The sequence below is a fragment of the Ranitomeya variabilis genome, chromosome 2 (genome assembly GCF_051348905.1).
Source record: "Ranitomeya variabilis isolate aRanVar5 chromosome 2, aRanVar5.hap1, whole genome shotgun sequence".
Lineage (NCBI taxonomy): Eukaryota > Metazoa > Chordata > Amphibia > Anura > Dendrobatidae > Ranitomeya > Ranitomeya variabilis.
This window is the reverse complement of record NC_135233.1, coordinates 463,726,472-463,791,520: the sequence shown is the minus strand read 5'-3', so window position 1 is coordinate 463,791,520 and position 65,049 is coordinate 463,726,472. Positions and strand designations below refer to the sequence as shown.

General features: G+C 49.3%; 1 long non-coding RNA gene across 1 annotated transcript; it reads right to left on the bottom strand.

Annotated features, from left to right (window-relative positions):
• Positions 1-11,432: 11,432 nt before the first annotated feature.
• Positions 11,433-62,096, bottom strand: LOC143806714 (uncharacterized). The gene is made up of 4 exons (XR_013221550.1): positions 61,717-62,096; positions 45,650-45,743; positions 44,441-44,792; positions 11,433-14,676 (listed from the first exon to the last, which is right to left on the bottom strand). It is a non-coding gene; the product is annotated as an uncharacterized LOC143806714 (long non-coding RNA).
• Positions 62,097-65,049: the final 2,953 nt, after the last annotated feature.

Below are 65,049 nucleotides of genomic sequence, written 5' to 3'. Positions count from 1 at the left end.
TTCCAAAGCTAAAGTGCAAATGCTAAGAAATCATGCAGACCAGACATTTGCTCCACTGACGGTACGGAAGCAAAACCGCACAAGAGAATTCTATGACATGCAGTTTAGAGAGTATAAACTCATGCGTAGCACATGTCCTACTTCTGGTGGCTTCTGTAAACAGCACGCTGCCTCTTCCTTCTCCGGCAAGCAGTCTGTAGTAAGTCAGGGTGGCACAACGGAGGGAACATGCACTTGGCCTTGGTGGATTAAAACCTCTGGGGCCCAAAAGAGGGTTCCCACACATTTCTCTCCCTTGTGCTCCATTATCCAGGGCCCACATTGTTATTAGGGCCCACCGCAACCAGCTTGCTATCATTCTTTAAAATGCCCCCCCAAGTGGGCCTTCACTCGGAGGCACCATATTAATAACCGTGGCACGGCGCCAAGTAAAACCTGGCAGGCGTTACACGGACTGTGCCAGAAGTCGTATTAACCCTTGCTGAAAAAAATGCATGTATAATTTAATGACCGTAGAAAGAGACGAAAATTCCGGATTGGGAATGACCTGCTTGATCTTCACTTGCAAGTACTGCTGGCCTGCACTAGATCGTGCCGGGCGTTATTCATTCTGTAAAATGCATTCATATAACTTTACGTTGTACTAGCTATTCTATGGGTAGCAAGCATTTTTATTGGTACATTTTAATTTTATGCCATTGTTTTGAGACACTGTGTCTGCGAATTCGCATATACAGTATCCTCAATAACATGGCACCCGAAATTGTGGTATGCGCACTTACGGACTTCGGCGCCAACAGTGAACAGTATCCTCAATAAAATGGCACCTGAAATTGTGGTATGCGCACTTACGGACTTCGGCGCCAACAGTGATGGCAAACCTTTTAGAGACCGAGTGCCCAAACTGCAACCCAAAATCCACTTAATAATTGCAAAGTGTCAACACAGCAATGTAACCTGAATACTTAGATTTTAGTTTACAAAAACAACTCATAATGAGAGCAGACGGGGGGCAACAGAGAGCAGGCAGGGGCAACAAAGAACAGCCACAGACAGGAGCAGAGGTACCAGACTGCAGATATAAAGGAATATGCTCCCTCCATCCTGGTATATATCCCTCCATCCTGGTATAAAAGTGCTTCTCACAAAATTAGAATATCATCAAAAAGGTTATTTATTTCAGTTCTTCAATACAAAAAGTGAAACTCATATAGAGTCATTACAAACAGAGTGATCTATTTCCAGCATTTATTTCTGTTAATGTTGATGATTATGGCTTACAGCCAATGAAAACCCAAAAGTCATTATCTCAGTAAATTATAATTATTAACAAAAACACCTGCAAAGGCTTCTTAAGTGTTTATAAAGGTCCCTTAGTCTGTTTCAGTAGCTCCACAATCATGGGGAAGACTGATGACTTGACAGATGTCCAGAAGGAAGTCATTGACACACTCCACAAGGAGGGTAATGTTAGAATCTGTTTAGTTTGTGACTATCTGCAAACAAGAAAGTCGATGTTACGGAACCCCTCAGCACCCAGAATATGTTGTGCAGTTATATGTATGTATAATAGGTTCCATGTGAGATGCATGTCCCTAATGCATCAGCCCACAGGCTGCGCCCCTGGGCAGAGGGGACAAGATATCCCCCTTCTGACCTCCCCCACCTTTGTAATTCCCATTGTAAATATCGGCAGGCTCCGGCCACCTGCAGCTATTGTAATGTATGTCTGGCCTGCCGCTTTTCAATGGGCCTGCCCTCTGTATCTGTGTGATATATATTCTGTGCCCTGTGAGTAAAGTGTTGTCACACTAGAAATATGTGGAGAAGCAGTGATCTTTTATATGCGCCCATGTAACCAAAGAATTCCAGCCAGCGTCCTTCATTCAGACTCCAGCCAAAGCAGAGTGGACCTCCTGAAACACGGGGTGGTACTGAAAGAGGTACTCCCGCACGGTAGATCCCGTTACACTGGTGGCAGACAGCGGGATGTGATACCCCATCTACAGGAGGAAAGGAATGAATGGAAAACAACTACCAGAAGTTAAAGAGGACTACATTAAAAGATCTGGTGGAAGCCCGAGGGTTAATCGCCAGCAACAAAACAAAAGCGGATTTGATAGCAGCCATCATGGAACACGACAGTGCAGCGCCCCCCAATGTGAACGTGGAGGAGACTGAATTCCAGAGGGAGGTAAAGAACAGACTGGCGTTCTATGGCCCAAACCCTGCAGTAGAGATCATACGAGAGGTGATGGCTTATGTGCGTACTGATCTGAAGGAAAAGATGGCCGAGCGGACCAGGATAGAGCTAGCCAAGATGGAGATGGCAGAGCAGACCAAAGTGGAGCTGGCCAAGATGGAGATGGCAGAGCGGAGAGAGGAGAGTCAGCGAGCAGGGGGAGCTCTGGCCTCTGACCAGGTACCTTCAACAGTAAGCCACAAAAAGATCCAGTATAATGCCTTCCGACAGTTGGGGGAGGCAGAGGAAGACATTGATGGCTTTCTGCAGGACTTTGAGCGGCAGTGTGCCCTTCATCAAGTGAAGCCGGAGGAACGGGTTCAGATTCTGGCCAGCAAGCTGACAGGCCGGGCAGCGGACGCCTATCGCACGGTACCTGATGAGGACTGTATGGACTATGAGTGGATCAAAGAAGTGTGTATGTGCTGACACCAGAGGCATACCACCAAAAGTTCCGCGGACTTATAAAACGCGTAACCGATACCTACGCTGAATGGGCCTGTAAATTACGGCGGTCACTGCTACAGTGGGTACAAGGGAGCCAAGCAACCACTAAGGAGGACGTCCTCCAGCTTTTCTTGTTAGAACGATTCTTTAATGGACTAATCCCCGAAACACAGGAATGGCTTCGGGACAGGCGGCCAACGAATCTTGAGGCCACTCGTCTGGCTGATGAACATCATGATGCCAGGAGGCCTCAGTTGTCCGGATCAAAGATGGTCACTAGGGGTCCGCCCATGGACCTGGAGGCCTCCAAACCACCTAAGATTGTAGGGGGACCAGCTAAAAACCCGGCCTACCACAGTCCACCTGGGACGCGATGCCACACCTGCCATCAGCTGGGCCACCTCCAAAGACAATGTTCCAACCGGACTCAGCATACCCAGTGGCCAAAGGCGGGAACAGCTACCTTCAGCCGGGCCGCTGTACACTGCTACCAAGGCGAAGCTGACCCGGCATTGGGGGCTACGACTAACCAGGGGGTGGAAGAGATGGAGGAAGTGCTGCATGAAGTAGACCCCGTGCAGGCAGCCCGGGCAGATAATCGACAACAGCATCGACAGGTCGTGTGGGTTAATGGGAAACGTATGCAGGGACTAAGAGATTCTGGGGCAACTTTGACCCTTGTGAAGCCTCATCTCGTCCGGGACTAAGAGAAGACGGACCGGACAGTGGCAGTCCGTGTAGCAGGGGGAGCCATACATCGACTGCCAGGATTCACCTGAACTGGGGAATCGGGGATGGCCTTCTTGAGGTCGGCTTGATGAAGGATTTGCCTGCAGATGTCTTGCTGGGAAATGACTTGGGGCCCATGTTGTCTGCCTTCTCGGTTACCCCTCTGGCTGAAACATATCCTGTGACCACCCGGAGACAAGCTCGAGCTGCGGAGGCGGAATCACACTCAGAGGAGGCCCAGGTAAGACATCCCAGCCCTACACGTATTCCCATAGCCAGACACATTTCTTGGGCCACCCCAGCTGAATTTAAGAGGTAGTTACTTGAGGATCCTTCATTGGAGGGATATTGTGGGAAGGCACAGGAGGGGAGAGGGGTACTGGAAGGGGAACAGTTTGTATGGAAGCAGGCACTCCTCTACCGGATCACAGAGCAGCACCACACAGGGACAAGCCCCACTATAAAACGACAGCTGGTAGTTCCCAAGAAGTATAGGCAGGAGTTACTGCGAATCTCTCATGACATACCCTTGGCCGGGCACTTCGGCGTCAGTCGCACCAGGCATCGTCTGACACAAAACTTCTTTTGGCCAGGGGTAACCTATGATGTTCGTCAGTACTGCCAGACCTGTGACAGTTGCCAGCGCATTGGCAAGAGGGGAGATCGATGCAAGGCCAAATTACGCCCCCTCCCCATTGAGGAGGAACCATTTAGCTGAGTAGCGGTCGATCTGATAGGGCCGTTAGCCAAACCCAGTCCATCAGGGAAAAGGTATATATTGACAGTGGTAGATTATGCCACACGGTATCTAGAGGCGGTTGCGTTACCTAACATACTGGCAGAATCGGTGGCGGCTGCCCTGCTCCAGGTTTTCTCACGGGTTGGATTTCCCCGGGAGATTATCTCGGACCAGGGTACCCAGTTTACAGCAGAAGTGACCAACCAACTGTGGAAGCTGTGCGGCGTAAAGTCCATTAGAAGCGCCCCGTACCACCCTCAAACCAATGGGTTGTGTGAACGCTTTAACAGGACGTTAAAACAACTCATTGGGACTTTTACCAGGACCTACAGGGACTGGGAGAAATTCTTGCCACACCTCCTGCTTGCCTATCGGTAGGTGCCCCAAGATTCCACGGGGTTCTCCCCGTTCGAACTGGTATACGGGAGGCGAGTAAGGGTACCCCTAGACTTAGTGCTAGAACACTGGGAAGGGGAGGGCATCATAGAAGGGGTACCTATTGTACCCTATGTGCTGGAATTCCGGGACCGCCTACAGGAGCTGACCCAGGCTGTACGTGTGAACATGCAGGTGGCCCAGCGGCGCCAGCGCGTATGGTACGATCGGAGGGCCAGAGAACGCACATTGGAAATAGGCAGAACAAGTTCCAAGCTGCATGGCAAGGGCCCTACCAGGTAGTGGGGAAAATAGCCAACACCACCTATACTGTCGCCGATTGTGACGACCCCAGGGTTATCCGCATGTTCCACGTGAATATGCTGAAGCCCTACTGGGAGCGCCCTAAAGAGGTAGTGGCCATCTGTTCACCTGAAGCAGAGGATTTAGCCGGACTTCCCTTGCCTGATGTCTTAGGGGAAAGGACTCAGTCTAAAACATGGGACCAGGTACACTTGGGTGAAGACCTAGGTCCCCGGGAGAGACAGCAGGCGGAGGCATTGTTGAGGCAGCGACAGAGGATGTTTTTAGGGAGACCAGGGTACACTCACCTGGCACAACGCAAGGTTGAGACCCAGGATCAGACCCCCCTGCGACAACCCCCCTTCCGCGTCCCTGAGTCTGTACGAGAAGGGATGCGACAAGAGATACAAGAGATGTTGCGTTTAGGGGTCATTGAAGAGTCAGATAGTCCCTGGGCATCCTCCGTAGTGTTAGTGCTCAAGAAGGATGGGACTACACGGTTTTGTGTAGACTATCGTAAGCTCAATGAGAAAACGGTGACGGATGCATATCGCATGCTGCGTGTGGATGAGTTGTTAGACCGGCTGGCGGGGGCAAAGTATTTGACCACCATCGATCTATGCAAAGGCTACTGGCAGATTCCCCTTAGTCCTGACGCTATTCCCAAGTCGGCATTTGTCACCCCGTTCGGCTTATTCCAGTTTCGAGTTATGCCATTCGGGATGAAGAATGCCCGGTGACCTTCCAGAGGCTGGCTGACCAGCTTCTGGATGGTCTCCAGGACTATGCTTGTGCCTACCTGGATGACATCGCCATCTACAGCGTGACATGGGAAGAGCATCTAAATCACCTAGAGACAGTATTGGACAGGATCCACAAGGCCGGAATCACCCTGAACCCAAACAAGTGTCACGTGGGCAAAGCAGAGGTTCAGTATTTAGGGCATTGGGTGGGAACCAGACCAGAACCAGCCAAGATTGAGGCCATAGCCAAATGGCCCACCCCACGCACTAAAACCCAGGTCATGGCGTTTCTAGGGACAGCGGGGTATTACAGGAAATTCGTTCCGAATTACAGCAGCGTAGCCAAGCCCCTCACTGATCTGACCCGTAAGAACCAACCCCGCCAGGTAACCTGGACCCCAGAGTGTGAGGAAGCCTTCCGCCAGCTAAAGGACGCCCTCACCAATACCCCTGCATTGGCTGCATCCGATCCAACTAAACGTTTCCTTGTTCACACAGTTGCTTTTATGTTTGGATTGGGGGCAGTACTGAGCCAAGTCGGGACGGATGGCCAAGAACACCCGGTAGCTTACCTGAGTCGGAAACTACTGCCCCATGAAGTAAGCTATGCGGCCATCGAGAAGGAGTGCCTGGCGGTAGTATGGGCACTCAAAAAGTTGCAACCATATTTGTATGGACGACAGTTTTCCCTCCTAACAGACCATAATCCCCTAGTCTGGCTTAATCGGGTCTCCGAAGACAACGCCAGATTACTGCGGTGGAGTTTAGCCCTACAACCTCTGGACTTCACCATCCACTACAGACCCGGCAAACAAAACGATAACGCCGATGGACTAAGTCGACAAACGGAACTTGTACCAACCCCATAAACTTCGGTCATCCCCAAACTGATCCGTTAAGGATCAGACTGTGTATGCCAATCGCATCGCTGAAAAGGGGAGCCGTGTTACGGAACCCCTCAGGACCCAGAATATGTTGTGCAGTTATATGTATGTATAATAGGTTTCATGTGAGATGCATTATCCTAATGCATCAGCCAACAGGCTGCGCCCCCGGGCAGAGGGGACAACATATCCCCCTTCTGACCTCCCCCACCTTTGTAATTCCCACAGTAAATATCGGCAGGCTCCGGCCACCTGCGGCTATTGTAATGAATGTCTGGCCTGCCGCTTTTCAATGGGCCTGCCCAGTGGCGTAACTACAAAGTTATGGGCCCCGGTGCAAACTTCCAAATGGGCCCCCCCCCCCCCTACCTCCGTGACGCCCCCCCACCCCCTTCCCCTAGATACGCCTCGGACTGTTGCAGGAATCTCCTGCACTGCAACATGGTGTTGGGTGCCAGCACAGCCCGCACAGTGGTATATCCAGCACAGCCCGCACAGTGGTATATCCAGCACAGCCCGCACAGTGGTATATCCAGCACAGCCCGCACAGTGGTATATACAGCACAGCCCGCACAGTGGTATATACAGCACAGCCCGCACAGTGGTATATACAGCACAGCCCGCACAGTGGTATATACAGCACAGCCCGCACAGTGGTATGTACAGCACAGCCCGCACAGTGGTATATACAGCACAGCCCGCACAGTGGTATATACAGCACAGCCCGCACAGGGGTAAATACAGCACAGCCCGCACAGGGGTATATACAGCACAGCCCGCACAGGGGTATATACAGCACAGCCCGCACAGGGGTATATACAGCACAGCCCGCACAGGGGTATATCCAGCACAGCCCGCACAGGGGTATATACAGCACAGCCCGCACAGGGGTATATACAGCACAGCCCGCACAGGGGTATATACAGCAGAGCCCGCACAGTGGTATATACAGCACAGCCCGCACAGTGGTATATCCAGCACAGCCCGCACAGGGGTATATACAGCAGAGCCCGCACAGGGGTATATACAGCACAGCCCGCACAGGGGTATATACAGCACAGCCCGCACAGGGGTATATACAGCACAGCCCGCACAGTGGTATATACAGCAGAGCCAGCACAGGGGTATATACAGCACAGCCCGCACAGGGGTATATACAGCACAGCCCGCACAGGGGTATATACAGCACAGCCCGCACAGTGGTATATACAGCACAGCCCGCACAGTGGTATATACAGCACAGCCCGCACAGGGGTATATACAGCACAGCCCGCACAGGGGTATATACAGCACAGCCCGCACAGGGGTATATACAGCAGAGCCCGCACAGGGGTATATACAGCACAGCCCGCACAGGGGTATATACAGCAGAGCCCGCACAGGGGTATATACAGCAGAGCCCGCACAGGGGTATATACAGCACAGCCCGCACAGGGGTATATACAGCACAGCCCGCACAGGGGTATATACAGCAGAGCCCGCACAGGGATATATACAGCACAGCCCGCACAGGGGTATATACAGCAGAGCCCGCACAGGGGTATATACAGCAGAGCCCGCACAGGGGTATATACAGCACAGCCCGCACAGGGGTATATGCAGCACAGCCAGCACAGGGGTATATAGAGCACAGCCAGCACAGGGGTATATAGAGCACAGCCAGCACAGGGGTATATAGAGCACAGCCCGCATCTCCCCCCCCCCCCCCCGATAATGGCCCCACAGTCCGGTGAAAAAGAAAAAAAAAAACTCTCCTCACCTTTCCTTTTGCCCGCGCTGCTCCTGGTGGCTGCAGTCTGCCCACTGCCCAGGACACTGCAGGTGCGCGATGATATGACATCATCGCGCACCCGCAGTGTACTGTCAGAGGCAGAGCGGGGAATGATGGGAGAGGGAGCGTCAGGTGACGCTCTCCTCCATCATTGCATTGAACTATACCGGTGTCATAGACGCCGGTATAGTTAAATGCGGCGGCGGCGGGGGGAGGAACAGTGCAGCGGCCCACTACTGGCATCGGCTCTTCTGGCATTTGCCAGAAGTGCCCGATGTCCAGCCCGGCCCTGCCCTGACCTACCGGCCCGGGGCCCCTGACCTGCGGGGCCCGGTCGCAATGGCGACCGCTGCGACCGCGGTCGTTACGCCCCTGGGCCTGCCCTCTGTATCTGTGTGATATACAGGTCCTTCTCAAAAAATTAGCATATAGTGTTAAATTTCATTATTTACCATAATGTAATGATTACAATTAAACTTTCATATATTATAGATTCATTATCCACCAACTGAAATTTGTCAGGTCTTTTATTGTTTTAATACTGATGATTTTGGCATACAACTCCTGATAACCCAAAAAACCTGTCTCAATAAATTAGCATATCAAGAAAAGGTTCTCTAAACGACCTATTACCCTAATCTTCTGAATCAACTAATTAACTCTAAACACATGCAAAAGATACCTGAGGCTTTTAAAAACTAAAAAAATAAAAAAGTTCGTCTGTTATTTTCCTGGAAAACCTGAGTGGCCTGCCTACTTACGAGACTCCTTTATCTGTTTCACGGATCAGATGAAGCATACAAGCTCTCCTTTTTTTCGTCCGCGTGAGTGATTGTCTCATACGGATTCCTAGATCTTTCCTTCATCTTCGCAGCTACATAATGGACATTTCCGGTCTACGAAGTACTTTTACGTTTGTGATGAATGCCAGAGTGGAAAAAAAGCACAAAGTGACAAGTGGATGATGAGATTGCAAGTCAAAGAAAACGCCACATTTCTCTCCAGTCCAGCAACCTCACTTTTGGTTAGATAAAACCTAAATGTAAACTGAAACATGCATTTTTTTTTACTGTATTATAAAAGGGGCCTTGCTATTAGTCATAACAGAACATTGGCATTATGATATATTCATAGTCCACTCTTGCTGATCTGTGATATGATATCAGTAGAGCTTTAATTAATGCCGATCGAAGAGGAAGCCTAAGTAGTATTAAACCTTGTGCTGGTGGTCAGGACATAATTGGCAAAACTAGTGCACAGGAAAAATGGAGCGGTGGCAGCACATCAGATTGCAGCTGACCCTTTGGAAGTTGCAGGCTGATCTCTGCGCAGATCTCGTTTTCTTTGCACCAGCTTTGACCACTTGTGATTTCCCTGCTGATTTAATGATCTTTTCTAACAGCAGAATGATCCAAGGTCGGGAAGACTTGAAATCTCCCCTGTGTATAGTAACACGACGAGCAGTGCTGTACAGCGTTCTGCAAACACAATTCCATAGAGATTTTAATTTAGGGTGATTGTTGTTTTTTTAGTTTTTTTTTTTTAATTACAATAAAACTGTTTATTTATGTTGAGAAAAGTATCTTAAAATGTATTTAATATCTGATTATTGAATTTAAGCCTTTACTAGTACCGACACGTCCGTAGACGTCATTGCAGTGATGTTCTGCCTCTAGCCTTGCTTTATAGTTTTGTTCTTTTCTTATCCCAGTACTTATGCGTTCCAGTTTTATTACATGTTAATTAGTTTTTTTTAGTGGCATGTTTTTTATTTTTATTTTATTGTCACAAGTAGCTTAGCGTAAGAATAGTAAAAGATGTTTCTCACTGTGTTATGATTCACCCAACGTTGTCTCTTGATGTGAAAATGGCAAGCCTAAGATTGAGGTGTGAGTGGGGGGTTTGTATCCTGTGTGGAGGGGTGAGGGGTGTGCGTGTGGGGGTGGTAACGCATGGGTGGGTTTGTGTGTGTATGTGCGTTCATTGAAGAGACTAAATCTCTTTTGGTTCGTGTGTGTGTGCGCATAAATCTGCATTTCTTATGTTTGGACACGTTCACACGATCAGTATTTGGTCAGTATTTTACATCCGTATTTATAAGGCAAAACCAGGAGTGGATCAATCATAGAAACACGTCACCACTTCTATATTTATCACCCACTCCTCGTTTTGGCTTTCAAATACTGATATAAATTACTGACCAAATACTGAACGTGTGAACGTGGCCTTAGAGTAAGGGCTCATCCAAATTTCATCAGTGATTTTTCATCACTGTCATCAATTTTTCTCAAAGGAGGAAAAAAAAAACGTTTCTTCACCTTCTCCTATCGATCAGTCCATTATGGCATCTGAGTTTTGTCAGATTTTCTCATGGAACTGTACATTGCTTACATTTCTGAGTTTGATCCGACACTCGGATCAACATCAGACACATTTCAGCAAATTTGCACTGATCAATCGGTGTGCAACAAATTAGACATGGGAATTACCCCATAGGCCATTATATATACTAGTGCTAAAACACAGAACTTATACGTGAAAAACTGAAGTGTGAATGAGCCCTAAAGATGTCTGTCTCTTCCTCTTTTTCAATTAATAGGGATAGGGAAGTATGAGACTGCGTTCACATGTATTTCTTATACCTATAATCTGTAAAAAAAAAAAAATTATCTAGCATTAAAAAAAAAAAATTGTAATTCTGTTAATTGATCACGGAAATAGTAATTTGTAGATCTACATAGTAAACAAGATCCCCATAGAATGGGAGCAAATGTAGATGATTTTGGCCAGGTCCCAGCACTTGTTGGGATAATCTTCTGACATGGACCATAATCTGATAATCTGTACGTGTAAGCCCAGTCTAAAGGCCCCCATGTACATTACACAGTGGTCAGCTGGACGATTGTACTGCCAACGGCTCTCTCTCGTACAAAGACATTACCGTTGTTCTCTAAGATACAGCCGATACCAGACTCTAGTAGAATCTGTTCTCCCAAAGAGCAAAAGGGTCTTTTGTTAGATATTCAACGTGTCAGGTCATTCTCTTCAACGTTATGTCAGGGGAGAGAATTCTGAGACCCCCCCCCCCATACACCGGTATCGGCGGGTTCAGCCCATTTTAGTGTAATGTATATAGGGGCCTTACGTGTGAATGCGGATGTACTATACAAGATCCTTGGATTATAGGGGAGTCGGGGTCAACAAAAGTCACTGCAAATGCATGCAATTTACCTGTTATTGCTAAAATCTCCTGTAAATTCTTTTTCAGAAGGGTAAAATTGGGATGTAATGATTGGATTTTGCAGATTTGGCATGGCTGGTGTGAGTGGGCAAGGCATAGTAGGGTTTGGGTGGGAATAGGGTGTGTTTGCATAAATGAGTGGTATGGGGGAGGTTGTATGGTAGCCGGGCGGGTACAGACATGACAATATATTTTGTAGGGTTGTATTTGTGTGACTGATGAAGGTATTGGTTTCATGCCTGTCATTCCAGGCCCTTTGTGTCACTAGAGAGATTATAGATCCACTATATTATATATTGGTTTACATAGGACTGAACATGACATTTTACTAAATGAAGGCTGTAAATAGGGTGTTTGGGCAATCATTCTAGTGACGAGCGACATCTTATTTGCTTAATTCGAAGCTCTGACTCCAAACTCAAACTTCAAAGTCAGGTCGGCCTATTCTGAGGATAATTCTGCTGTGCCGGTAGCACGGCCGACTCGCTACCGGTCACTGTGGCTTGTACCATTTTTACAGACTGTGTATTTGCATGCTATATATGGATGACAAAAAAAAAAAACTAGTATTGTTAACCATAGTAATGTTTTTATTTATTTTCAGTTTCAGTGTGTAATGATGAGTTTTACTTTGGGTAAATTTGGCAATATATATTAGATGAATGTCAGCCAAAGTCAACAATTTTATTTTATTTTTTGTCTGGACCATGACAAGCATCTAATGTGTAAGGCAGTATCCCAACTATTCTTCCGTTGAGTATTGTCATGGGGCGGATTGATCGGGCATGTTGGATTTCAACATGTCTGATCTTGGTTTTGATGGATATAAACATCTGCAAGATGTTAGGCCTCAACTTTGAGCACACAAGCATGTTGGGCCGAGCTTAACATACATGTGTATGATGGGGCAATCGGGATGAATATCTGCCGGCCAAATGAGGGTTCAGCCCTACTCTCTCTAAGATGGGGCTCAGCAACCCGTGGCACTCTATGGCCACCCGTGAGAGCGGCTGTCGGGCCACGCTTGGGTATTGTAGTTTCACAGCAGTTGGAGCACCACAGGTTGCTGATCCCCTGATCTAGAGTTTATCACTAGCTAAGGAATTGTATCCTTTTGTATAGCAAAACTTTTGTTGACTAGTTATCAGATTTTGTATTGATCTCACTAATGGAAATGTTCATTAATTTACTGCAAACGGTAGAATGGTTTACACCAGATCTGCAGTCTGTCAGTCCTCATCACATAGTAGCAATTCTCATTATTTGTATTTCTTTATTGACCTGTACAAAGTAACTCGCTCACTGTGAAAAAGTTCAATAAATATTTTTTCCTTTGATAAATCGTGTGTCTTTTTAAATACCAACTGAAACACAGCTAAAATTTGGAAAAGTTTTTTTTATTATCTTTGTATGAAATAAAGAAAATTAATCCTCTGGATAGGTCAAAATATTTATTACTGCACAGTAAAATAATTGGTCCAAAAATGTTCAAAAATAGCATTTTGATGACAAAAACATTCTTAAAGGTGAGTTTTTATGAAAAGTAGAGCTGTCCTCAATAATAGATTAATTCTGTTTCTCTGGGAGATGCACAGGGACAGTCATAACATTGGTGCAACCTGCGACCCAAGAGGTAAGGGGGCGACTGTCCCCTCCAAAGTAGGTGGAATTGTGCATTATCAGGAGCTATTTGACTGCAAAGGGCCCATATATTTTTCTTGTTAAGAGGCCTCTTCTGTCCATGTCCGCCAGTGGAGATGCATAAAATGGTCTACTTTTAAGGCTGAGGGTCACATTGGTGTATAGCATCTAATGCAAGAGACACTCGGGTCAAACTATGCTGCGAACTTGAGCCAAGGGTCGGTGCACTGTGCTCCGATCCTTTCGCATGGGATTATTGGATGACAGGTGAGGAGAAAAATAAAAATTGCTGAATGCTGCAATTGGCAGCGTATCTCGCACCCATTCAAGTCAATGGGTGTGTGAAAAACATCAGACTGCACTCAGATATCATCAGAGTGCACTTGAATATATGCCAAGACAGGCGATGGAGAGATTAATCTCTCCTTTTATTTTTTTCATGCCTAATCTGCATGTGAAAAAAATTGCACATCTGCTGTAACTCATTGAATAACACTGGTCCGAGTGCAATGCAGGATTTTCTAGTATTACACTCCTCTCTAATATACGCCAGTGTGAGCGAGCCCTTAGGCTGGATTTCATATAACTTCATTAGCCAAAACCAGCATACGATAGCCAATGCCATTACATGCTATCATCATGGGCTACAGTGTGGGCAAGGTTTCAGATGTAGTGCAAAAACCCAGCATTAGGACTTGCTGTTTTTACGTCCATTATGTGCTGATAAATCTCACTTTATTTTTTCTTTTCTATAGTAGTTGAAGTTTATATAATTTTTTCACATTTATTTATTTTTTGTATTTTGGAATATTATTCCATATCACAATCTCTTAAAATATAATATTTAGAAATCTCACAATTTTTACATCTATTTTTTTATATTCTAATTTCTTGTTATTTCTGCAAACATACATTAGCTACAATGGTCCGGATCTGACCCTACGTTTTATATTGAGGCATCTAATAGAGTGTGCAAAGGTCAATTGTGAAGGCAGTGGGGAAGCTGTGACATAGCCTATTAGTACTGCTATCAGTTGTCTATAGAGATGTTATCTGTCATTGTAATCTGCCTCTGACGATAATGAGTTTGGTGAAAGCTCTACCTAAAAGGACAGTAAGTATGCAGAGAAGATAAAACATAAAAGAGAACATAAAAAAAATGTTTGACTGTCCAGTATTAATCCCCATCAGTTATTGAAAAGCCTTTATGCTCCTCCTGCCTGTGCAGACCATAAGGTCACCAAAAAAGGAGGGCAATGTTTTGAAGTCTTTTCCCCCAGGTTTTCTGTCTCTTCTCCGGGGCAGAGGGGTCGTATACAAAATTCCGCTGCATTTTGTGTGTTTTGGAATGGTAATGTCACATCAAATCTCAGCCCACATCGCGAGCTCAAGAGCTTGTGGTCATCGATGTCTGGGTTCAGCTGCTGCTTGTCGGAGCCATGAGGGTTAAGAACGATTATTTGGCAAAATAGGAAACCGGAATCCACCATCACAAAAGCCATTTCAAGTTTTTCATTATCCTGGCACTGTTGCGTTAAGAACCAGCAATAATGTTCGGAACCTGCCATGGAAAACCCAAGAAGTGTGATTAGTTACAGTGTGTATGGCCATTACCATTATTTCTGCAAATATTTTACTAATTTTTAATCACTAGGTGAGTAGTCAAGAGTACTGGGATGATGGTAAATATGTGAACCCTGCAGGTGGAGGCGGGCGGTGAAACTCAGTGATCACTAGAGCCAACCCCTGATTAAGCCTGGACAAGTGCTGAAAATTGTCCTAAGGCAGTAATCGCACATTTTAACACCTTAGTGGCAAGCCAAATTTTAAAAATCTGATCAGTGTCGCTTTGTGATGACTAGCTGAAGAGCCCGGCATTGCCCGGGCGTAGTAACTAACTGTGGTTAGTTATAACAAATTATAATGATTATATTGCACATAAAAACATTTCACATCATATACTCAACACTACAGTTTTGCAACACATATTAACTAAACGATTACCCAAGTATTGATAGTACTTTATTTTCAATTCATTCAAGAGCCTTTTGATAAACATTTTTGGCTTTTCCTTCCGGTGCAAAGATGAACAGATTTTTGGAAGTTCCAACTCTTGAACAGGCCACATGAAGTTGACCATGAGAAAAGCATGGAGATTGCAAATCAATCCCTACTACTTTCAAGGACTGTCCCTGAGCCTTGTTAATGGACATTGCAAATGCCAGTCAAAGTGGAAACTGGAGGCGTTTAAAATCAAAAGGCAAATCAGATGGAATGAGTGGAATTCTTGGAATGCAAAGGTCCTCTCCTTTGGCACATCCTGTTACTGAGCTGTGTATCTAATCCTATCCTGTGTGTTACTGTCTGCTGAGCCGTGAATCTAATCCTATCCTGTGTGATGTCTGCTGAGCCATGAATCTAATCCTATCCTGTGTGATACAGTCTTCTGAGCCGTGAATCTAATACTATGCTGTGTGATACAGGAAGGCAAATTTCCTACGGATGAGATGATCTTGGTGCAATTAACCCCTTAATCCCATATGACGTACTATCCCGTCGATGTGACCTGGGACTTAATTCCCGGGGAGGGATAGTACATCATAGGCGGGGGGAGCGCGGCTGATCGTCGCCAGGTGTCAGCTGATTATCACAGCTGACATCCGACACTGTGCCAGGAGCGGTCATGGACCACTCCCGACACATTAACCCCCGGAACACAGCGATCAAACATGATCGCAGCGTTCCGGCGGCATAGGGAAGCATTGCGCAGAGAGGGGGCTCCCTGCGTGCTTCCCTGAGACCCTCGGAACAACGAAAAAAAAAAAAAAAATGTTATAGTCCTCAGAATAAAGCGATGCAAAAATAATTTTTTTATATAAAATACTTATCATTTAAAAGCGCCAAAATATAAAAAAATATATAAATGAGGTATCGCTATAATCGTACTGACCCGAAGAATAAGACTGCTTTATCAATTTTATCAAACGTGGAACGGTATAAACGACCCCCCAAAAGAAATTTATGAATAGCTGATTTTTGGCCATTCTGCCTCACAAAAATCTGAATAAAAAGCTATCAAAAAATGTCACGTGCCCGAAAATTGTACCAATAAAAACTTCAACTCGTCCTGCAAAAAACAAGACCTCACATGACTCTGTGGACCAAAATATGGAAAAATTATAGCTCTCAAAATGTGGAGATGCAAAAACAATTTTTTGCAATAAAAAGCGTCTTTTACTGTGTGACAGCTGCGAAACAAAAAAATGCTATAAAAGTAAATCAAACCCCCCTTCATCACCCCCTTAGTTAGGGAAAAATAATAAAATTAAAAAAATGTATTTATTTCCATTTTCCCATTAGGGTTGAGGCTAAAGTTAGGATTAGGGTTGGGGCTACAGTTAGGGTTGGGGCTAAAGTTAGGGTTTGTGTTACATTTACTGTTGGGATTAGGGTTAGGGGTCTGTCAGGGTTAGGGGTGTGGTTAGGGTTATGGTTGGGATTAGGGTTAGGGGTGTGTTGGGGTTAGGGGTATGTTCAGGTTAGGGGACTGGTTAGGGGTGTGTTTGGGTTTCAGTTAGAATTAGGGGGTTTCCACTGTTTAGGCATATCAGGGGCTGTCCAAACGCGACATGGCGTCCGATCTCAAATCCAGCCAATTCTGCGTTGAAAAAGTAAAACAATGCTCCTTCCCTTCCGAGCTCTCCCGTGCACCAAAATGGGTTTACCCCAACATGGGGTAACAGCGTACTCAGGACAAATTGGACTACAACGTTTGGGGTTCAATTTCTCTGGTTACCCTTGGGAAAATAAACACTGTTTAGGTACATCAGGGGCTCTGCAAATGCAACGTGACTCCTGCAGACCAATCCATCTAAGGCTACTTTCACACTAGCGTCGTGCACTGCACGTCGCTATGCGCCGTTTTGCAGAAAAAACGCATCCTGCAAAAGTGCTTGCAGGATGCGTTTTTTCCTGTGAAATACCTAAAGGGTTAATGAACTTCTTGAATGTGGTTTTGAGCACCTTGAGGGGTGCAGTTTTTAGAATGGTGTCACACTTGGTTATTTTCTATCATATAGACCCCTCAAAGTGACTTCAAATGTGATGTAGTTTCTAAAAAAAAAAAAAAATAATCTAAAAATGAGAAATTGCTGGTCAACTTTTAATCCTTATAACTCCCTAACAAAAAAAAATTTTGGTTCCAAAATTGTGCTGATGTAAAGTAGACATGTGGGAAATGTTAGCTATTAAGTATTTTGTGTGACATATCTCTGTGAATTAAGGGCATAAAAATTCAAAGATGGAAAATTGCAAAATTTTCAAAATCTTCTCCAAATTTCCGTTTTTTTCACAAATAAACGCAGTTAATATCAAAGAAACGTCACCACTATCATGAAGTACAATATGTCACGAGAAAACATTCTCAGAATCATCAGGATCCGTTGAAGCGTTCCAGAGTTATAACCTCATAAAGGGACAGTGGTCAGAATTGTAAAAATTGGCCCGGTCACTAACGCGCAAACCACACTTGGGGGTTAACTGGGATGATATCCTGAGACATAAAAATACACAAAAAGGGATTAGCATCCTGGATAGGACCTGTGCACAGTATATACCGTATGGGAATAAACATACTTTAAATAGGAGGAAACCATTATAGCTAAATAGAGCTGTAAGGGGCGCAATAAGTTACTAAAAGAAAGCATTTATAGAGAATTATTATAGCACCATTTATTCCATGGCGCTTTACATGTGAGGAGGGGTATACATAATAAAAAATACAAGTACAATAATCTTGACCAATACAAGTCACAGCTGGTACAGGAGGAGAGAGGACCCTGCCCGCGAGGGCTCACAATCTACAAGGGATGGGTGAGGCTACAGTAGGTGAGGATAGAGCTGGTCGTGCAGCGGTTTGGTGGATCGGTGGTTACTGCAGGTTGTAGGCTTGTCGGAAGAGGTGGGAATTAAAGGAAGTAGGTAGTGATGAGGCATTAAATAAATACAGGAAATTAAATAAATTCTGTAAAAAGCAAATCAAGGCAGCAAAGATTGAGACAGAGAGACTCATTGCCAGAGAGAGTAAAAATAATCCCAAAATATTCTTTAACTACATAAATAGTAAGAAACAAAAAAATGAGTGTTGGCCCCCTTAAAAATAGTCTGGGTGAAATGGTGGATGAGGATGAGGAAAAAGCCAATATGCTAAATGACTTTTTTTTTCAACAGGATTTACACAAGAAAATTCCATGGCAGACAATATGATCAGTGATAACAAAAATTCCCCATTAAGTGTCACCTGCTTAACCAAGCAGGAAGTACGGCGGCGTCTAAAAATCACTAAAGTTGACAAATCTCTGGGCCCGGATGGGATACACCCCCGAGTACTGCAGGAATTAAGTACAGTCATTGATAGACCATTATTTTTAATCTTTAAAGACTCCATAATAACAGGGTCTGTACCACAGGACTGGCGTATAGCAAATGTGGTGCCAATATTCAAAAAGAGGACAAAAACTGAACTTGGAAATTATAGGCCAGTAAGCTTAACCTCTATTGTGGGTAAAATCCTGGAGGGCTATGCTGGAGTATCTGAAGAGGAATAACCTCATGACCCAATATCAGCATGGGTTTACTAGGGACCGTTCCTGACTAATCTGATCAATTTCTATGAAGAGGTAAGTTACGGACTGGACCAAGGGAACGCAGTGGACGTAGTGTATATGGACTTTTCAAAAGCTTTTGATACGGTGCCACACAAAAGGTTAATACATAAAATGAGAATAATGGGGATAGGGGAAAATATGTGTAAGTGGGTTAAGAGCTGGCTCAGGAATAGGATACAAAGGGTGGTTATTAATGGAGCACACTCGGACTGGGTCGCGGTTAGCAGTGGGGCACCACAGGGGTCAGTATTGGGCCCTCTTCTTTTTAGCGTATTTATTAATGACCTTGTAGGGGGCATACAGTGTAGAATTTCAATATTTGCAGATGACACTAAACTCTGCAGGTTAATCAATACAGAGGAGGACAATTTTATATTACAGGACGATTTATGTAAACTAGAAGCTTGGGCTGATAAATGGCAAATGAGCTTTAATGGGGATAAATGTAAGGTCATGCACTTGGGTTGAAGTACCAAGATGTATAACTATGTGCTTAATTCTAAAACTCTGGGCAAAACGACCTGAAAAAGACCTGGGTGTATGGGTGGATGACAAACTCATATTCAGTAGCCAGTGTCAGGCAGCTGCTGGAAAGGCAAATAAAATAATGGGATGCATTAAAAGAGGCATAGATACTCATGAGGAGAACATAATTTTACCTCTATACAAGTCACTAGTTCGACCACACTTAGAATACTGTGCACAGTTCTGGTCTCCGGTGTATAAGAAAGACATAGCTGAACTAGAGCGGGTGCAGAGAAGAGCGACCAAGGTTATTAGAGGACTGGGGGGTCCGCAATACCAAAATAGGTTATTACACTTGGGGCTATTTAGTTTGGAAAAACAAAGACTAAGGGGTGATCTTATGTTAATGTATAAATATATGAGGGGACAGTACAAAGACCTTTCTGATCTTTTTAATCATAGACCTGAGACAGGGACAAGGGGGCATCCTCTACGTCTGGAGGATAGAAGGTTTAAGTATAATAACAGACGCAGATTCTTTACTGTAAAGAGCAGTGAGACTATGGAACTCTCTGCCGTATGATGTTGTAATGAGTAATTCATTACTAAAATTTAAGAGGGTACTGGATGCCTTTCATGAAAAGTATAATGTTACAGTTTATGTATACTAGATTCCGTGATAGAGCGTTGATCCAGGGAACTAGTCTGATTGCCGTATGTGGAGTCGGGAAGGAATTTTTTACCCCAATGTGGAGCTTACTCTTTGCCACATGGTTTTTTTTGCCTTCCTCTGGATCAACATGCTAGGGCATGTTAGGTTAGGCTATGGGTTGAACTAGATGGACTTAGTCTTCCTTCAACCTTAATAACTATGTACCTAAACAGTAGAAACCCCCCACAAGTGACCCCATATTGGAAACTAGAACCCCACAAGGAACTTATCTAGATGTGTTGTGAGAACTTTGAACCCCCAAGTGTTTCACTAATGTTTATAACGCAGAGCCGTGAAAATATAAAATCTATTTTTTCCACAAAAATTATTGTTAGCCCCCAGTTTTGTATTTTCCCAAGGGTAACAGGAGAAATTGGACCCCAAAAGTTGTTGTTCAATTTGTCCGGAGTACGCTGATACCTCATATGTGGGAGAAAACTACTTTCTCTATCGCCTCATTGGGGGACACAGGAACCATGGGTGTATGCTGCTGCCACTAGGAGGCTGACACTATGCACAAAAAAAGTTAGCTCCTCCTCTGCAGTGTACACCCCACCGACTGGCATTATGAACTTCAGTTTAGCTTAGAGTCAGTAGGAGGTGGACACGGGTCTTTTATTAGACCCTTATCTACCTCAATGTGCGTTGTTCCCTTTCAGATTTCCGAGAGGGATACAGTGTGAATAGTCACAACTGTAATCCCACAATGTGGACTATGAGTACGGCGTGTACTGCCACCCCTTATCCTCATAGATCCCACAGCAGGACCAAGACCCCTAACACAGAAGAGTGTTGAGATCCAGACCGGTCCTTGCTCCGTCTCCCACCCACTCGCCCTCCAGAGCCTATCGGTTGCGGAGACGATGTCCTTCAGCTCCGGACGTTTGATACCTTCCCTGAGCTGAGGTACCTCTCTCTCCTTTCAGAATTCCATGAGAGTGAGGCTTCCGTAGTAGATGACGGCGTGGGATTTATTAGGTGAGTATTGCATCCAGATTAGGGAATTAACTCTGCACTACCCCCTGGGGTTTTAAGGGATGCCCTGATTTTCTAAAGGGACGCGGAGCTATCCCAGGAGCACTACCTTTTGGCACGGGCGGGGGGTCCTCGCCGCATCGGCAGGGCGGCCTTTACAGGCTGCCGCCCTGCTCCTTCTCCTGGCGGCCGGCAGCTATTCCGCGGTCGCTGGCATCTAATTTAGCCCCCGGCTTTGCCCGGGCCTAGTTGCGGCACCGCGATCCTCGTCGGTGGTCGCCGGTTATCTAATTTAGGCCCCGGCTTCTTCTGGGCCTAGTTCCGGCTCCGTGATCCTCATCGGCGGGCGTCGGTTTCTAATTTAGGCCCCGGCTTCTGCTGGGCCTAGTTCCGGCTCCGTGATCCTCGTCGGCGGGCGCCAGTTTCTAATTTAGGCCCCGGCTTCTGCTCGGGCCTAGTTCTGGCTCCGCGACTCCGCCCACTTCCTTTTTCTTCGGGTGGGTTTTTCTCCCACCCGACCATCATTCCCCTGGCTAGCTCCGCCCACCGGCGCCAACTTCGTGCTCCTGTTCCGCGCGGCTAGCTCCACCTTTTCTCCCTGTGCCGCTGCAGAAGTTTATTTCGGCCCCACGCACGCCTCTCTCCGCCCTTTTCAGCGCAGTCTGGCGTCCCCATCTACGGTCGCCATCTTCACCAGCTCCCTGTACGACATTGTGTCCCAGGTCTCCTTAACTGGATCGCTGCAGGGGTCGCTTTACCTTCTTGCCTGAAGGGCTATCTTCCACTGGGGGACCATCTACAGCTGGGCAGCTTCTTCCTTCTGGAAACTGTTTAGTCTGCCGTGAGTAGCTCTGTACTGCAGACTGACACTCTCCTCTGCCCTCCTGTCCCCTAACCTTCTGGCATTCCTCAGGGGCCCGTTCGTCATGTCTAATTCTAAGGGAGCTCTCTCTCGTCCTCCTCCTTCTTCCTCTACTTCCTTTGCCTTAGTCAAACACTTTGCGTGTTCGTCTTGTAACTGCAAACTTCCCTCAGGTCAGTCCTCTCCTCTCTTGTCAGGCCTGCAGCAAACCCATTATGCCCACCACCCAGGATCCACCTGCCGCTCCGCTTGAGAGTGAAGTCTACGCTCCTGGCTGGGCTTCCACTCTGTCACAATCGGTAATGGATCTAACACGGATGTCACAGACCCTTGTGTCCGTGCTTGATAGGTTGACCCTGCAGACTCCCGCAGTAGCCAGCGCAGGAACCTCCGTCCGAGCCTCCCATTATAGGCCGCAAAAGATCCAGACAGAAACGCCGGTCTGAATCCTCTTCCCGTTCCATCTCTCCCCATGATCGTTCTCTGCAATCGGCTTCTCCCCGGTCCTCCTCCCCTGAGTCAGGTGAGGCGTTCTCTGATGCGCTTTCCAAGGATAATCTGGAGCTGGATTCGAAACAAATCGCTAGCATGAGGGATATGATTCAGAGTCTCATTGGAGCAATCAATCAGCCCTGTGGCATCAAAGATTCCTCTACGGAACCCGCAGATCAGGCGGCTTCGTTTAGACGGTCTAACACACCTTCCAAGGTTTGCGCTCGTCATCCTGAGTTCGATCAGCTTCTCACCAGAGAAAGAGAGAATCCGACCAGACGCTTTCAAAGAGGAAAGCGCCTTGGCGTCTTATATCCTTTTTCTCCGGATCTCATCGCCAACTGGACTTCTTCTCCCTCTGTGGATCCGCCAGTTACTAGACTTTCCACCAACACAGTCCTCCCGCTGTCTGGTGGAGCGTCTGTGAAAGATTCCAACGATAGAATCATAGAATCCTTTGCCAAGTCGGCCTTCGAAGCGGCAACGTCCACCCTATGCCCGACTTTTGCTTCCACCTGGGTTTCGAAGTCTATATCCGAATGGGCCAAACAACTCCGTCAGGGCATTCTGGCCGGAGCTCCACCAGAACAGTTGGCGGAACTTGCCACCCAGATTTCCCACGCTAGGGAATATTTGGTCTCTGCTTCCCTGGACGCCGCGTCTTGTGCCGCTCAGGCGTCCAGTAATGTTGTGGCCATCCGTCGTACCGTTTGGCTCAAGTCCTGGCAGGCAGATTTGTCATCAAAAAAGACCCTTACCGGCTGAGAGCAGTCACCGGCAAGCCTCCTGCACTGCCTGTCAGATCGCTGACCTGACACAGTGCTCTGCAAAGTGTCAGATCAGCGATCTGACACTATACAGCGATGTCCCACCCTGGGACAATGTAAAAAGAAAAAAATTAACGTGTAAAAATATTTAACAAAAAAAAATCCTAAATAAAGAAAATAAATATTGTTCCAATAAATACATTTCTTTATGTAAATAAAATAAAAAACAATAAAAGTGCACATATTTAGTATCGCCCAACCTATAAAACTCTCCCACTAGTTAACCCCTTCAGTGAACACCGTAAAAGAGTTCCGGAGGAAGAGAGAGAATTTCAGGGGAACAGAGAGAGAGAATTCAGTGGGAAGTGAGAAAGAGAGAGAGAGAGTGTTTTGGGGGATGAGAAGAGAGATAGTTCCGGGGGTGGAGAGAAAACTCTGGATTAACAGAGAGAGTTCTAGGGGAAGAGAGGGAGAGAGTTCCGGGGGAACAGGGAGAGAGAACGTTCTGGGGGAAGAGAGAGTGTTCTGGGGGAATAGAGAGAGAGGGTTTTTGGGGGAAGAGAGAGAACCCTAACTTCCAGGGGTCCGCTCATCCCTACCTAAGACGTAAAGCTCAAACTTGCAGAGCTAAGAAAACTCTTAGTGCAAAAGTGCAAACCCGACTAGAAAGAATAACATAATACATGGGAAAAGCAGCAGCCTCCCATCCACAGTAAACCGATTAATCTCCATGTAAATGTGCTGCTATCCAGAAATGCTCATTTAATATAAGGCAGAATTTTTTTCAAGGATTATACATCTTTTATGACATGGATTTTCAAAGTAAGTACTCCAGCCTCATTAGTGTAAGATCTTTTTAATTGTGTATGCACTTTATATTGTGTAATCTGGTAACGGATCCACTTTGTGTCAATTTTATTTTTTTTTTTGCACTCCCCATGCAGAATTATACTCTACCACGTTATCCATAGGATACAACAGAGCACGGGGAAGTGTGAAACTGAGAAACCTGAAAATTCTACAATTTAATGCTGAAATAATTACATCCTGGATGGATTGTAAGAGCAAAACCTATTATATATTACAAATGATGTAACTGAAGGATGTTTACAAAATATCATAATTCATTGCATGAATGGTTATAGATAGTGATGAGCGAGTATACTCGTTGCTTGGGTTTTCCCGAGCACGCTTGGGTGGTCTCCGAGTATTTGTTAGTGCTCGGAGATTTAGTTTTCATCACTGCAGCTGAATGATTTACAGCCAGCCTGAGTACATGTGGGGGTTGCCTGGTTGCTAGGGAATCCCCACATGTAATCAGGCCGGCTAGTAGCTTAAATCATTCAGATGCGGCGATGAAAACTAAATCTCCAATCAGTCATAAATACTCGGAGACCACCCGAGCAACGAGTACACTCGCTCATCACTAGTTATAGATGAATGTTGCAAAAGTATGATATAGAAAATCCAGGGATAAATGAAAAGTTTGTCCTGGAAACAGCTGCAACTTTTGCAATAAGTTTTACTGCTTGTTCCAAAGCTAAAGTGCAAATGCTAAGAAATCATGCAGACCAGACATTTGCTCCACTGACGGTACGGAAGCAAAACCGCACAAGAGAATTCTATGACATGCAGTTTAGAGAGTATAAACTCATGCGTAGCACATGTCCTACTTCTGGTGGCTTCTGTAAACAGCACGCTGCCTCTTCCTTCTCCGGCAAGCAGTCTGTAGTAAGTCAGGGTGGCACAACGGAGGGAACATGCACTTGGCCTTGGTGGATTAAAACCTCTGGGGCCCAAAAGAGGGTTCCCACACATTTCTCTCCCTTGTGCTCCATTATCCAGGGCCCACATTGTTATTAGGGCCCACCGCAACCAGCTTGCTATCATTCTTTAAAATGCCCCCCCAAGTGGGCCTTCACTCGGAGGCACCATATTAATAACCGTGGCACGGCGCCAAGTAAAACCTGGCAGGCGTTACACGGACTGTGCCAGAAGTCGTATTAACCCTTGCTGAAAAAAATGCATGTATAATTTAATGACCGTAGAAAGAGACGAAAATTCCGGATTGGGAATGACCTGCTTGATCTTCACTTGCAAGTACTGCTGGCCTGCACTAGATCGTGCCGGGCGTTATTCATTCTGTAAAATGCATTCATATAACTTTACGTTGTACTAGCTATTCTATGGGTAGCAAGCATTTTTATTGGTACATTTTAATTTTATGCCATTGTTTTGAGACACTGTGTCTGCGAATTCGCATATACAGTATCCTCAATAACATGGCACCCGAAATTGTGGTATGCGCACTTACGGACTTCGGCGCCAACAGTGAACAGTATCCTCAATAAAATGGCACCTGAAATTGTGGTATGCGCACTTACGGACTTCGGCGCCAACAGTGATGGCAAACCTTTTAGAGACCGAGTGCCCAAACTGCAACCCAAAATCCACTTAATAATTGCAAAGTGTCAACACAGCAATGTAACCTGAATACTTAGATTTTAGTTTACAAAAACAACTCATAATGAGAGCAGACGGGGGGCAACAGAGAGCAGGCAGGGGCAACAAAGAACAGCCACAGACAGGAGCAGAGGTACCAGACTGCAGATATAAAGGAATATGCTCCCTCCATCCTGGTATATATCCCTCCATCCTGGTATAAAAGTGCTTCTCACAAAATTAGAATATCATCAAAAAGGTTATTTATTTCAGTTCTTCAATACAAAAAGTGAAACTCATATAGAGTCATTACAAACAGAGTGATCTATTTCCAGCATTTATTTCTGTTAATGTTGATGATTATGGCTTACAGCCAATGAAAACCCAAAAGTCATTATCTCAGTAAATTATAATTATTAACAAAAACACCTGCAAAGGCTTCTTAAGTGTTTATAAAGGTCCCTTAGTCTGTTTCAGTAGCTCCACAATCATGGGGAAGACTGATGACTTGACAGATGTCCAGAAGGAAGTCATTGACACACTCCACAAGGAGGGTAATGTTAGAATCTGTTTAGTTTGTGACTATCTGCAAACAAGAAAGTCGATGTTACGGAACCCCTCAGCACCCAGAATATGTTGTGCAGTTATATGTATGTATAATAGGTTCCATGTGAGATGCATGTCCCTAATGCATCAGCCCACAGGCTGCGCCCCTGGGCAGAGGGGACAAGATATCCCCCTTCTGACCTCCCCCACCTTTGTAATTCCCATTGTAAATATCGGCAGGCTCCGGCCACCTGCAGCTATTGTAATGTATGTCTGGCCTGCCGCTTTTCAATGGGCCTGCCCTCTGTATCTGTGTGATATATATTCTGTGCCCTGTGAGTAAAGTGTTGTCACACTAGAAATATGTGGAGAAGCAGTGATCTTTTATATGCGCCCATGTAACCAAAGAATTCCAGCCAGCGTCCTTCATTCAGACTCCAGCCAAAGCAGAGTGGACCTCCTGAAACACGGGGTGGTACTGAAAGAGGTACTCCCGCACGGTAGATCCCGTTACACTGGTGGCAGACAGCGGGATGTGATACCCCATCTACAGGAGGAAAGGAATGAATGGAAAACAACTACCAGAAGTTAAAGAGGACTACATTAAAAGATCTGGTGGAAGCCCGAGGGTTAATCGCCAGCAACAAAACAAAAGCGGATTTGATAGCAGCCATCATGGAACACGACAGTGCAGCGCCCCCCAATGTGAACGTGGAGGAGACTGAATTCCAGAGGGAGGTAAAGAACAGACTGGCGTTCTATGGCCCAAACCCTGCAGTAGAGATCATACGAGAGGTGATGGCTTATGTGCGTACTGATCTGAAGGAAAAGATGGCCGAGCGGACCAGGATAGAGCTAGCCAAGATGGAGATGGCAGAGCAGACCAAAGTGGAGCTGGCCAAGATGGAGATGGCAGAGCGGAGAGAGGAGAGTCAGCGAGCAGGGGGAGCTCTGGCCTCTGACCAGGTACCTTCAACAGTAAGCCACAAAAAGATCCAGTATAATGCCTTCCGACAGTTGGGGGAGGCAGAGGAAGACATTGATGGCTTTCTGCAGGACTTTGAGCGGCAGTGTGCCCTTCATCAAGTGAAGCCGGAGGAACGGGTTCAGATTCTGGCCAGCAAGCTGACAGGCCGGGCAGCGGACGCCTATCGCACGGTACCTGATGAGGACTGTATGGACTATGAGTGGATCAAAGAAGTGTGTATGTGCTGACACCAGAGGCATACCACCAAAAGTTCCGCGGACTTATAAAACGCGTAACCGATACCTACGCTGAATGGGCCTGTAAATTACGGCGGTCACTGCTACAGTGGGTACAAGGGAGCCAAGCAACCACTAAGGAGGACGTCCTCCAGCTTTTCTTGTTAGAACGATTCTTTAATGGACTAATCCCCGAAACACAGGAATGGCTTCGGGACAGGCGGCCAACGAATCTTGAGGCCACTCGTCTGGCTGATGAACATCATGATGCCAGGAGGCCTCAGTTGTCCGGATCAAAGATGGTCACTAGGGGTCCGCCCATGGACCTGGAGGCCTCCAAACCACCTAAGATTGTAGGGGGACCAGCTAAAAACCCGGCCTACCACAGTCCACCTGGGACGCGATGCCACACCTGCCATCAGCTGGGCCACCTCCAAAGACAATGTTCCAACCGGACTCAGCATACCCAGTGGCCAAAGGCGGGAACAGCTACCTTCAGCCGGGCCGCTGTACACTGCTACCAAGGCGAAGCTGACCCGGCATTGGGGGCTACGACTAACCAGGGGGTGGAAGAGATGGAGGAAGTGCTGCATGAAGTAGACCCCGTGCAGGCAGCCCGGGCAGATAATCGACAACAGCATCGACAGGTCGTGTGGGTTAATGGGAAACGTATGCAGGGACTAAGAGATTCTGGGGCAACTTTGACCCTTGTGAAGCCTCATCTCGTCCGGGACTAAGAGAAGACGGACCGGACAGTGGCAGTCCGTGTAGCAGGGGGAGCCATACATCGACTGCCAGGATTCACCTGAACTGGGGAATCGGGGATGGCCTTCTTGAGGTCGGCTTGATGAAGGATTTGCCTGCAGATGTCTTGCTGGGAAATGACTTGGGGCCCATGTTGTCTGCCTTCTCGGTTACCCCTCTGGCTGAAACATATCCTGTGACCACCCGGAGACAAGCTCGAGCTGCGGAGGCGGAATCACACTCAGAGGAGGCCCAGGTAAGACATCCCAGCCCTACACGTATTCCCATAGCCAGACACATTTCTTGGGCCACCCCAGCTGAATTTAAGAGGTAGTTACTTGAGGATCCTTCATTGGAGGGATATTGTGGGAAGGCACAGGAGGGGAGAGGGGTACTGGAAGGGGAACAGTTTGTATGGAAGCAGGCACTCCTCTACCGGATCACAGAGCAGCACCACACAGGGACAAGCCCCACTATAAAACGACAGCTGGTAGTTCCCAAGAAGTATAGGCAGGAGTTACTGCGAATCTCTCATGACATACCCTTGGCCGGGCACTTCGGCGTCAGTCGCACCAGGCATCGTCTGACACAAAACTTCTTTTGGCCAGGGGTAACCTATGATGTTCGTCAGTACTGCCAGACCTGTGACAGTTGCCAGCGCATTGGCAAGAGGGGAGATCGATGCAAGGCCAAATTACGCCCCCTCCCCATTGAGGAGGAACCATTTAGCTGAGTAGCGGTCGATCTGATAGGGCCGTTAGCCAAACCCAGTCCATCAGGGAAAAGGTATATATTGACAGTGGTAGATTATGCCACACGGTATCTAGAGGCGGTTGCGTTACCTAACATACTGGCAGAATCGGTGGCGGCTGCCCTGCTCCAGGTTTTCTCACGGGTTGGATTTCCCCGGGAGATTATCTCGGACCAGGGTACCCAGTTTACAGCAGAAGTGACCAACCAACTGTGGAAGCTGTGCGGCGTAAAGTCCATTAGAAGCGCCCCGTACCACCCTCAAACCAATGGGTTGTGTGAACGCTTTAACAGGACGTTAAAACAACTCATTGGGACTTTTACCAGGACCTACAGGGACTGGGAGAAATTCTTGCCACACCTCCTGCTTGCCTATCGGTAGGTGCCCCAAGATTCCACGGGGTTCTCCCCGTTCGAACTGGTATACGGGAGGCGAGTAAGGGTACCCCTAGACTTAGTGCTAGAACACTGGGAAGGGGAGGGCATCATAGAAGGGGTACCTATTGTACCCTATGTGCTGGAATTCCGGGACCGCCTACAGGAGCTGACCCAGGCTGTACGTGTGAACATGCAGGTGGCCCAGCGGCGCCAGCGCGTATGGTACGATCGGAGGGCCAGAGAACGCACATTGGAAATAGGCAGAACAAGTTCCAAGCTGCATGGCAAGGGCCCTACCAGGTAGTGGGGAAAATAGCCAACACCACCTATACTGTCGCCGATTGTGACGACCCCAGGGTTATCCGCATGTTCCACGTGAATATGCTGAAGCCCTACTGGGAGCGCCCTAAAGAGGTAGTGGCCATCTGTTCACCTGAAGCAGAGGATTTAGCCGGACTTCCCTTGCCTGATGTCTTAGGGGAAAGGACTCAGTCTAAAACATGGGACCAGGTACACTTGGGTGAAGACCTAGGTCCCCGGGAGAGACAGCAGGCGGAGGCATTGTTGAGGCAGCGACAGAGGATGTTTTTAGGGAGACCAGGGTACACTCACCTGGCACAACGCAAGGTTGAGACCCAGGATCAGACCCCCCTGCGACAACCCCCCTTCCGCGTCCCTGAGTCTGTACGAGAAGGGATGCGACAAGAGATACAAGAGATGTTGCGTTTAGGGGTCATTGAAGAGTCAGATAGTCCCTGGGCATCCTCCGTAGTGTTAGTGCTCAAGAAGGATGGGACTACACGGTTTTGTGTAGACTATCGTAAGCTCAATGAGAAAACGGTGACGGATGCATATCGCATGCTGCGTGTGGATGAGTTGTTAGACCGGCTGGCGGGGGCAAAGTATTTGACCACCATCGATCTATGCAAAGGCTACTGGCAGATTCCCCTTAGTCCTGACGCTATTCCCAAGTCGGCATTTGTCACCCCGTTCGGCTTATTCCAGTTTCGAGTTATGCCATTCGGGATGAAGAATGCCCGGTGACCTTCCAGAGGCTGGCTGACCAGCTTCTGGATGGTCTCCAGGACTATGCTTGTGCCTACCTGGATGACATCGCCATCTACAGCGTGACATGGGAAGAGCATCTAAATCACCTAGAGACAGTATTGGACAGGATCCACAAGGCCGGAATCACCCTGAACCCAAACAAGTGTCACGTGGGCAAAGCAGAGGTTCAGTATTTAGGGCATTGGGTGGGAACCAGACCAGAACCAGCCAAGATTGAGGCCATAGCCAAATGGCCCACCCCACGCACTAAAACCCAGGTCATGGCGTTTCTAGGGACAGCGGGGTATTACAGGAAATTCGTTCCGAATTACAGCAGCGTAGCCAAGCCCCTCACTGATCTGACCCGTAAGAACCAACCCCGCCAGGTAACCTGGACCCCAGAGTGTGAGGAAGCCTTCCGCCAGCTAAAGGACGCCCTCACCAATACCCCTGCATTGGCTGCATCCGATCCAACTAAACGTTTCCTTGTTCACACAGTTGCTTTTATGTTTGGATTGGGGGCAGTACTGAGCCAAGTCGGGACGGATGGCCAAGAACACCCGGTAGCTTACCTGAGTCGGAAACTACTGCCCCATGAAGTAAGCTATGCGGCCATCGAGAAGGAGTGCCTGGCGGTAGTATGGGCACTCAAAAAGTTGCAACCATATTTGTATGGACGACAGTTTTCCCTCCTAACAGACCATAATCCCCTAGTCTGGCTTAATCGGGTCTCCGAAGACAACGCCAGATTACTGCGGTGGAGTTTAGCCCTACAACCTCTGGACTTCACCATCCACTACAGACCCGGCAAACAAAACGATAACGCCGATGGACTAAGTCGACAAACGGAACTTGTACCAACCCCATAAACTTCGGTCATCCCCAAACTGATCCGTTAAGGATCAGACTGTGTATGCCAATCGCATCGCTGAAAAGGGGAGCCGTGTTACGGAACCCCTCAGGACCCAGAATATGTTGTGCAGTTATATGTATGTATAATAGGTTTCATGTGAGATGCATTATCCTAATGCATCAGCCAACAGGCTGCGCCCCCGGGCAGAGGGGACAACATATCCCCCTTCTGACCTCCCCCACCTTTGTAATTCCCACAGTAAATATCGGCAGGCTCCGGCCACCTGCGGCTATTGTAATGAATGTCTGGCCTGCCGCTTTTCAATGGGCCTGCCCAGTGGCGTAACTACAAAGTTATGGGCCCCGGTGCAAACTTCCAAATGGGCCCCCCCCCCCCCTACCTCCGTGACGCCCCCCCACCCCCTTCCCCTAGATACGCCTCGGACTGTTGCAGGAATCTCCTGCACTGCAACATGGTGTTGGGTGCCAGCACAGCCCGCACAGTGGTATATCCAGCACAGCCCGCACAGTGGTATATCCAGCACAGCCCGCACAGTGGTATATCCAGCACAGCCCGCACAGTGGTATATACAGCACAGCCCGCACAGTGGTATATACAGCACAGCCCGCACAGTGGTATATACAGCACAGCCCGCACAGTGGTATATACAGCACAGCCCGCACAGTGGTATGTACAGCACAGCCCGCACAGTGGTATATACAGCACAGCCCGCACAGTGGTATATACAGCACAGCCCGCACAGGGGTAAATACAGCACAGCCCGCACAGGGGTATATACAGCACAGCCCGCACAGGGGTATATACAGCACAGCCCGCACAGGGGTATATACAGCACAGCCCGCACAGGGGTATATCCAGCACAGCCCGCACAGGGGTATATACAGCACAGCCCGCACAGGGGTATATACAGCACAGCCCGCACAGGGGTATATACAGCAGAGCCCGCACAGTGGTATATACAGCACAGCCCGCACAGTGGTATATCCAGCACAGCCCGCACAGGGGTATATACAGCAGAGCCCGCACAGGGGTATATACAGCACAGCCCGCACAGGGGTATATACAGCACAGCCCGCACAGGGGTATATACAGCACAGCCCGCACAGTGGTATATACAGCAGAGCCAGCACAGGGGTATATACAGCACAGCCCGCACAGGGGTATATACAGCACAGCCCGCACAGGGGTATATACAGCACAGCCCGCACAGTGGTATATACAGCACAGCCCGCACAGTGGTATATACAGCACAGCCCGCACAGGGGTATATACAGCACAGCCCGCACAGGGGTATATACAGCACAGCCCGCACAGGGGTATATACAGCAGAGCCCGCACAGGGGTATATACAGCACAGCCCGCACAGGGGTATATACAGCAGAGCCCGCACAGGGGTATATACAGCAGAGCCCGCACAGGGGTATATACAGCACAGCCCGCACAGGGGTATATACAGCACAGCCCGCACAGGGGTATATACAGCAGAGCCCGCACAGGGATATATACAGCACAGCCCGCACAGGGGTATATACAGCAGAGCCCGCACAGGGGTATATACAGCAGAGCCCGCACAGGGGTATATACAGCACAGCCCGCACAGGGGTATATGCAGCACAGCCAGCACAGGGGTATATAGAGCACAGCCAGCACAGGGGTATATAGAGCACAGCCAGCACAGGGGTATATAGAGCACAGCCCGCATCTCCCCCCCCCCCCCCCGATAATGGCCCCACAGTCCGGTGAAAAAGAAAAAAAAAAACTCTCCTCACCTTTCCTTTTGCCCGCGCTGCTCCTGGTGGCTGCAGTCTGCCCACTGCCCAGGACACTGCAGGTGCGCGATGATATGACATCATCGCGCACCCGCAGTGTACTGTCAGAGGCAGAGCGGGGAATGATGGGAGAGGGAGCGTCAGGTGACGCTCTCCTCCATCATTGCATTGAACTATACCGGTGTCATAGACGCCGGTATAGTTAAATGCGGCGGCGGCGGGGGGAGGAACAGTGCAGCGGCCCACTACTGGCATCGGCTCTTCTGGCATTTGCCAGAAGTGCCCGATGTCCAGCCCGGCCCTGCCCTGACCTACCGGCCCGGGGCCCCTGACCTGCGGGGCCCGGTCGCAATGGCGACCGCTGCGACCGCGGTCGTTACGCCCCTGGGCCTGCCCTCTGTATCTGTGTGATATACAGGTCCTTCTCAAAAAATTAGCATATAGTGTTAAATTTCATTATTTACCATAATGTAATGATTACAATTAAACTTTCATATATTATAGATTCATTATCCACCAACTGAAATTTGTCAGGTCTTTTATTGTTTTAATACTGATGATTTTGGCATACAACTCCTGATAACCCAAAAAACCTGTCTCAATAAATTAGCATATCAAGAAAAGGTTCTCTAAACGACCTATTACCCTAATCTTCTGAATCAACTAATTAACTCTAAACACATGCAAAAGATACCTGAGGCTTTTAAAAACTCCCTGCCTGGTTCATTACTCAAAACCCCCATCATGGGTAAGACTAGCGACCTGACAGATGTCAAGAAGGCCATCATTGACACCCTCAAGCAAGAGGGTAAGACCCAGAAAGAAATTTCTCAACAAATAGGCTGTTCCCAGAGTGCTGTATCAAGGCACCTCAATGGTAAGTCTGTTGGAAGGAAACAATGTGGCAGAAAACGCTGTACAACGAGAAGAGGTGACCGGACCCTGAGGAAGATTGTGGAGAAGGACCGATTCCAGACCTTGGGGAACCTGAGGAAGCAGTGGACTGAGTCTGGTGTGGAAACATCCAGAGCCACCGTGCACAGGCGTGTGCAGGAAATGGGCTACAGGTGCCGCATTCCCCAGGTAAAGCCACTTTTGAACCATAAACAGCGGCAGAAGCGCCTGACCTGGGCTACAGAGAAGCAGCACTGGACTGTTGCTAAGTGGTCCCAAGTACTTTTTTCTGATGAAAGCAAATTTTGCATGTCATTCGGAAATCAAGGTGCCAGAGTCTGGAGGAAGACTGGGGAGAAGGAAATGCCAAAATGCCTGGTCCAGTGTCAAGTACCCACAGTCAGTGATGGTGTGGGGTGCCATGTCAGCTGCTGGTGTTGGTCCACTGTGTTTCATCAAGGGCAGGGTCAATGCAGCTAGCTATCAGGAGATTTTGGAGCACTTCATGCTTCCATCGGCTGAAATGCTTTATGGAGATGAAGATTTCATTTTTCAGCACGACCTGGCACCTGCTCACAGTGCCAAAACCACTGGTAAATGGTTTACTGACCATGGTATTACTGTGCTCAATTGGCCTGCCAACTCTCCTGACCTGAACCCCATAGAGAATCTGTGGGATATTGTGAAGAGAAAGTTGAGAGACGCAAGACCCAACACTCTGGATGAGCTTAAGGCCGCTATTGAAGCATCCTGGGCCTCCATAACATCTCAGCAGTGTCACAGGCTGATTGCCTCCATGCCACGCCGCATTGAAGCAGTCATTTCTGCCAAAGGATTCCCGACCAAGTATTGAGTGCATAACTGAACATTATTATTTGATGGTTTTTTTGTTTGGTATTAAAAAACACTTTTATTTGATTGGTCGGGTGAAATATGCTAATTTATTGAGACAGGTTTTTTGGGTTATCAGGAGTTGTATGCCAAAATCATCAGTATTAAAACAATAAAAGACCTGACAAATTTCAGTTGGTGGATAATGAATCTATAATATATGAAAGTTTAATTGTAATCATTACATTATGGTAAATAATGAAATTTAACACTATATGCTAATTTTTTGAGAAGGACCTGTATATTCTGTGTCCTGTGAGTAAAGTGTTGTCACACTGGAAATACGTGGAGAAGCAGTGATCTTTTATATGCGCCCATGTAACCTAGGAATTCCAGCCAGCGTCCTTCATTCAGACTCCAGCCAAAGCAGAGTGGACCTCCTGAAACACGGGGTGGTACTGAAAGAGGTACTCCAGCACGGTAGTTCCCGTTACAGTCAATCGGTTGGAGTTTCTGGTGGCCGGGATATGTCAAGTGTACCGTGTGCGCTAGGTCTAAGGCTTCTCATGCTCCAGCGGAAGGGTTGCTTTGCCCGTTAGAGGTTCCTAGTTCTCCATGGACACATCTTGCAATGGATTTTATCACCGACCTGCCGGTCTGTAAGGGTTTTCTGTTATCTGGGTTGTTGTGGACCGGTTTAGTAAGATGTGTAATCTGGTCCCGTTCAATAAATTACCCTGCGCTAAGACACTTGCCAGGGCATTTGTGAAAGAGATAGTCAGACTCATTGTGTTCCCACGGACATTATCTTCGATAGGGGACCTCAGTTTGTGGCTCGCTTTTGGCGTGCCTTTTGTGACAGACTTAAGGTTCATTTGTCATTTTCGTCGGGTTATCATCTGCAGTCCAATGGACAGACCGAGAGGAGGAACCAGGACGTTGAGCAGCTTTTGAGATGTTTTGTAGCGGACAATCAGGAGATGTGGTCAGAATATCTACCATTAGCTGAGTTTGCTCTCAATAATCATATATCTTCTTTTGCTGTACTGGGAAGAATCCATATTTCAGTCCTTTTTCTAGGACTGGGGTGGCGGTGCCTGAGGAGGAGAGTTTTTCTGGAAATTTGGAAAGGGTTTGGACCAGTGTGCGCCATAATCTTAAACAGGCTAATAGGAGGTCTAAGAAATATTTTGACAAGAGAAGAAGGGAGGCGAGGTTTGTTGTTGGGGGCATGGTTTGGTTGTCCTCTTGGAGTCTGCGTTTGAAGATCCCTTCTAAAAAGTTGGGGCTGAAGTTTGTAGGACCTTTCAAAGTGGTTCACATTGTCAACTTGGCAGCGGTGAGATTAGACATTCCTTCGTCCTGGAAAATTAATTCAGTTTTTCATGTATCTTTGCTGAAGAAGGTTGACACGGCAGATAAGGTGGCTATGCCGTCTGCTTCTCCAATTGATGAGGACTGCGAGTTTGAGATTTCACGCATTCTTGATTCCAGGTGGCATAGAAGGGGGTTACAGTATCTTGTGTCCAGGAAGGGTTTCAGTCCTGAGGACAATTCCTGGGTGAAAGCTGTGGACGTTTCAGCCTCAAGGTTAATTAAAGCTTTTCACAGGAGATTTCCGAATAAGGCCCGGCCTAGAGGATCCGGGGATCCTCGTTAAAGGGGAGGTACTGTTAGAATCTGTTTAGTTTGTGACTATCCGCCATTTTCTTGGAGTTCTGGCTGCTGGTCTTTTCCCTCTGGTGCTGGGTCTGTATTGGGGCAGGTGTTTGTATCACTCTTTATTAACCAGCACCTGCCTCCCATTCCTTGCTGGACAACAGTGTTTATCTGCTTGAGCTCTAGCTTGGTGCTTTGCTTTGTGTTTTGTGTGTATTATTTGTGCAGTGCTGGCACCTCTGGTTCAGCTAGCCTTAGTTTCTGTTTTCTATTGGTTTCTGCAGCCTTCTCTGTGTTTTCTACTAGGAGGTGACCTGTTTTTGGACCCAGTCCTTAGTTCTTTTAGGGAATCCCTTCCCCTTATCTATAGGTCTTCGCTTGAGATTAACCTAGGATCGTCGGTGGGTCTATTCGCAAGGAATGGGTCGCCCAGTCCATCATAGGGTTTCAACCTAGTCATAGTGCAGGGTCAGTTTTCCCCCTTCTACCTTAGTCCTGTGTTGCAGATCAGTAACAGGTAAGCCACAAAAGCTCATTGCTAAAGAAGCTGGCTGTTCACAGAGTGCTGTATCCAAGCATATTAATGGAATGGCAGGCACGGTACCGCATAGGGAATGTGCCTCTGACTGCGGAGCCCCTTATAGATGAAGATAATAGGAAACACCGTGCAGTGCCAATTCCCCCCTCCCACTACTCCCCCAGGTGATGCACTAATTGGGACGCCCAGCTGACCAACGGGAAGAGAGAGGAAGGGGCGTCTGGCCACACCCACAAGGGCTAAATCCAGGTGCCGGGGTCAGTTCCTTCCTCTTTCTCCCCGGCTGACCCTCTGGAAGCAATTGTCCCGGATATCCCGTCTGCCATGTCGGACCCCATGATCGAGGCCATACAACGGAGAGCTGCACAGGAAGGTGAGCAATGGTTGCGATCCCTTATTTCTGGCCTGGGTGCTCACCTTCCTGTGCTCTCTCCTCACCCCCTAGCCTCCTCGTCGTTGTCCCCCAGGGCCCCGTCCTCCCATACACTTTCCCCCGGGGCCTCGTCCTCTCCCGCCGCCCCAGGGCTGCTAATCTCCCCTCCCCTGCCGGTGGGATCGGCCCCGTCCACTAAAAATGCCGGGGTCAACTTACCCATATCAGGCCATCCGGTGCTCCCGTCCCCAGCCACCTCGGGTCACGCCAGTGCAGCGGCGCCTCCGGGCAGACGCTCGGGGCGCTCTTCACGTCCTCCCGAGCGCCTGTGCGTCGGAGTGGAACAGGCCCTTCCATCTCGTCATGCTCCGTCCTCTGCCCCACGTGCGGCTTCGGGGGGCGCAGCAGGCGTCGCGACGGCAGTACCGGGCACCGCTGCCCGCCGGTGTCAGGCGCCATACACAGAATCCGTCCGGACCCCAGTCGCTTCCGGTCCCTGCTCCACAGACCGGGGCCCAGCGCACATGGCGGAAGCCCCGCCCACTAACACAGATCAGGCCCGCCCTGCCGCCCAGAGTGCAGCGTGGGCCGGGATAGGAACGCCCACTTCCGGCTCCTCCTTCATTCAGGCCCGGAGCGCCGGGCAACTGCCCGCCGCCTCCGTATCTTCTGCGGCACTCCAGCCGCCCATCAGGTCCGGGGGGTGGCGCGGCCAGTCGGCCCAGGCGCGCCGCAGGTGCCCCGCAGCTCCGGAGAGCATCCCCTCCCTGATGCCTGCCTGGCACCGCCAAGCCCCGCCCATTTTCGCCCCTGCTCGCACTGCTAGCACAGCGCTAGCCAGTGGGGCCCCAGCCCACCAAGTCGTGCAGAGGGGCGCCTCACAGGCAGCACTGTCTTGCCCCCCAAGCCAGGTCCCGCTGCCACACCCGCCGCCCCAGCACATATCATCCGCCAGCTGCGGCCTGGCCCACAGCGTCCTTCCGGCAGGCATTTCCGCAATGCCTGCACGGGGGGCCATGGTGCCAGGCCTTCCACCCAGGAACGCGGTCGCGGAGCGTGCCGATCGATCCATCTCGACCGACCAGCGCGCTCCGCGGCCGGTACAGTGTAACACAAGCACGGTCGCACGCAACACGAACACACCACTAATTAACGGTGCACCGCCGACACCCCCATACACCCAGACGCAAACCGATCCATTTCATACACCCTCCCCAGTCCTTTCCAGCACACCCCTGGCGGCTAACGGTGTCGCCTTATCGCCAACGCCGTCACCACGCCCCACACCGCCAGCTATGACACACAGCCAGCGCGCCCCAGTCTCATCCCCTAACCATGACAGTCACAGGTGTATACGCCGCAGACCGTCCCCATCCTCCGAAGACTCCCAACATTACGTCCTCGGTCCCCCAAATCCCCACTATTCCCCCTATAGATGCAGCGCGCATACGTATCGCCGCAGATCCCGGTCCGCTAGGTGGCAGTCTGACAGTTCTGAGCGCAGTGAGAGGGGCTACCATAGAAGGCAGCGCTCATCCCGAGGATCCATCAGGGCTGGAGCGACGCCATTAGCGGTAACGGCTCAGCCACACGTCGACATGGCGGGAGCGACACCATTAGCGGTAACGGCTCAGCCACACGTCGACATGGCGGGAGCGACACCATTAGCGGTAACGGCTCAGCCACACATCGACATGGCGGGAGCGACACCATTAGCGGTAACGGCTCAGCCACACGTCAACATGGCGGGAGCGACACCATCAGCGGTAACGGCTCAGCCACACATCAACATGGCGGGAGCGACACCATCAGCGGTAACGGCTCAGCCACACATCAACATGGCGGGAGCGATACCATCAGCGGTAACGGCTCAGCCACACATCAACATGGCGGGAGCGACACCACTAGTGGTAACCGCTCAGCCACACGAGGAGCCATTGCCGTCAACGTCTCTAGCCTCGGCTACCGGCAGGGGATACCTACCCTCATGTCCCCGGGCTACCAATCTACCCCCCTGGGCTTCCTGCCAACAAGTTATATCTACGACGGGAGTCGGAGTACCTCCACTACCGGGAGACACTCGGCCTGCGTCGGACAACGGTAAGAGCTCTGAATTTGGCGAGGATCACGCCATACATATCACAGGGGAAGGAGAATTAGCATCCACTATCAGGGCGCTGGTCCTCCAGCTGACTCGCTCGGCCGGACCAACTGACACAAGGACAGCTCAATCAGCTAGCCTTCACAAAGACGCATTTTTCTGCGGTATTAGTCCCCTAGGTACACACGTGGATCCAGAGATAAAGCAGAAAATATGGGATAACGATTACGTGGATATATGGTCGCTATTGTCAGAAGACCAACAATCCGTAGATAAGGAGCGGAGGGCAGGACTCGAAAGAAACAGACCTAAGATCGCCCAAACCATGAATAACTGGCTTCAGGCCTTTGCAGTCTTACATTCCCCCGGACGAAGCTAAACGCGAAACGCGCGTTGGGGCTCAGGACCGCACAATCAGGTTATGTAGCACAGTCACTTTATATTTATTTTATGTTAAATTCTGTCTAACTCTTGTGTATGCACTATCAGTATATGGGGCCTAAGGACTGCTGATTATGTGGATGCTCCCTCATTTTGCAGATGCACTTTCAGCTGCTTGGTGGTTATATGGTGGCAAATAGCTGGATATATTGCACTATGCACTTTATCTCTTTATATTTAACCATTATACCTCCACAACAGTGGTGCAGCGCTACTATAGTGTTGGGATAGCTTTACATATATAAGCAACCTCTAATCTCTATACCATATACCTTAACAGCAATAGGGATAACAAATTAGTGCAATAGCCAGTCCATGCATATATAGAAGAATTTTGTATACACATACTTATATGTGCTGCATTGCTGTTTTTGTGCGTTTTTTTGCATGTGTTCTCCATTTTTAGGTATTTTTTAAATATTTGGAATTGATTTTGTTTTTTTTTATATAATACTTAATAAAGTTTGAAATTTATAGATCTTATGACATTTACTTCCGTCTTCCTCCTTTTTTGAAATATGTTGACTTAATGGAAGTGTCATACACCTAGGCCATTAGCTCTATTTATGTGACTTTGCAGTCTTAGGCTGCATCATGGGTCAAAAACACCCGGAACGCTGTTCCGAGCTCTTCATATACCAAGACCTAGTATATAACTCATATAAGTCTCACGGCGGGTCAGCGTGGAGGCGGTATGACGAAGAATTCCGCAGGCGGCTTGCTATGCAACCCGAACTAGGCTGGGGCGTAAAAGCGACGGATGTTTGGCTGCGTCTTATACTATCCCAAAACAGCCCCCCCTTTTCGTCGTCGGCCACTAATTACCCAGCCACCGCAGGCCAAAAATTCAGTGGTTGTACGGAGACCAGGGGCCTGCTTGCTGTACAACGAGGGGTACTGCCGCTTTCACGGTTCCTGTAGATACAAACACGACTGCTCCGCCTGCGGTGGCGGACACCCCGCAGCAAGATGTACGCCCCAAGCACCTGCACGGCATAACCCCGGTGAACGTTACCGCAATGGGCCCTTGGCTAAGCCTCTGCCCCAATAAAGAAGCCGCGCAGCAACTCGATCTCGGCTTTAAATTCGGTTTCTTTATCCCCTTTAACTTTAGTCGCGAAACGTAATCGGCAAATAATCTTAAATCCACTCGCGAATTTACTGAGATCTGACGGGAAAAAGTTCAAAAAGAGGTAGAACTAGGCAGTATGGCGGGCCCATTTACGTCACTGCCATTCAGGAATTTTTAGAATCTCACCTCTGGGCATCATCCCTAAAAAGAACCGGGAAAATATCGGTTAATCCATCACCTCACACAGCAAAGAGCTTGAACAGCATGTCATCTGCATCCCCACCTTTTACTCACGCTGCTACGCCGCCTGGCATTACTATGCTTGAAGCACAACATCTGGTGTCGCACCACAGTTACGTCTGTTGATGATAACCTTGTTAACGCCCTGTTATTCTCAGATTGGCAGGCTTTCAAAGCTCTCCTTCCGACCGCGCAACCATCGGGTGTCCAGTGTCCAACACTCCTTTTGGACACGGTAGCCAATCAACGATGCCACTGATCCGCGCATCAGTTACACCGGCTACCTGGCAGGTTTATGGTAAGGCATGGGACGAGTGGTGCTCATTAATTCATGGAAGACCGGTGAATAGGTGCCATCGGGCGAGATGCGAGGTGCTGGTCGATCTTTTGAATTTGCTCAGGTAAAGAGGCACGTCGGGAACATCGGCGCAGCGACAGCTCTCGGGATTAGCCTTTTTCTTCCAGCTTTTGGGGTGGGCAGACGTGACGAAATATTTTTTCATCAGACAAGCCGTTAAAGGCTGGAAAAGGCTCCAACCTAGTCAGGAGTGTCGTCGTCCCATTTCTTTGAGTTTACTACACGATATTATCACGATTTCCCCATCGGTGTGCACCTCCCACTACAAGTCAGTCCTAGCGTCAGCCGCGTTGCCATCGCCTTTTTCGGAGAGCTTCGGATCAGCGAGCTGGTACCGCTTTCAAAAATCTCACTAGATGGTGGGCTAATCAACGAAGACCTCGTCATATGTAACGAGGCACTGCGCATTAGGGTGCGCAAATCCAAATGCGACCCCGCCGGGAGAGGGACGTGGGTCCTCGTTAAGTCGTCGGATGGCCCCGTATGCCCACTAAACGTAGTAAAAAAGATACACGGAAATCAAACGCGCGGGTAGATTCTTTCTGGCACATGCAGATGGCTCTCCCCTTACCAAATACCAGTTCCACACAATTTTTAATCGGTGTCTCGAAGCTGTCAGTGTCGATCCGTCGAAATACGGTACACATTCTTTCCGTATAGGGGTTGCCACCGAGGCGGCTAAGGCCGGCATCCCCGAAGCTGAAGTGCAGCCTTTGGGTCGGTGGAAATCCGCATGCTTCGCCAGATACATAAGACCCGACCTGCTTAAGTAACATATCTTGTTTTTTCCAGGCGCTAAAAAAACTGCAGTTTGGGTGGTTGGACATTCATACATCTACTGGGCAAAGAAGCGGGCCGAACATCGGCCCGGGGGTGCGAATCTAGGCTTCAGGAACGTAGTGGTCAACTGGAGAGGGATAAGAGGCTTACAGTGGCCAAAAATCTTCCCTGATGTCATCGACATCGCTAAAGGGGCCAAAGGGCCGGTGATACTAGTCTTGCACGCTGGTGGCAACGATCTGGGAAAACGGAGATGTATTGACCTCAGTTCAACGATGTCAGCTGATATCGAGCGTTTCTTCCACCTGTTACCCGATATGATATTGTTGTGGTCGGAGATGGTGCCGCGTGCGGTCTTGCACGGGGCTAAGGACCCAAGAGGCTTAGAACAATCAAGAAAAAAGGTCAACCTGAGAATGGCAAGATTCGTAAAATCAAAATTCGGCATCGTGGTTCGCCACCACCAACTGGAAGGCGACCAATCAGGACTGCTGAGGCCCGACGGCATTCATCTCACAGACATTGGTCTCAATATATTTTTGTCAGGTCTACAAGACGGTATCGAACAGGCCCTAAGGCTGAAGGGTGGGGGGTCGGAGTCACGTGTAGGTAGTACACATGATCCTCCGTGGCGGAAATGGAGGGAGGGGAGAAGCTTCGTAGCCGCTCATTGGCTAGCCGCCTGTCGGTTGCAGACTGGGCCCACGGCTGTGAGCCCGTTGCGAAATGTAATTTGCCCCTCCCTGCTTATTAAATTAATAAACTGTGACCGACTAGTTCAACCCACCCGAGCCTGTTCGTGTTGTCTTTTCGGGATTGGTGGTAGGGGGGAAGGCACTAGTTACGACACGGGTCTCCGCAGTCTGGCAGGCACGGTACCGCATAGGGAATGTGCCTCTGACTGCGGAGCCCCTTATAGATGTAGATAATAGGAAACACCGTGCAGTGCCAATTCCCCCCTCCCACTACTCCCCCAGGTGATGCACTAATTGGGACGCCCAGCTGACCAACGGGAAGAGAGAGGAAGGGGCGTCTGGCCACACCCACAAGGGATAAATCCAGGTGCCGGGGTCAGTTCCTTCCTCTTTCTCCCCGGCTGACCCTCTGGAAGCAATTGTCCCACCCTCCCTCCCCTACATATTTACTACTGTGTTTATGACTTTAAAATGTTTTTATTACTCGAAATTTAAAGCTGACGATAATAATACTGTTATTTTTAAGTCACAGCGGAAATGGAGGGAGGGGCGAAGCTTCGTAGCCGCTCATTGGCTAGCCGCCTGTCGGTCGCAGACTGGGCCCACGGCTGTGAGCCCGTTGCGAAATGTAATTTGCCCCTCCCTGCTTATTAAATTAATAAACTGTGACCGACTAGTTCAACCCACCTGAGCCTGTTCGTGTTGTCTTTTCGGGATTGGTGGTAGGGGGGAAGGCACTAGTTACGACACACGGGTCTCCGCAGTCAGTTGAGTGGAAGGAAAAAGTGTGGTAGAAAAAGGTGCACAAGCAACCGGGATAACCACAGCCTTGAACGGATCGTTAAAAGGCCATTCAAAAATTTGGGGGAGATTGACAAGGAGTGGACTGCTGCTGGAGCCATTGCTTCAAATGCCTCCACACATTGATGTATCCAAACTGTGGAGACCTGGGTGTCGTAACCAGTGCCTTCCCCCCTTCCGTCACTCCAGTAATGAAACACACACAGTCCTAGGTGGGTTGAACAGGTCGGTCACAGTTTCTTAATTAAATAAGCAGAGAAAGGCAATTACATATCGTAACGAGCGGCTCACGCCGAGCTCCTGTCCGTGATCGACAGGGAAATAGGCCCAACGAGCGGTTACGACCTTTGCCCTCTTCTGCCTCTGCTTCTTCCGCTCTGACTTAATAAAGATTACTAAGGTTAGATATATCAACATACGTATATACATTTTTTTTTTTATTATTATTGCAATAGAATTTACAAATTTACATTATCCCGCAGGTTAGTATCGCCATTAGCCCTTAAAAGGGAGGGAGGGTGGGACAAAAGCTTCCAGGTGTCCGCCGGGAGGAAAAGAGGAAGTTCCCGGCCGGACACCTGGATTTAACCCCTGTAGGAGTGGCCGTAGGACCCCTCCCCTCTAGTGCACTGGCCGGCTGGGGGTCTCCTAATTAGTGCATCACTAAGGGGGCAGTGATGCTAGGGGGGAACTGGCACTGACATCATTTTAATGCTGCTCTCTCTATGTGCTCCCCAGTCAGAGGCGCGCACCTTATTCAGTACAGCCCCTGCCAGGACATGGGCTACAAGTGTCACATTCCTTGTGTCAAGCCACTCATGACCAATAGACAACGCCAGAAACATCTTACCTGGGTCAAGGAGAAAAAGAACTGGACTGCTGCTCAGTGGTCCAAGGTGTTGTTTTCAGATGAAAGTAAATTTTGCGTTTCATTTGGAAGTCAAGGTCCCAGAGTCTGGAGAAAGTGGAGAGGCCACAATCCAAGCTGCTGAGGTCTAGTGTGAAGGTTCCACCATCAGTGATGGTTTGGGGAGCCATATCATCTCCTGGTGTAGGTCCACTGTGTTTTATCAAGACCAAAATCAGTGCAGTTTTCTTCCAGGAAATTTTAGAGCACTTCATGCCGACAAGCTTTTTGGAGATGGAGATTTCATCCTCCAGCAGAACTTGGCACCTGTCCACATTGCCAAAAGTACCAATACCTGGTTTACAAACAACAGTATCACTGTGCTTGACTGGCCAGCAAACTCACCTGAACTTATCCCCGTAGAGAAGGCTGCTATCAAAGCTATCAAAGCAACCTGGGCTTCCATAACACCCCAGCAGTGCCACAGGCTGATCGCTTCCATCCCACTCCGCATTGATGCAGTAATTGATGCAAAAGGAGCCCTGACCAAGTATTGAGTGCATTTACTGAACATACATTTCAGTAGGCCAACATGTTTTATTTTAAAATCATTTTTCAAGCTAGTGTTATAAAGTATTCTAATTTACTAAGATAATGACTTTTGGGTTTTCATTGGCTATAAGCCATAATCATCAACATTAACATAAATAAACACTCTGTATGTAATGACTCTATATAATATGAGTTTCACTTTTTGTATTGAAGGACTGAAATAAATTAACTTTTTGATAATATTCTAATCTTGTGAGAAGCACCTGTACTGTATATCCCTCCATCCTGGTATATACCCCCCATCCTGATATATGTCCCTCCATTCTAGTATATGTACCCCATCCTGGTATATGCTACTCCATCCTGGTTTATGTCCCTTCATCTTATATCAGGATGTAGGCATATAAACTATGTCCCTCCATTCTGGTATATGTAACCCATCCTGGTATATATCCCTTCATCCTAGTATATGCACCCCATCCTGGTATATGCTACTCCATCATAGTTTATATGCCTACATCCTGATATATGTCCCTCCATTCTGGTATATGCTGCCCCCATACTGTTATATGCCCCCCATCATGGTATATGACCACCATTCGTCCTCCACTGCTGATGTGCAATACATAAAAAAAATAAAACAAAAGACAATAAACACACCTACTCGCCTTTGCCCGCTCTTCTGCAGTGTGTCGTCGTCTTCTGAAGTTGGCAGCTGACCTCAGCGTCCAAGCAACGGATGTGGATAATGTCACTGCCATACGCCCAATAGAAAAGCATTAGCACAACTGTTAGATGGTGCTCAGGTAGGTTCCCAAACCGTACAATCTATTCCATTAAACCTGGCACACACCAAATGCTGAAGTGAGATAATTAATTGTAAGGTAGATACATACAAAACCAAACGTTTCGGTCCAACAAAACTTCCTCAATGAACAGAATGGTAAATGGTGGGATTTGGGGAAAACTCCCGCAAGGAAAAGTAACCAGTCCTAGTGTGTTGTGCAGATATTGCAAGACGCGGTGTCCACTGCTTCACAAAGGAAACGACAAGGCAACTGTTAGGTGGATTCATAACTGGTTTAGTGATTAGATCCAAAGAATGGTCGTAAATGGCTGTACATCCAGTTGGAAGAATGTCTCAAGTGGGGTACCACAGGGTTCTGTCCTGGGCCCTGTATTCTTCAACATCTTTATCAATGATTTATATGAAGGAATTGAGGGTAAACTGACTAAATTTGCTGATGACACAAAGCTAGGAGGGATAGCTAATACTAGAGAAGAGAGAGAGAGGATTCAAAAAGATATAAATACACTGGATCAGTAACTAACAGAATGGGGGAGAAATGCAAAGTACTACATCTGGGCAATAAAAATGAAAAACGCATATACAGAATGGGAGGCATAAGGCTAAGCCAGTAGAGTAGCTAGTGGGGGGGGCTACGTCTTTTATTTTTATATAGCGCTAACATATTCCGCAGCGCTTTACAGACATTATCATCATTGTCCCCATTGGGGCTCACAATCTAGAATCTCTATCAGTATGTTTATGGAATATGGGAGGAAACCGGAGAACCTGGAGGAAACCCACGCAAACACAGGGAGAACATACAAACTCCTTGCAGATGTTGTCCTTGGTGGGATTTGAACCCAGGACCCCAGGGCTGCAAGGCTGTAGTACTTCTAACTGTATCACTGCCACAGGGCCTCTCCAGCAAGTTCCACTGTATCGGAATCTGCTGAGAGCCGATACAGATGAAAGCAAGTTGGAGGAGGGAGTGTCAGCTGATGCTTTCTCCCCCATCATTCTTCCTCAGCGTCTGACGTCTCAGCGTGATGATGTCACTAAATGGCGTCCTGTACGCTGACGCTTCAGAAGACAAGCTGACCCTGTGGAGACCAGAGCACACGGGGGTGACAGTGGTGACATAGGGGCGACATACTGCACATGGGGAGGCTATGGGGGAGACATGCAGTGTATATAGGGAGTCTGTATGGGGCTCATGCAGTGTATATAGGGAGACTTATTGGGGCTCATGCAGTGTATATAGGAGGCTGTGTTTGGCTCATGCAGTGTATATAGGGAGGCTGTGTGGAGCTCATGCAGTATATAGGGAAGCTGTGTGGGGCTCATGCAGTATATAGGGAGGCTGTGTGGGGCTCATGCTGTATATAGGGAGGCTGTGTGGGGCTCATGCTGTATATGGGGAGGCTGTGTGGGGCTCATGCAGTATATAGGGAGGCTGTGTGGGGCTCATGCAGTATATATGGAGGCTGTGTGGGGCTCATGCTGTATATAGAGAGGCTGTGTGTGGCTCATGCAGTATATAGGGAGGCTGTGTGGGGCTCATGCAGTATATAGGGAGGCTGTGTGAGGCTCATGCTGTATATGGGGAGGCTGTGTGGGGCTCATGCTGTATATAGGGAGGCTGTGTGGGGCTCATGCAGTGTATATAGGGAGGCTGTGTGAGGCTCATGCTGTATATGGGGAGGCTGTGTGGGGCTCATGCAGTATATAGGGAGGCTGTGTGGGGCTCATGCAGTATATATGGAGGCTGTGTGGGGCTCATGCTGTATATAGAGAGGCTGTGTGTGGCTCATGCAGTATATAGGGAGGCTGTGTGGGGCTCATGCAGTATATAGGGAGGCTGTGTGGGGCTCATGCATTATATAGGGAGGCTGTGTTTGGCTCAAGCTGTATATATGGAGGCTGTGTGGGGCTCATGCAGTGTATATAGGGAGGCTGTGTTTGGCTCATGCAGTGTATATAGGGAGGCTGTGTTTGGCTTATGCAGTGTATAGGGAGGCTGTGTGTTGCTCATGCTGTATATAGGGAGGCTGTGTGGGGCTCATGCAGTGTACATAGGGAGGCTGTGTGGGGCTCATGCAGTGTATATAGGGAGGCTGTGTGGGGCTCATCCATTATATAGGGAGGCTGTGTTTGGCTCATGCAGTGTATATAGTGAGGCTGTGTGGGGCTCATGCAGTGTATATAGGGAGGCTGTGTGGGGCTCATGCAGTGTATATAGGGAGGCTGTGTGGGGCTCATGCTGTATATATGGAGGCTGTGTGGGGCTCATGCATTATATAGGGAGGCTGTGTTTGGCTCATGCAGTGTATATAGGGAGGCTGTGTTTGACTCATGCAGTGTATATAGGGAGGCTGTGTTTGGCTAAGGCTACGTTCACATTTGCGTTGTGCGCCGCAGCGTCGGCGCCGCAGCGCACAACGCAAACAAAAACGCAGCAAAACGCATGCACAACGCTGCGTTTTGCGCCGCATGCGTCGTTTTTTTCATTGAATTTGGACGCAGCAAAAATGCAACTTGCTGCGTCCTCTGCGCCCCGACGCGGGCGCCGCAGCGACGCATGCGGCGCAAAACGCAAGTGCGCCGCATGTCCATGCGCCCCCATGTTAAATATAGGGGCGCATGACGCATGCGGCGCCGCTGCGGCGCCCGACGCTGCGGGGTTGGCCGCAAATGTGAACGTAGCCTAATGCAGTGTATATAGGGAGGCTGTGTTTGGCTCATGCAGTGTATATAGGGAGGCTATTTGGGGCTCATGCAGTGTATATAGGAAGTCTGTGTGAGGCTCATGCAGTGTATATAGAGAGGCTGTGTGGGGCTCATGCAGTGTTTATAGGGAGGCTGAGTGGGGCTCATGCAGTATATAGGGAGGCTGTATTTGGGTCATGCAGTGTATATAGGGAGGCTGTGTGGCTCATGCAGTGTATATAGGGAGGCTGTGTTCGGCTCATGCAGTGTATATAGGGAGGCTGTGTTTGGCTCATGCAGTGTATATAGGAAGGCTATTTGGGGCTCATGCAGTGTATATAGTAAGACTGTGTGAGGCTCATGCAGTGTATATAGGGAGGCTGTGTGGGTCTCATGCAGTGTATATAGGGAGGCTGCGTGGGGCTCATGCATTATATAGGGAGGCTGTGTGGGGCTCATGCAGTGTATATAGGGAGGCTGAGTGGGGCTCATGCAGTATATAGGGAGGCTGTATTTGGCTCATGCATTGTATATAGGGAGTCTGTGTTTGGCTCATGCAGTGTATATAGGGAGGCTGTGTGGGGCTCATGCAGTGTATATAGGGAGGCTGTGTGGGGCTCATGCAGTATATAGGGATGCTGTGTGGGGCTCATGCTGTATATAGGGAGGCTGAGTGGGGCTCATGCAGTGTTTATAGGGAGGCTGTGTGGGGCTCATGCAGTATATAGGGACGCTGTGTGAGGCTCACGCAGTGTATATACAGAGGCTGTGTGGGGCTCATGCAGTGTATATAGGGAGGCTGCATGGGGCTCATGCATTATATAGGGAGGCTGTGTGTGGCTCATGCATTATATAGGGAGGCTGTGTGTGGCTCATGCAGTATATAGGGAGGCTGTGTGGCTCATGCAGTGTATATACGGAGGCTGTGTGGGGCTCATACTGTTTATAGGGAGGCTGTGTGAGGCTCATGCAGTGTATATAGTTAGGCTGTGTGGGGCTCATGCTGTTTATAGGGAGGCTGTGTTTGGCTCATGCAGTGTACATAGGAAGGCTGTGTGGGGCTCATGCATTATATAGGGAGGCTGTGTGGGGCTCATGCAGTGTTTATAGGGAGGCTGTGTGGGGCTCATGCAGTATATAGGGAGGCTGTGTTTGGCTCATGCAGTGTATATAGGGAGGCTGTGTTTGGCTCATGCAGTGTATATAGTAAGACTGTGTGAAGCTCATGCAGTGTATATAGGGAGGCTGTGTGGGTTTCATGCAGTGTATATAGGGAGGCTGCGTGGGGCTCATGCATTATATAGGGAGGCTGTGTGTAGCTCATGCAGTATATAGGGAGGCTGTGTGGGGCTCATGCAGTGTATATAGGGAGGCTGAGTGGGGCTCATGCAGTGTTTATAGGGAGGCTGAGTGGGGCTCATGCAGTATATAGGGAGGCTGTATTTGGCTCATGCATTGTATATAGGGAGTCTGTGTTTGGCTCATGCAGTGTATATAGGGAGGCTGTGTGGGGCTCATGCAGTGTATATAGGGAGGCTGTGTGGGGCTCATGCAGTATATAGGGATGCTGTGTGGGGCTCATGCTGTATATAGGGAGGCTGAGTGGGGCTCATGCAGTGTTTATAGGGAGGCTGTGTGGGGCTCATGCAGTATATAGGGACGCTGTGTGAGGCTCATGCAGTGTATATACAGAGGCTGTGTGGGGCTCATGCAGTGTATATAGGGAGGCTGCATGGGGCTCATGCATTATATAGGGAGGCTGTGTGTGGCTCATGCATTATATAGGGAGGCTGTGTGGCTCATACAGTATATAGGGAGGCTGTGTGTGGCTCATGCAGTATATAGGGAGGCTGTGTGTGGCTCATGCAGTGTATATACGGAGGCTGTGTGGGGCTCATGCTGTTTATAGGGAGGCTGTGTGAGGCTCATGCAGTGTATATAGTTAGGCTGTGTGGGGCTCATGCTGTTTATAGGGAGGCTGTGTTTGGCTCATGCAGTGTACATAGGAAGGCTGTGTGGGGCTCATGCATTATATAGGGAGGCTGTGTGGGGCTCATGCATTGTATATAGGGAGGCTGTGTGTGGCTCATGCAGTATATAGGGAGGCTGTGTGAGGCTCATGCTGTATATCATCATCAAAGTGAATGTCTACTTTATTCCTTCTACTTTTCAGTTCACCCGCGGTGTATGTCCTATTCTAATGTATAATTTCCTTCTGTCAACAAACTGTCATGTCCATTAAGTAATTCATTTTATGATTCTTATGATGTAAGTTGTGCTGCTGTGATACCATAATTTCCCACGGGATCAATAAAGTGTATCGTATCGTATCGTATATAGGGAGGCTGCGTGGGGCTCATGCAGTATATATAGGGAGGCTGTGTGGGGCTCATGCAGTATATAGGGAGGCTGTGTGTGGCTCATGCCGTGTATATAGGGAGGCTGTGTGGGGCTCATGCTGTATATAGGGAGGCTGTGTGGGGCTCATGCATTATATAGGGAGGCTGTGTTTGGCTCATGCAGTGTATATAGGGAGGCTGTGTGGGGCTCATGCAGTGTATATAGGGAGGCTGAGTGAGGCTCATGCAGTGTTTATAGGGAGGCTGAGTGGGGCTCATGCAGTATATAGGGAGGCTGAGTGAGGCTCATGCAGTGTATATAGGGAGGCTGTGTGGGGCTCATGCTGTATATAGGGAGGCTGTGTGGGGCTCATGCATTATATAGGGAGGCTGTGTTTGGCTCATGCAGTGTATATAGGGAGGCTGTGTGGGGCTCATGCAGTGTATATAGGGAGGCTGAGTGAGGCTCATGCAGTGTTTATAGGGAGGCTGAGTGGGGCTCATGCAGTATATAGGGAGGCTGAGTGAGGCTCATGCAGTGTATATAGGGAGGCTGTGTGAGGCTCATGCAGTGTATATAGGAAGTCTGTGTGAGGCTCATGCAGTGTATATAGGGAGGCTGAGTGAGGCTCATGCAGTGTTTATAGGGAGGCTGAGTGGGGCTCATGCAGTATATAGGGAGGCTGTATTTGGGTCATGCAGTGTATATATGGAGGCTGTGTGGCTCATGCAGTGTATATAGGGAGGCTGTGTGAGGCTCATGCAGCGTATATAGGGAGGCTGTGTTTGGCTCATGCAGTGTATATAGGGAGGCTGTGTGGGGCTCATGCAGTGTATATAGGGAGGCTGCGTGGGGCTCATGCAGTGTTTATATGGAGGCTGAGTGGGGCTCATGCAGTATATAGGGAGGCTGTATTTGGCTCATGCAGTGTATATATGGAGGCTGTGTGAGGCTCATGCAGTGTATATAGAGAGGCTGTGTGGGGCTCATGCAGTGTATATAGGGAGGCTGCGTGGGGCTCATGCATTATATAGGAAGGCTGTGTGTGGCTCATGCAGTGTATATAGGGAGGCTGTGTGTGGCTCATGCTGTTTATAGGGAGGCTGTGTGGGGCTCATGCAGTGTATATAGGGAGGCTGTGTGGGGCTCATGCATTATATAGGGAGGCTGTGTGTGGCTCATGCATTATATAGTGAGGCTGTGTGGGGCTCATGCAGTGTTTATAGGGAGGCTGTGTGGGGCTCATGCCATATATAGGAAGGCTGTGTGTGGCTCATGCAGTGTATATAGGGAGGCTGTGTGTGGCTCATGCTGTTTATAGGGAGGCTGTGTGGGGCTCATGCAGTGTATATAGGGAGGCTGTGTGGGGCTCATGCATTATATAGGGAGGCTGTGTGTGGCTCATGCATTATATAGGGAGGATGTGTGGAGCTCATGCAGTGTATATAGGGAGGCTGTGTGGAGCTCATGCAGTATATAGGGAGGCTGTGTGGGGCTCATGCAGTATATAGGGACGCTGTGTGTGGCTCATGCAGTATATAGGGATGCTGTGTGAGGCTCATGCAGTGTATATAGGGAGGCTGTGTGCGGCTCATGCTGTATATAGGGAGGCTGTGTGAGGCTCATGCCGTATATAGGGAGGCTGTGTGGGGATCATGCAGTATATAGGGAGGCTGTGTTTGGCTCATGCAGAGTATATAGGAGGCTGTGTTTGGCTCATGCAGTGTATATAGGGAGGCTGTGTGCGGCTCATGCAGTGTATATAGGGAGGCTATGTGGGGCTCATGCAGTGTATAGAGGGAGGCTGTGTGGGGCTCATGCAGTGTTTATAGGGAGGCTGTGTGGGGCTCATGCAGTATATAGGGATGCTGTGTGAGGCGCATGCAGTGTATATAGTGAGGCTGTGTGGGGCTCATGCCGTGTATATAGGGAGGCTGTGTGGGGCTCATGCTGTATATAGGGAGGCTGTGTGGGGCTCATGCAGTATATAGGGAGGCTGTGTGGGGCTCATGCAGTATATAGGGATGCTGTGTGAGGCGCATGCAGTGTATATAGTGAGGCTGTGTGGGGCTCATGCCGTGTATATAGGGAGGCTGTGTGGGGCTCATGCAGTGTATATAGGGAGGCTGTGTGGGGCTCATGCTGTATATAGGGAGGCTGTGTGGGGCTCATGCATTATAAAGGGAGGCTGTGTTTGGCTCATGCAGTGTATATAGGGAGGCTGTGTTTGAATCATGCAGTGTATATAGGGAGGCTGTGTGGGGCTCATGCATTATATAGGGAGGCTGTGTTTGGCTCATGCAGTGCATATAGGAGGCTGTGTGGCTCATGCAGTGTATATAGGGAGGCTGTGTTTGGCTCATGCAGTGTATATAGGGAGGCTGTGTTTGGCTCATGCAGTGTATATAGGGAGGCTGTGTTTGGCTCATGCAGTGTATATAGGGAGGCTGTGTGGGGCTCATGCAGTGTATATAGGGAGGCTGTGTGGGGCTCATGCAGTGTATATCGGGAGGCTATTTGGGGCTCATGCAGTGTATATAGGAAGACTGTGTGAGGCTCATGCAGTGTATATAGGGAGGCTGTGTGGGGCTCATGCAGTGTTTATAGGGAGGCTGAGTGGGGCTCATGCAGTATATAGGGAGGCTGTATTTGGCTCATGCAGTGTATATAGGGAGGTTGTGTGGGGCTCATGCAGTATAGGTATGCTGTGTGAGGCTCATGCAGTGTATATAGAGAGGCTGTGTGGGGCTCATGCAGTGTATATAGGGAGGCTGCGTGGGGCTCATGCATTATATAGGAAGGCTGTGTGTGGCTCATGCAGTGTATATAGGGAGGCTGTGTGTGGCTCATGCAGTACATAGGGAGGCTGTGTGTGGCTCATGCAGTGTATATACGGAGGCTGTGTGGGGCTCATGCTGTTTATAGGGAGGCAGTGTGGGGCTCATGCATTATATAGGGAGGCTGTGTGTGGCTCATGCATCATATAGGGAGGCTGTGTGGGGCTCATGCAGTGTTTATAGGGAGGCTTTGTGGGGCTCATGCCGCATATAGAGAGGCTGTGTTTGGCTCATGCATTGTATATAGGGATGCTGTGTGGAGCTCATCCAGTATATAGGGAGGCTGTGTGGGGCTCATGCAGTATATAGGGACGCTGTGTGAGGCTCATGCAGTGTATATAGGGAGGCTGCGTGCGGCTCATGCTGTATATAGGGAGGCTGTGTGAGGCTCATGCCGTATATAGGGAGGCTGTGTGGGGATCATGCAGTATATAGGGAGGCTGTGTTTGGCTCATGCAGTGTACATAGGGAGGCTGTGTGGGGCTCATGCAGTGTTTATAGGGAGGCTGTGTGGGGCTCATGCAGTATATAGGGAGGCTGTGTGAGGCTCATGCAGTGTATATAGGGAGGCTGTGTGGGGCTCATGCAGTGTATAGAGGGAGGCTGTGTGGGGCTCATGCAGTGTTTATAGGGAGGCTGTGTGGGGCTCATGCAGTATATAGGGAGGCTGTGTTTGGCTCATGCATTGTATATAGGGATGCTGTGTGGAGCTCATGCTGTATATAGGGTGGCTGTGTGGAGCTCATGCAGTGTATATAGGGAGGCTGTGTGGGGATCATGCAGTGTATATAGGGAGGCTGTGTGGGGCTCATGCAGTATATAGGGAGGCTGTGTGAGGCGCATGCAGTGTATATAGTGAGGCTGTGTGGGGCTCATGCCGTGTATATAGGGAGGCTGTGTGGGGCTCATGCTGTATATAGGGAGGCTGTGTGGGGCTCATGCATTATATAGGGAGGCTGTGTTTGGCTCATGCAGTGTATATAGGGAGGCTGTGTTTGAATCATGCAGTGTATATAGGGAGGCTGTGTGGGGCTCATGCATTATATAGGGAGGCTGTGTTTGGCTCATGCAGTGTATATAGGGAGGCTGTGTTTGGCTCATGCAGTGTATATAGGGAGGCTGAGTGAGGCTCATGCAGTGTATATAGGGAGGCTGTGTGTGGCTCATGCATTATATAGGGAGGCTGTGTGGGGCTCATGCAGTGTTTATAGGGAGGCTGTGTGGGGCTCATGCCGTATATAGGGAGGCTGTGTTTGGCTCATGCATTGTATATAGGGATGCTGTGTGGAGCTCATCCAGTATATAGGGAGGCTGTGTGGGGCTCATGCAGTGTATATAGGGAGGCTGCGTGCGGCTCATGCTGTATATAGGGAGGCTGTGTGAGGCTCATGCCGTATATAGGGAGGCTGTGTGGGGATCATGCAGTATATAGGGAGGCTGTGTTTGGCTCATGCAGTGTATATAGGGAGGCTGTGTGGGGCTCATGCAGTGTTTATAGGGAGGCTGTGTGGGGCTCATGCAGTATATAGGGAGGCTGTGTGAGGCTCATGCAGTGTATATAGGGAGGCTGTGTGGGGCTCATGCATTATATAGGGAGGCTGTGTTTGGCTCATGCAGTGTATATAGGGAGGCTGTGTTTGGCTCATGCAGTGTATATAGGGAGGCTGAGTGAGGCTCATGCAGTGTATATAAGGAGGCTGTGTGTGGCTCATGCATTATATAGGGAGGCTGTGTGGGGCTCATGCAGTGTTTATAGGGAGGCTGTGTGGGGCTCATGCCGTATATAGGGAGGCTGTGTTTGGCTCATGCATTGTATATAGTGATGCTGTGTGGAGCTCATCCAGTATATAGGGAGGCTGTGTGGGGCTCATGCAGTATATAGGGACGCTGTGTGAGGCTCATGCAGTGTATATAGGGAGGCTGCGTGCGGCTCATGCTGTATATAGGGAGGCTGTGTGAGGCTCATGCCGTATATAGGGAGGCTGTGTGGGGATCATGCAGTATATAGGGAGGCTGTGTTTGGCTCATGCAGTGTATATAGCGAGGCTGTGTGGGGCTCATGCAGTGTTTATAGGGAGGCTGTGTGGGGCTCATGCAGTATATAGGGAGGCTGTGTGAGGCTCATGCAGTGTATATAGGGAGGCTGTGTGGGGCTCATGCAGTGTATAGAGCGAGGCTGTGTGGGGCTCATGCAGTGTTTATAGGGAGGCTGTGTGGGGCTCATGCAGTATATAGGGAGGCTGTGTTTGGCTCATGCATTGTATATAGGGATGCTGTGTGGAGCTCATGCTGTATATAGGGTGGCTGTGTGGAGCTCATGCAGTGTATATAGGGAGGCTGTGTGGGGATCATGCAGTGTATATAGGGAGGCTGTGTGGGGCTCATGCAGTATATAGGGAGGCTGTGTGAGGCGCATGCAGTGTATATAGTGAGGCTGTGTGGGGCTCATGCCGTGTATATAGGGAGGCTGTGTGGGGCTCATGCTGTATATACGGAGGCTGTGTGGGGCTCATGCATTATATAGGGAGGCTGTGTTTGGCTCATGCAGTGTATATAGGGAGGCTGTGTTTGAATCATGCAGTGTATATAGGGAGGCTGTGTGGGGCTCATGCATTATATAGGGAGGCTGTGTTTGGCTCATGCAGTGTATATAGGGAGGCTGTGTTTGGCTCATGCAGTGTATATAGGGAGGCTGAGTGAGGCTCATGCAGTGTATATAGGGAGGCTGTGTGAGGCTCATGCAGTGTATATAGGGAGGCTGTGTGGGGCTCATGCAGTGTATATAGGGAGGCTGTGTGGGGCTCATGCAGTGTTTATAGGGAGGCTGAGTGGGGCTCATGCAGTATATAGGGAGGCTGTATTTGGGTCATGCAGTGCATATAGGAGGCTGTGTGGCTCATGCAGTGTATATAGGGAGGCTGTGTTTGGCTCATGCAGTGTATATAGGGAGGCTGTGTTTGGCTCATGCAGCGTATATAGGGAGGCTGTGTTTGGCTCATGCAGTGTATATAGGGAGGCTGTGTGGGGCTCATGCAGTGTATATAGGGAGGCTATTTGGGGCTCATGCAGTATATATAGGAAGACTGTGAGGCTCATGTAGTGTATATAGGGAGGCTGTGTGGGGCTCATGCAGTGTATATAGGGAGGCTGCGTGGGGCTCATGCAGTGTTTATAGGGAGGCTGAGTGGGGCTCATGCAGTATATAGGGAGGCTGTATTTGGCTCATGCAGTGTATATATGGAGGCTGTGTGAGGCTCATGCAGTGTATATAGAGAGGATGTGTGGGGCTCATGCAGTGTATATAGGGAAGCTGCGTGGGGCTCATGCATTATATAGGAAGGCTGTGTGTGGCTCATGCAGTGTATATAGGGAGGCTGTGTGTGGCTCATGCTGTTTATAGGGAGGCTGTGTGGGGCTCATGCAGTGTATATAGTTAGGCTGTGTGGGGCTCATGCTGTATATAGGGAGGCTGTGTGGGGCTCATGCATTATATAGGGAGGCTGTGTGTGGCTGATGCATTATATAGGGAGGCTGTGTGGGGCTCATGCAGTGTTTATAGGGAGGCTGTGTGGGGCTCATGCCGTATATAGGGAGGCTGTGTTTGGCTCATGCATTGTATATAGGGATGCTGTGTGGAGCTCATGCAGTATATAGGGAGGCTGTGTGGGGCTCATGCAGTATATAGGGACGCTGTGTGTGGCTCATGCAGTATATAGGGACGCTGTGTGAGGCTCATGCAGTGTATATAGGGAGGCTGTGTGCGGCTCATGCTGTATATAGGGAGGCTGTGTGAGGCTCATGCCGTATATAGGGAGGCTGTGTGGGGATCTGTTATGACCCCAGTGGACAGGGTCTCAGAGGAACGTGTAAGTCTGCGAGATACAAAAATCCAGCTCATAGGGCTGTGGTAACTGGGTTGACCAAATAGCTACTCCTAACGCCAACACTAGAAGTAGCCGGGGATCATGCCTACGGTGATCGCTAGATGACTCGCGCCAGCCGGAGAATCTCACTACCCCTAGGAGAAGAAAACAAAGACCTCTCTTGCCTCCAGAGAAAGGGACCCCAAAGCAAGATACAAGCCCCCCACAAATAATAACGGTGAGGTAAGAGGAAATGACAAACACAGAAATGAACCAGGTTCAGCAAAAGAGGCCAGCTTACTAATAGCAGAATATAGCAAGATAACTTATCTGGTCAACAAAAACCCTATAAAAATCCACGCTGGAGATTCAAGAACCCCCGAACCGTCTAACGGTCCGGGGGGAGAACACCAGCCCCCTAGAGCTTCCAGCAAAGGTCAGGATACAGATTGGAACAAGCTGGACAAAAATACCAAACAAAACAAAAGCAAAAAGCAAGGAAGCAGACTTAGCTTGAAATACAGGAACCAGGATCATAGGACAAGAGCACAACAGATTAGCTCTGATTTCAACGATGCCAGGCATTGAACTGAAGGTCCAGGGAGCTTATATAGCAACGCCCCTGAACTAACGGCCCAGGTGAGGACAAAGGAAAAAACAGAAGCTCCAGAGTCAAATCACTAATGACCACTAGAGGGAGCAAAAAGCAAAATCACAACAGGGATCATGCAGTATATAGGGAGGCTGTGTTTGGCTCATGCAGAGTATATAGGAGGCTGTGTTTGGCTCATGCAGTGTATATAGGGAGGCTGTGTGTAGCTCATGCAGTATATAGGGAGGCTGTGTGGGGCTCATGCACTATGTAGGGACGCTGTGTGAGGCTCATGCAGTGTATATAGGGAGGCTGTGTAGGGCTCATGCAGTGTATATAGGGAGGCTATGTGGGGCTCATGCAGTGTATAGAGGGAGGCTGTGTGGGGCTCATGCAGTGTTTATAGGGAGGCTGTGTGGGGCTCATGCAGTATATAGGGATGCTGTGTGAGGCGCATGCAGTGTATATAGTGAGGCTGTGTGGGGCTCATGCCGTGTATATAGGGAGGCTGTGTGGGGCTCATGCTGTATATAGGGAGGCTGTGTGGGGCTCATGCAGTATATAGGGAGGCGGTGTGGGGCTCATGCAGTATATAGGGATGCTGTGTGAGGCGCATGCAGTGTATATAGTGAGGCTGTGTGGGGCTCATGCCGTGTATATAGGGAGGCTGTGTGGGGCTCATGCTGTATATAGGGAGGCTGTGTGGGGCTCATGCAGTATATAGGGAGGCTGTGTGGGGCTCATGCAGTATATAGGGACGCTGTGTGTGGCTCATGCAGTATATAGGGACGCTGTGTGAGGCTCATGCAGTGTATATAGGGAGGCTGTGTGCGGCTCATGCTGTATATAGGGAGGCTGTGTGAGGCTCATGCCGTATATAGGGAGGCTGTGTGGGGATCATGCAGTATATAGGGAGGCTGTGTTTGGCTCATGCAGAGTATATAGGAGGCTGTGTTTGGCTCATGCAGTGTATATAGGGAGGCTGTGTGTAGCTCATGCAGTATATAGGGAGGCTGTGTGGGGCTCATGCACTATGTAGGGACGCTGTGTGAGGCTCATGCAGTGTATATAGGGAGGCTGTGTAGGGCTCATGCAGTGTATATAGGGAGGCTATGTGGGGCTCATGCAGTGTATAGAGGGAGGCTGTGTGGGGCTCATGCAGTGTTTATAGGGAGGCTGTGTGGGGCTCATGCAGTATATAGGGATGCTGTGTGAGGCGCATGCAGTGTATATAGTGAGGCTGTGTGGGGCTCATGCCGTGTATATAGGGAGGCTGTGTGGGGCTCATGCTGTATATAGGGAGGCTGTGTGGGGCTCATGCAGTATATAGGGAGGCTGTGTGGGGCTCATGCAGTATATAGGGATGCTGTGTGAGGCGCATGCAGTGTATATAGTGAGGCTGTGTGGGGCTCATGCCGTGTATATAGGGAGGCTGTGTGGGGCTCATGCTGTATATAGGGAGGCTGTGTGGGGCTCATGCAGTATATAGGGATGCTGTGTGAGGCGCATGCAGTGTATATAGTGAGGCTGTGTGGGGCTCATTCTGTATATAGGGAGGCTGTGTGGGGCTCATGCATTATAAATGGAGGCTGTGTTTGGCTCATGCAGTGTATATAGGGAGGCTGTGTTTGGCTCATGCAGTGTATATACGGAGGCTGTGTGGGGCTCATGCTGTTTATAGGGAGGCAGTGTGGGGCTCATGCAGTGTATATAGGGAGGCTGTGTGCGGCTCATGCTGTATATAGGGAGGCTGTGTGAGGCTCATGCCGTATATAGGGAGGCTGTGTGGGGATCATGCAGTATATAGGGAGGCTGTGTTTGGCTCATGCAGAGTATATAGGAGGCTGTGTTTGGCTCATGCAGTGTATATAGGGAGGCTGTGTGGGGCTCATGCAGTGTTTATAGGGAGGCTGTGTGGGGCTCATGCAGTATATAGGGAGGCTGTGTGAGGCTCATGCAGTGTATATAGGGAGGCTGTGTGGGGCTCATGCAGTGTATATAGGGAGGCTATGTGTGGCTCATGCAGTGTATATAGGGAGGCTGTGTGGGGCTCATGCAGTGTATAGAGGGAGGCTGTGTGGGGCTCATGCAGTATATAGGGAGGCTGTGTTTGGCTCATGCAGTGTATACAGGGAGGCTGTGTGGGGCTCATGCAGTATATAGGGAGGCTGTGTGGAGCTCATGCAGTGTATATAGGGAGGCTGTGTGGGGCTCATGCTGTATATAGGGAGGCTGTGTGGGGCTCATGCAGTGTATATAGGGAGGCTGTGTGAGGCTCATGCAGTGTATATAGGGAGGCTGTGTGGGGCTCATGCAGTATATATGGACGCTGTGTGAGGCTCATGCATTGTATATAGGGAGGCTGTGTGGGGCTCATGCAGTATATAGGGAGGCTGTATGGGGCTCATGCAGTATATAGGGACGCTGTGTGAGGCTCATGCAGTGTATATAGGGAGGCTGTGTGAGGCTCATGCAGTGTATATAGGGAGGCTGTGTGGGGCTCATGCAGTATATAGGGACGCTGTGTGAGGCTCATGCATTGTATATAGGGAGGCTGTGTGGGGCTCATGCAGTATATAGGGAGGCTGTATGGGGCTCATGCAGTATATAGGGAGGCTGTGTGGGGCTCATGCAGTGTATATAGGGAGGCTGTGTGGAGCTCATGCAGTGTATATAGGGAGGCTGTGTGGGGCTCATGCAGTATATAGGGAGGCTGTGTGAGGCTCATGCAGTGTATATAGGGAGGCTGTGTGGGGCTCATGCTGTATATAGGGAGGCTGTGCTTGGCTCATTCAGTGTATATGGGGAGGCTGTGTGGGGCTCATGCAGTCAGGGCTGCCACTAGAAATTTCGGGGCCCCATACTGGCAAAATTTTCGGGGCCCCCTTGAGACTCCGCCCAGGCTCCACCCCAGCCCCGCCTCCACGCTCCACCCCTCAAACTGTCCACAGTCCCACCGCTCTCTCTTGGAAAAACTCCACTTCTCACCTATCACACATTAACCGTTCCCATCACCAGATCACACATATAGCCGACAGCTTTTGTTTTGGCCAAAAGATTTTTTAAGCCGCCACCATAACACGGTAGACACTTTTGGCTGGGCCCTACTCTACTGTAACCTATTAAATATTTGTTAAAATAAGCAATACAATTTAGGAATATTTTTATTTATGATGATGTGTGCAAAACTGTAAAGCGCTGCGGAATATGTTAGCGCTATATAAAAATAAAGATTTATTTATTTTTCAATTTTTAAAAGGACCAATAATATCACATACAAGGAACAAATACCGCAACACCATGTCCAGACCACATATTACCTCCAGTGACTGAATAATATAACATACAAGGAACAAATACCACCGCACCATGACCAGACACCATATTACCACCACATAGTGACTGAATACTACAATTTTGATCAGTAATTAAAAAAAGCACCATACTATCACCATAAGTGCCAGTATTCACAGGAGATCTGTACTTAGTATGCAGTGTCTGTGTACAGATAATACAGTGATCGCTGGTGACATTATATACAGGACCTCTGTATATAGTATACAGTGTATAGTGTCAGTGTATAGGTAACACTGACTCACCAGTGACGTCTTTAGGTGAAGTCCTTCATCTTTCATCCAGCACAGACCGCCATCACTTCATCCAGCCAGGGCTCATCTCTGCAGGAAATAACACAGTTATCTCGAGCTCCGCTTGTAGAACACATTACTTAATTTTTCCCAACTTCTACATTACACCACATGAAAAAAAAGAGGCGACATAGTGTCACTCTACACAGTAACAGGACCGCCCCGCCATTTACAACAGTGTCCTCAAAAAATAAAATAAATACATCACTGCAGTAATAATATCCCTAAATTAGTCCCTATGGTAATAATATTCCCCATCCTGGCCACCGTGTGTCTCATTCCTGGCGTCAGCCATATGTTCTCCCATCCTGCCCTCATGAGTATCCATTCTGCCCCATATGATGTCCCCATCCTGACCCATGATCCTGCACGATCTGTCTCCAATTCTGCCCCATCTGTCTCCAATCCTGCCCCATCTGTCTCCAGTCATGCCCCCATGTCTTTCATCCTGCCCCGTGTCTCCAATCATACCCCGTGTCCAGCGTTCTGCCCCCGTGTCCAGCGTTATGTCCCCGTGTCCAGCGTTCTGCCCCCGTGTCCAGCGTTCTGCCCCCGTGTCCAGCTTTCTGCCCCCGTGTCCAGCTTTCTGCCTCTTTGTCCAGCATACTGCCCGTGTCCAGCATACTGCCCCTGTGTCCAGCATACTGCCCCTGTGTCCAGCATACTGCCCCTTTGTCCAGCATACTGCCCCTTTGTCCAGCATTCTGCCCCTTTGTCCAGAATCTCCTCTGCCCCTTTGTCCAGCATCTCCTCTGCCCCTGTGTCCAGCATTCTGCCCCTGTGTCCAGCATCTCCTGTGCCCGTGTCCAGCTTTCTGCCCCTTTGTCCAGCATTCTGCCCCTTTGTCCAGCATCTCCTCTGCCCGTGTCCAGCTTTCTGCCCCTTTGTCCAGCATTCTGCCCATGTCCAGCATCTCCTCTGCCCCAGCGTGTCCAGCATTCTGCCCCTTTGTCCAGCATCTCCTCTGCCCCGCATCTCCTCTGCCCCCTTTTTCCAGCATTCTGCCCCTTTGTCCAGCATCTCCTGTGCCCCTGTGTCCAGCTTTCTGCCCCTTTGTCCAGCATCTCCTGTGCCCGTATCCAGCTTTCTGCCCCTTTGTCCAGCATTCTGCCCCTTTGTCCAGCATCGCCTGTGCCCCTGTGTCCAGCTTTCTGCCCCTTTGTCCAGCATTCTGCCCCTTTGTCCAGCATCTCCTCTGCCCGTGTCCAGCTTTCTGCCCCTTTGTCCAGCATTCTGCCCGTGTCCAGCATCTCCTCTGCCCCAGGGTGTCCAGCATTCTGCCCCTTTGTCCAGCATCTCCTCTGCCCCGCATCTCCTCTGCCCCTTTGTCCAGCATTCTGCCCCTTTGTCCAGCATCTCCTGTGCCCCTGTGTCCAGCTTTCTGCCCCTTTGTCCAGCATTCTGCCCGTGTCCAGCATCTCCTCTACCCCAGCGTGTCCAGCATTCTGCCCCTTTGTCCAGCATCTCCTCTGCCCTGCATCTCCTCTGCCCCCTGTGTCCAGCTTTCTGCCCCTTTGTCCAGCATCTCCTGTGCCCCTGTGTCCAGCTTTCTGCCCCTTTGTCCAGCATCTCCTGTGCCCGTGTCCAGCTTTCAGCCCCTTTGTCCAGCATTCTGCCCCTTTGTCCAGCATCTCCTGTGCCCGTGTCCAGCTTTCTGCCCCTTTGTCCAGCATTCTGCCCCTTTGTCCAGCATCTCCTGTGCCCCTGTGTCCAGCTTTCTGCCCCTTTGTCCAGCATTCTGCCCCTTTGTCCAGCATCTCCTCTGCCCGTGTCCAGCTTTCTGCCCCTTTGTCCAGCATTCTGCCCGTGTCCAGCATCTCCTCTGCCCCAGCGTGTCCAGCATTCTGCCCCTTTGTCCAGCATCTCCTCTGCCCAGCATCTCCTCTGCCCCTTTGTCCAGCATTCTGCCCCTTTGTCCAGCATCTCCTGTGCCCCTGTGTCCAGCTTTCTGCCCCTTTGTCCAGCATTCTGCCCGTGTCCAGCATCTCCTCTACCCCAGCGTGTCCAGCATTCTGCCCCTTTGTCCAGCATCTCCTCTGCCCTGCATCTCCTCTGCCCCCTGTGTGCAGCTTTCTGCCCCTTTGTCCAGCATCTCCTGTGCCCCTTTGTCCAGCTTTCTGCCCCTTTGTCCAGCATTCTGCCGCTTTGTCCAGCATCTCCTGTGCCCGTGTCCAGCTTTCTGCCCCTTTGTCCAGCATTCTGCCCCTTTGCCAGCATCTCCTCTGCCCGTGTCCAGCTTTCTGCCCCTTTGTCCAGCATTCTGCCCGTGTCCAGCATCTCCTCTGCCCCAGCGTGTCCAGCGTTCTGCCCCTTTGTCCAGCATCTCCTCTGCCCCGCATCTCCTCTGCCCCTTTGTCCAGCTTTCTGCCCCTTTGTCCAGCATCTCCTCTGCCCGTGTCCAGCTTTCTGCCCCTTTGTCCAGCATTCTGCCCGTGTCCAGCATCTCCTCTGCCCCAGCGTGTCCAGCGTTCTGCCCCTTTGTCCAGCATCTCCTCTGCCCCGCATCTCCTCTGCCCGTTTGTCCAGCTTTCTGCCCCTTTGTCCAGCATCTCCTGTGCCCGTGTCCAGCTTTCTGCCCCTTTGTCCAGCATTCTGCCCCTTTGTCCAGCATCTCCTGTGCCCCTGTGTCCAGCTTTCTGCCCCTTTGTCCAGCATTCTGCCCCTTTGTCCAGCATCTCCTCTGCCCGTGTCCAGCTTTCTGCCCCTTTGTCCACCATTCTGCCCGTGTCCAGCATCTCCCCCTTTGTCCAGCATCTCCTCTGCCCCTTTGTCCAGCATTCTGCCCCTTTGTCCAGCATCTCCTGTGCCCCTGTGTCCAGCTTTCTGCCCGTGTCCAGCATCTCCTCTGCCCCAGCGTGTCCAGCATTCTGCCCCTTTGTTCAGCATCTCCTCTGCCCTGCATCTCCTCTGCCCCCTTTGTCCAGCATTCTGCCCCTTTGTCCAGCATCCCCTGTGCCCCTGTGTCCAGCTTTCTGCCCCTTTGTCCAGCATCTCCTGTGCCCCTGTGTCCAGCTTTCTGCCCCTTTGTCCAGCATTCTGCCCCTTTGTCCAGCATCTCCTGTGCCCCTGTGTCCAGCTTTCTGCCCCTTTGTCCAGCATTCTGCCCTTTTGTCCAGCATCTCCTCTGCCCGTGTCCAGCTTTCTGCCCCTTTGTCCAGCATTCTGCCCGTGTCCAGCATCTTCTCTGCCCCAGCGTGTCCAGTGTTCTGCCCCTTTGTCCAGCATCTCCTCTGCCCCGCATCTCCTCTGCCCCTTTGTCCAGCATTCTGCCCCTTTGTCCAGCAT